We start from the raw sequence: 72,089 nt of genomic DNA, 5'->3' as shown, positions 1-72,089 counted from the left end.
AGTTTTGCAAGAGAAGCAGCATGTAATGATACGTAAATGTGATACAACAGCGATCAAAGTTCAAGTCTGAAGGTAGGCTCTGAGAAGTGTAACCAGTGCATGCAAATCCTTGGCGATATGATTTATCTCAATAAGGTACAGTGTTCGTCGCACATCCGCAGGCTCCTCAATAAATGCCAGTCGTTCTGATTCATCATAACTCATGTCTGCTTTGTCCCTGAATAACGTCCAGTACAATGTTTCAGCTTTGGTACAATCGTAGGTGAACATGAAGTCATCTGATTTTGCAAGCAGCTGTTTGGATGAAGCATTGTACACCATTCTAATCACTTTCTTTCGTGTTCTGGGGTTCGTAGTAATTTCTAAAGCAAGTGCTTTTACTTCCCCTAGACTGTACTCCCTTTCCAAAGCATCCTTTTCAGCTTTAGTCAACTGCTTTTCCACTGGTTCCTCTGTATCACTCTCTGACGTAAAATATCTGTCCTTGTCACTGTCAGTGGCCACGCATGTGGAGTCAACGGATTGCTGCAAGGCAGGTTCCGTCAGCTTGGATGGAATGTGGCTCCGTGATTCACGTGCTTCAATGTTCACAACACAGCTTGCCTCGCTGTCAATGCGTTCGCCGGCGTGTAGTCTCATTTTCTGTTTGTGCCTAACGTCGGGAACTTTGTCGTACGTGTTTGTGTGAATTATGCCTGATGTTGTGCTGGCATGATTTCGCAGATGATCGATCAGCTGTATCAACAGAAGAAACGCATACCTCTTTGCTGTTAAATTGTTGGGATCATTGTCTGTCACGTCTGAGCTGCGAAGGGGTTTTGTTTACGTTGCGTTGACTAGCTCGGCAAATGGCGGCCTGTTGGTTCTCTGTGCTGAGCAGTTGAAGTGTGACTGTGGCTCCTTCTCATTCTCCGGTGACTTTCCAGTACTTGACATAGTGGTCAGCTGGCAGGCCTGTCAAGGTAGCTTCCACAGCAGTTGGTAGTCCAACGACAGGCATTTTCTTCACTTGTTCAAGTAAATTGCTGGAGCGAAAAATGTGTGCTGCCGGAGGGACAGATAGAGAGAGAGAGAGAGAGAGAGAGAGAGAGAGAGAGAGAGAGAGAGAGAGAGAGAGAGAGAAAGAGAGAGAGAGAGAGAGAGACAATGACAATGACAATTCTTTATTTAACGAGGGTAGTAGATTAAGCAGTGGTCTGCTTTTTTACATCCAGCCCTCGCCCTAAAGAGGGACTAACTAAAAAAATGAAATAAAAAATACAAGATAAAAATTAGAAAATAGATAACTAAAATTCTACATTTTAACAGATAACTAAAGTGAAAACACATTATACATATGTACACAAAATGCATTACATTGAGGTAAATTGCGAGTTGATTGATGTGAATTAAGTGGTATAGTGCAGCTTGCACTTTCTCAACATCATGCTCTAATCCATACATTACATTTTTAAAGAAAATCAATCAAACAAGCAAGACATTGCCAAGATCATCACACATCTAAATACATGTAGTGGTTGGTTTGTAAGTCCCTTCATTCGAAAAGGGTTTGTGTACATTATACCAATAAAGAGGAGAGGGGCATGTTTAATACAAAAATTGTATTTGTAATTGTAGAGAGAGAGAGAGAGAGAGTGAGAGTTGGGGTAATTAAATAAGTGAGAAAGACAGAGACAGAGTGAGAGAGACGGACAAACAGACGGACAGACATACGGACAGACAGTAACCTGCGAGAGAGAGGAAGACAGACAGATAAGCACACAGTCAAAAACCGGAGAAAAAAAAAATCATAGAAAGAGATAGAGATAAAAGACACAATTGCAACAGCTCTGCAGATTTCTTTCCTACGTGTTTGTTTAAAACAAATCTGACAGAGAAAGGAGAACAAAACAGAGAGAGAGTAGGAAAGAGAAAGTGTGTAAGAGAGAGAGAGAGAGAGAGAGAGAGAGAGAGAGAGAGGGGGGGGCGAGAGAGAGAACGGGAGAGAGAGATGACAATGATGATTTAACGTTGTTATAGTACAATGAATAGGGTTAGAGGCTATCACGCAGCAAACTCTCCAAGAGAGGGAAATAAAGAGATATATCATCATCATCATCATCATCATCATCATCATCATCATCATCATCATCATCATCATCATCATCATCATCATCATCGACATCGGCATCGGTATTGGGATCAGCATCGTCACCTACATGTGTCTTTTCATGTTGTTTTTTTGTTTGTCGGCTTGTCTAGTCTGTCTGTCTCTGTCTCAGTCTCTGTGTCTGTCTGTCTGTCTGTCTGTCTGTCTGTCTGTCTGTCTGTCTGTCACGGGCTTGGGGTCTCTGTTTAATTTCGTCTGTTTTCCGTTGTTGCATCTTATTTGCATAACCATCTTCGATAATCATTTGGTCGAAATTTGCCAGGAATAAACCATCATTTGTAATACATTATGCTGACTGTAAGAGAGAGAGAGAGAGAGAGAGAGAGAGAGAGAGAGAGAGAGAGAGAGAGAGAGAGAGAGAAGGAGAGAGAGAGAGAGAGAGAGACAGACAGACAAACAAACAAACAGACAGACAGACACACAGACACGCAGACAGACACCAAAGGTTGAGAATAGAGAGAAAACAAGAAAAGTGTGAAGCAGCCGTGCATATTTCTTTTTTGCATAATCCGTGAAAGTAACCTAAGAGAGAGAGAAGAACAGGCAGACAGGCAGGAATGTGTGTGTGTGTGTGTGTGTGTGTGTGTCTGTGTGTCTGTGTGTCTGTGTGTGTGTGTAGAGTGATTCAGACTAAACTACTGTACCGATCTTTGTGAAATTTGACAGGAGAGTTCCTGGGTATGATATACCCGAACGTTTTTTTCATTTTTTTGATAAATGTCTTTGATGACGTCATATCCGGTTTTTCGTGAAAGTTGAGGCGGCACTGTCACGCCCTCATTTTTCAACCAAATTGGTTGAAATTTTGGTCAAGTAATGTTCGACAAAGCCCGGACTTCGGTATTACATTTCAGCTTGGTGGCTTAATTAAATTAAAAATTAATTAATGACTTTGGTCATTAAAAATCAGAAAAATGTAAAAAAAATAAATTATAAAACGATCCACATTTACGTTCATCTTATTCTCCATTATTTGCTGATTCCAAAAACATATCAATATGTTATATTTGGATTAAAAACAAGCTCTGAAAATTAAAAATATAAAAATTAGTATCAAAATTAAATTTTCCAAATCAATTTAAAAACACTTTCATCTTATTCCTTATCGGTTCTTGATTCCAAAAACGTATAGATATGATATGTTTGGATTAAAAACACGCTCACAAAGTTAAAACGAATAGAGGTACAGAAAAGCGTGCTATCCTTCTCAGCGCAACTACTACCCCGCTCTTCTTGTCAATTTCACTGCCTTTGCCGTGAGCGGTGGCTGGCGATGCTACGAGTATACGGTCTTGCTGCGTTGCATTGCGTTCAGTTTCATTCTGTGAGTTCGACAGCTACTTGACTAAATGTTGTATTTTCGCCTTACGCGACTTGTTTTTGTTTTGTTTTAATAAACTGAGAGAGTAAGAAAAAGACAAAAAGAGAGACAGAGCTAGAAATACAGAGAGACAGACAGAGAGACGGACCGACCGACAGAATTAGTGCGAGATAGAGATAGAGAGACACACAAACAGGGACAGACAGACAGAGACCGACATTTTGAGAAGAATGAAGAGAAAACCAGCAGTATTATATGCATAGTCTTAAGCTGTGTTTCTATATCGCGACGCGATGGCAGCACGATAGTTGCGGCGAGGTGGCGGCAGCGTCAAAACCGATCGCAACAGTAATATCAAAGAACGCATGTTTCCATATGTGCGATGCGACGGATGCTTCATCTGGGGATTTAATCAAGTTTGAGTGAATCTTTCTTGAAGGTTTTTCTTTGTATTCATAAATTATGAGTAATCTAAGCTTAATTAGTTTGGACAACATTTTGGATGAAATTATTGCTGCTGCAGGAACATTGAATTGGCAAGTCTGTAACAGTAATCGTCTCTCTGACCCCCCCCCCCCCCCTTGCTTGCTGAAAAATAAAATTAACTCTCTTCCCGTCCTCTGTCACATCCTCTGATTCTTTTGCTGTATCTTTTCCTCTTTTTTTGGTAAAAATTGTATCTTGTCTGTCTTACATTTATAACAAGGGGATAAGCGATTCTCTGACCTTGACATAACGTGAAATAATAATTCCTATCTAGATGTACATATTTATAACCACATTTAATATAAGCTTAGCTTATTGTGTGGTTACAAATGTTTATATCGCATATATATGCAAGTTATCCAAAGAATGAAATTGTTTTGAGACCTATAGCACCGTTAGTTTGTCAGAACAGGAGGTGGTCCATATCAGGCAGTTGTCCATGTTAGGCTATTTTCCCTTACGACCAGGGTGTGCTTATTGCGTGTCTTATGAGAAACAGACCGCGTGCAGAAACACACACACACTATGATGTGTTGTCGTATTATTTTTGCTTTGGTCAATCGTAATATTTTCCCACGGTCTTCCCAACGCATGCGATGTCACTTTCCATTGAGCGTTTTTGCCACCATTTGGCAAGGAGTTATCAGCTGAGATAAAACGGCTGTAAGTAGAACGCGAAAATCACACCTGGACTCGATCCGACCGACTGGTTCTTGTATACGCAAGAGCACTTGATAGTCTCTGCCGCGGATCATAAAATCGTATAATCTGCTGATTTTCGCATCCCGAATCTACTCAGCTTCGTCCCAATAGGCCCACTTAAAACATCACACGCGGAATTTAAATTAGCTAAGATGGACAACTGGACACCACATGTGAGAACCACGCACCAAGACATTGTCAGCATTGAGAGAATGTTTTCACGGAATTGTTTCACGATTCTGTGACACTGTTATATTGCGGGGTTATGATATTTTCTTCGTTTCTGATTTGAATTCATGTAAATGAAATCAAGTTAAAATTAAACACTATTGTTTTTTTAGAAACCAATGCGGACCCTGAAAGAAATAACGTTTCACTCAGATAAATTTTATCCAGCCTGTCACGTTTTTCATTTATACATTTTGACAGAAAAAAGAAAATAACAAAAGAAAAATTAACACATCTGTGTGGGATTAAAATCAAACGTCGATTTGTGTTACTAAAGTTACTGACCACCATGTGCATGCGAACATTTGCTGCTCCCCCCCCCCCCCCTCCACATCGTAATCGTATCGGCTCTGTCTCATTTTGCCCACCACCCCTCCACCTCTCCCCAGGACCCCCCCCCCCCCCCACCTTCCTTTTCAGTAAATAGCCCTTCAGTCGGAGCGGCAGTTGTCGCCACGCATCAGACTTTTTTTGAATAATTATGTGCGGTTTTTAGTATCTCCTTTACAAAGCTGATCTGATAATTAACTATCTTTTTTTTTGCAAGCAAACGACAAATTCGCCTCAAAAAATGTTATTGACAGTGCATATAGAAAAGGTAGCAAAAAAACTTGCGGGGACAAAGTGGGCGAGGGAGAGCCTGGGTGGTCAAACGGGGGCCGTGCCATGCCATATGTCACCTGCTGGTTAAACGAAAGGTTTAAAGGAACAGATATCGCACACAATATTTTGATCTTTTGATCAGTCAACCATCAATTTTGTACATCAACCCCAACAGTGTTGTTGTCCAAAAATAAAAGAATTGCATTCTGTCCTCAAACTGAACGGTAGTTCAAAGTTAAAGGGATATTGACCAAAGTGCTTTTGAGGAACAATAAAACACTCTCCCCAAAATAAAGACGCAAAAAAAACACCCCACACAAATAAATAAAGAAAGAAAGAAGCAAAACAGATTTACAAGGAAATTAATTATGTTCATGGTATGCTAGCGCTGTTTTTATTTTATTGTATAATAAGCATGCTGATACCGGGATGCAGTATACGTTAAATGTAAATGATATAATGCTGACTATCTAAATGTGAATCAAAAAACAAGAAAGGTAGGTTTTTTATTATTTTTTTTAATTTAAATGTGAACCAGAAAAGATGCATTTCTTTTAAATTGATGGCGCCGTCAAAAACAAAAACTAAATTCTTGGTTACAAAATCAAATGAATCTTAGTAGTCGATAGTTTAGTACTATTTGTCACTTTATTAGAGGTGGTTTGACTGAGTTGCCGACTTCTCCGCTTTAATTCCTTTTCAGTTTTATCTGTACACTCTTTGTTTTCATGCGATACGTGTAACACTTTTCCCGACCTCGCACATGATGGACAGCATTCATTGGAGCGATATGTTTTCACCGGGTTTTCGCAAAATTGTATTTCATGCCACGCTATTATCGATTACCTCAAATTAAAAAAGAAACAAAGAAAAACTCCGGACAAGCGCACAAGGTAGAACCAGCGGTCAGTGCATGGGACTGCAAAAGTGCGCGTGTGCGTATGCGTGTGAATACATTTTTTTTTTAAAACTAGTTAGTGTCAATATCGATCGAATGTCATTTCGATCACGTTTCAGTTTAGCGGACAAGCGTAATCGGATTCAACATACGCATACACACTCACATAGTCGGAAGAGTCGTCGAACAGGGAAAAAAATGACAAAGTAAAATATTGTAAATTGAAAAATGTTTGTGTAATTTTGCGATGAGACAGAGACAATCTGGGAAGGAAGTTTATACCCAAGTAATACTATCGAACGGGTTAGTCCGTAAGCTGCGGACAAATATTCTTACTCAAAGAGAAAAATGAAACAGGATTTTTTCAGTAAATGTAAGCTTACAGGGCTGCCGATGGGGAAAGACTGAACCACCTAAACAAATAGCAGTTCACATCGGTTGATGATTCTTCAGTCCCACAGAACTTCGGTCCATTAGGAAGTAGCCCTGTTGATTTGCTAGATTAACATCACATCGCTACCCGAACCGATTTTTATTGAAAATAAACACTTTTTTAAGCTCAGATATAATTTATCTGTAAGTTACATCACGTCTACAGTCGTTGACACAATCTAAAAACTCTATCAAATTACTCCGCCAAAGTTCCGACAAACTTACTACACATATATGCGTCGTCTGCATGTGTTGCGCGCGCAGTTCGGGGCGTGGCTTATTAAAAAAAAAATAAAAAAAACCCGTATTAGTCTTTTTTTTTTTAAGAGTTAAATTCAGATAGCACTTCATTTGGACAGCCTTGAGAAAACGGCCGTACAATACGTGTATATCTTCTTTTATCGAGAAGGAGATTAACAGCGGTGGGGTTTCAGTCATGCTTTCTAACGCCAGCTTCAATTTCAGATAATGTTAGGAGATTTCAAAATGCAAGGGGGTGGGGGTATAGAGTGGGGGGTATTTTCTCTGAATCGTTTATAAGGAAGGAATGTGTTTTTTAGACCCCAATCGTCAATGTTGAAGGTCCGGTATTAAAACTTGCCGCCAGTGTCTGACAAAATTAGACTCAGTTTAAAATTACCCTTGACAATTTGTGCGTGAGACAGACTGATTGCCGAACGGAAAATGGAATCACTCATGTGGCGCAGTGAAGTGTAGCCAAGTACCTGCTATGTCCTTCAGCAGAAGTGGCGGAGTGCCTGTCATCTGTTTCTCATTTAGTGGCCTCACAGTGGCCAAAGATTGGATTTGATGTGACTTTTAGTACACACTTGTGAGCGTGATCTGGTAATTTCCCTTCGCTTGCGTCTGACTTTCCCGTCTTAAGCTAACATACGAGAACAAACATAATATGCAAAATTGCAAGGATCGACCTCCTTGCATGAAAAGTCAACAACACTTTGTTATTTTCTCATTGTATAGAAACCTAAAATGTGACAGCAGCCCACCGAAGTCTGTTCACTCGAAATCGTTCTGACAATTATGTTTTATGTTCAAAGATATGTTTAAATTCAAATTCCAACGACAAAAAAAAGAGAGATAGAGAGAGAGAGAGAGAGAGAGACAGACAGACAGACAGACAGACAGACAGAGAGAGAGACAGACAGACAGATAGACAGACAGAGAGACAGAGAGACAGACAGACAGACAGACAGACAGACAGACAGACAGACAGACACAGACAGACACAGACAGACACAGACAGAGAGAGACAGAATCAAATGTAAAGCGAACTGTTTAAACCTGTTGCGATAATTAATGTACAGTTCTGTAAAAATAAACTGTACTCTTAGTGCCCGACCCGACTCCCCAAACCTACGTCGCGGTTATCTGACGCTCTCTCTACGTCGTGCCTCTGCGTGCCTCCATTACAGAGAAATGGAAGGTGAAAATCTTTGTGTCAGTTTGACTCTTGATTTTAAACAAGTCGCGTAAAGGCGAAAATACAACATTTAGTCAAGCTGTCGAACTCACAGAATGAAACTGAACGCTATGCAATTTTTCAGCAAGACCGTATACTCGTAGCATCGTCAGTCCACCGCTCATGGCAAAGGCACTGAAATTGACAAGAAGAGCGGGGTAGTAGTTGCGCTGAGAAGGATAGCACGCTTTTCTGTACCTCTCTTCGTTTTAACTTTCTGAGCGTGTTTTTAATCCAAACATATCATATCTATATGTTTTTGGAATCAGGAACCGACAAGGAATAAGATGAAAGTGTTTTTAAATTGATTTCGAAAATTTAATTTTGATCATAATTTTTGTAATTTTAATTTTCAGAGCTTGTTTTTAATCCAAATATAACATATTTATATGTTTTTTTAATCAGAAAATGATGAAGAATCAGATGAACGTAAATTTGAATCGTTTTATAAAAAAAATAGGCCTATTTTTTTTTACAATTTTCAGATTTTTAATGACCAAAGTCATTAATTATTTTTTAAGCCACAAAGCTGAAATGCAATACCGAAGTCCGGGCTGTAAAAGTTGTTTCAATTTGTTTCCATTTAAAACGTCCGCTACTGGCACCTCAGTCGGACCATACATAACACTCTGAGAAGTAACCAAAGTGTTTTCTTTTAAAGTAATTTGTAACTCTCCGCTCCGCACGCCAACCAAAACAATTCCTGGGAGACGCCTACATCGTTCGGAAAAAAAACCCACAAAAAAACTGTTCCGAGCCAGGACTGAACTAGAAATGGTTTCCATGACCACGGACGTAGCTTTGTGCCGAGGCTGATCACGTGGTCAGGTTGACCAATGGCAACGCGACCCTTTTACGGCCTCTCTAGTGTCCAATGTGTGTACTCTATGACCCCTTGAAAACTTCAGCGATTGGTGTGAAGTGTACTCTTTAGAGAGGATGAGTTCAGCGGTTAATTGTTTTTAACATACTTACCTGAACAGGTTATAGGCCATTATCTCGAGATGCCTTGCTTTCGGCAACAGTTCTTTGAATCCCTCCCTCCCTCTCTCCATCTTCTCTCTACCAGTCTGTTTCTCTCTTTGTTTCTCTCTCTTTTTCACACTTTTCAACCATTAACTATTCATATTCATTTGCATAATGTAGAGCAGTCCCTAATTGGGCGACAGTCGGCTGTTAAAAGAAAAACACATAAAACAAACCAAAAAAGAACACTTTTGTAAGCTTACTACATTACTTTTGAAAAAAACCATCATTGGGTTCATTTCGCGTCATTTTGCTTTCGTCAACAGGAAAGTTTTTGTAATGCCTCTCTCCACCTCCCCATATGCTCCCCTCCCCCATTTCTGTCTCTGTTTTTTACATTTAGTCAAGTTTTGACTAAATGTTTTAACGTAGAGGGGGAATCGAGACGAGGGTCGTGGTGTATGTGCGTGCCTGCGTGCGTGTGTGCGTGTGTGTGTGTCTGTGTGTGTGTGTAGAGCGATTCAGACTAAACTACTGGACCGATCTTTATGAAATTTGACATGAGAGTTCCTGGGTAGGAAATCCCCAGACCTTTTTTTCCATTTTTTTGATAAATGTCTTTTATGACGTCATATCCGGCTTTTCGTGAAAGTTGAGGCGGCACTGTCACGCTCTCATTTTTCAACCAAATTGGTTGAAATTTTGGTCAAGTAATCTTTGACAAAGCCCGGACTTCGGTATTGCATTTCAGCTTGGTGGCTTAAAAATTAATTAATGACTTTGGTCATTAAAAATCTGAAAATTTTAAAAAAAGATAAAAATTTATAAAACGATCCACATTTACGTTCATCTTATTCTCCATCATTTTCTGATTCCAAAAACATATAAATATGTTATATTTGGATTAAAAAAAAGCTCTGAAAATTAGATATATAAAAATTATTATCAAAATTAAGTTGTCCAAATCAATGTAAAAACACTTTCACCTTATTCCTTGTCGGTTCCTGATTCCAAAAACATATAGATATGATATGTTTGGATTAAAAACACGCTCAGAAAGTTAAAACAAAGAGAGGTACAGAAAAGCGTGCTATCCTTCTTAGCGCAACTACTACCCCGCTCTTCTTGTCAATTTCACTGACTTTGCCATGAGCGGTGGACTGACGATGCTACGAGTATACGGTCTTGCTGAAAAATGGCATTGCGTTCAGTTTCATTCTGTGAGTTCGACAGCTACTTGACTAAATGTTGTATTTTCGCCTTACGCGACTTGTTTACATTTAGTCAAGTTTTGACTAAATGTTTTAACGTAGAGGGGGTAATCGAGACGAGGGTCGTGGTGTGTGTGTGTGTGTGTGTGTGTGTGTGTGTGTGTCTGTGTCTGTGTCTGTATGTGCGTGTGTGTGTGTAGAGCGATTCAGACTAAACTACTGGACCGATCTTTATGAAATTTGACATGAGAGTTCCTGGGTAGGAAATCCCTGGACATTTTGTTCATTTTTTTGATAAATGTCTTTGATGACGTCATATCCGGCTTTTCGTGAAAGTTGAGGCGGCACTGTCACGCCCTCAGTTTTGGTTGAAATTTTGGTCAAGTAATGTTCGACAAAGCCCGGACTTCGGTATTGCATTTCAGCTTGGTGGCTAAAAAATTAATTAATGACTTTGGTCATTAAAAATCTGAAAATTGTAAACAAAATATTTTTTTTATAAAACGATCCAAATTTACGTTCATCTTATTCTCCATCATGTTCTGATTCCAAAAACATATAAATATGTTATATTCGGATTAAATACAAGCTCTGAAAATTAAATATATAAAATTTATTATCAAAATTAAATTTTCGAAATCAATTTAAAACACTTTCATCTTATTCCTTGTCGGTTCCTGATTCCAAAAACATATAGATATGATATGTTTGGATTAAAAACACGCTCAGAAAGTTAAAACGAAGAGAGGTACAGAAAAGCGTGCTATCCTTCTCAGCGCAACTACTATCCCGCTCTTCTTGTCAATTTCACTGCCTTTGCCGTGAGCGGTGGACTGACGATGCTACGAGTATACGGTCTTGCTGCGTTGCATTGCGTTCAGTTTCATTCTGTGAGTTCGACAGCTACTTGACTAAATATTGTATTTTCGCCTTACGCGACTTGTTTTTCTTCTCGTGTCCCTTTGCTTGTTTGTAAGTTAGTTTGTTGATTTTCTGTTTGTTTTAATTACTGTTGATGAATTGTACGCTCTTAATATATGTTTTACGCGCAAAGTAAACATTTATTGCCGGCGTAAAATTGAAAATATTGATTACGCCTTCCTAGGCAAACCTGAGGTGGTGATCCAAATCATTGATACGTATTGGAAGGACTTCATTTACGAATAAAGAAATAAATAAGCCGTTTTAGTGATTTTTCCCCGGCGACATCCACCTTTCGAAGCCCAAGAGACATTCGCAGTGATGTAATTTGGAAACATCTGAAATAACTAACTGTAAAATGCTCCGTTACCGTTGCCGATTATTTCTTTTCATACAAACAGGATTTCACCTTCTGGCGATAATCTCTTTTGTGTTTGATTCTTGATTCTTTAAATTAATTTTTTCAGTGCTATTTAGTTGTAATCCATTACCCAAGCAGATGAAACCCGTGTGAATAACTGAACACTTAGACACTGATGTTCAGATGGTACGTGTGTGGTTACATAATTACAATAACCAAAATTGCAACCCGAACTGTCCAGTGAAGTGCTTTTCCAAGTTGCATGTGAGTGTGTGATTGTGTCTGTTCGGAGCGCTTCTAAGAAATTGTAAAAGTTTATGCGTAAGCATTTGCGATTTTCCGGTCTTGTACTTTTTCGTCAGTTTTCAGCAAACTCAGTTATATCATGTCACATTAGTGTGTGTTTCTCTTTTCTTTTCTTTTTTCGTGTGTGTGTGTGTGTGTGTGTGTGTGTGTGTAGTTAGTTGTGTTTTTGTTCAAAGATTTGTTTTTAGCCAAGTTGATAGAGCGCTTGGGCGACTTACTTAAAAAACAAAAACAAAACTTCCCTTTTTTTTCCAACTAAGATCCTTTATACTCGTTTTAGGAATGGGTATGCTAAGTACATTTTTCTTGGCGAATTGTTGTGTTAGCTAAGCAACATTACGTGAATCGTTAAAACATGTGGGTTTTGTTTTTTAAAGTATTCCCCGCTTAACGAATTAAGATTTCTATGCAAAACAACGTGTGTTAACCCCATGTACAAAAACAGTACATGTAGTACATGCTTGAAAGTGCAGAGTGCTGTTGCGTCCAAAGAATTGAGTATTTCAGTAATTATGTCGACTGGTGATAAACACACATACAAACACGCGCACGCATTAACAAATCATAGAGAAACAAGCAAACAATTCGCAGAACAAACGTATATTAATGTGTGTGCATGCGTGAACGCGTGCATTCGTTTGCTTGACTAACTGACAATGTCAATCACGCTTTTAGAAGAGAACCGCTGATTTCAACGTGGTATGGCTTTTACGCGGTCTTATGAGCCTTCTGTAAGACGGGCAGCGTTCGGCCTGTAACAAAACAGACCATCCAATAAACACCAGCAAAGATTTCATTGACGCGGCGGTCAAGTGTTTTGAGTGGAGTGGGCGGAGCTTTGGGTTTATCACATGACCATTTGGGCCAATGGATGAATGTATTTAGTATGTGCGCTACTTTACTGGCGGACCACGAAGCTCGAAGAAGGTGTCAACTTGATTTCTTCATGCAATAAATCGTTGGCAGAAAAAAAATGTTGCCCTTGGTGGAACGGGAGCCGCTCAGAAGAGGCGTGATAGAACTTGTGCGCGGTTCATGCATACACAACAATCATTTTTCTTTCAAGGTTTTATTTAACACTATGTGTTCGTAAAAACCGTTGCTCAACAACAAAAATAAATTAATTAATATTTTTCATCCTATACATGCCGCTACAGAAGCACACAGGGAGAGGTAGACGCGGCGAGTCGTGTCGTCTGTGAGGTAACGATCGTGTCAAATCATAGTATCTGTTAACGACGCGCCGAACCAAGGTCAGGGGGTGGAGACAGGGGTAAAGAAGAAAAAATATGTGTATTCAGATTCATTCTTCTTTCAGTTGATCAGCTTACTTGACTTCTATTTCCCGAAAGTTTTTTTTGTTTTGTGCGCAAAATTATCGATTGTTGTCGTTGTGGTATAGTTGGTTGTCGATATTTTTTCTTCTCAACATCACTGGCTTGATTTGTTTAATGATATATGTAGCAGGCAGCACACGTCTGTTTCAGAAATCGTTTGAACGTCTGAATTCTGTTATGATACAACAATATAGATGATATACAACTTTTACATGAGAGAAGAAAGTCAAACATTATCTACCTAGAACATGTTGTCTTGTTAAGTTAGCATGCGTATTTTGTGTTCTATGCTATTCCTACTCATGCAGATGTCGAGTGCATTTGAGGTAGAAAAATAACAACAACCGGCAGTTTTGTCGCGACATTTCTCGCAATAATGTTTTGGTAAAGTTTACTTCCTCGTCCGGATTTTCATATGTAATTTTCCATGATGTTCGACCTGCAGCCGACTGCGAATTACTCTTAAATGTTTTGAAAGTTGCAACGCAAGTAAGCGTTTCTATCTTTCCATGAACTTTTGTTGTTGTAGTATATCATTATGACATATCTGGGCCCCGGCCGAGATTCGAACCCGCGACCCTAGGATCACAAGTCCACAACCTGAGCTACCCGGGCTCCCTTGAAGCCAATCGGTGTGTTTGAATCTTTAGTCCGATCGTGCAATCAAACCTGTCCAATGAAAGCTTGTCCACCACTTTGTCTATAACGACCACACGAAATATATATATATATATTTTTTAACATATTGTAAAGTTTTGACTAAATGTTTTAACTTAGATGGGGAATCGTGACTAGGGTTGTGGTGTAGGGCCTACGTAGTACGTGTCTGTGGGTCTGTGGGTCTGTGTGTATGTATGTGTAGAGCCATTCAGAGAAAACTACTGGACTACTGGAGGATACGTTTCTTTGATGACGTAATATCTGGCATTTTGTACAAGTTTTGGTGGCACTGTCACACCCTCATTTTTGGATTCATTTGATTAAAATTCTGTAAAAGTAACTTTCCACAAAATCCGGACAACAGGATTGCATTTCAGGATTAAAGCTTGCAAATTATTTTTTGAGTTTGGCCATTAAAAGTCAGAAAAGTGTATTTAAAAATAAAATGTGATGAATCGATCCAAAAAGATGTAATCGTATTCTTGATCATTTTCTGATTCCATAAACAAATCTATGTGTATCGATTGAACACTGGATTTCCCTTCTTTGAGCTATGTGACGTCAGAGGCCGACAAAACGTCTGTTTAGGCGGCCAGCCGATACTACAAAATAGTGCATGTTTGTGTGCGTTCAATCATAAAAACTACAAGAAATTCTACCCAGATACATACATTTTATTTGTATTTTTTTACCAAAATATGACAATTTACACATATCTCGACAGTCGTTCACCTCGACCGCTAGCGCGGTCTCGGAGGAACACTGACTGTTTCGATCTGTGTAAAATGTCCTATTTTGGTCAAAAATACATACAACGTTTAATGTCCTGTTTGGATTAAAACAAGCTCGAAAAAAAATTATATACAATAGAAAAAGCACAATTTCATAAGAAGCGCTTTACACTACTGCGCTATACTGGCTTTCTGTGGCGTGAACGCGATAGCGGTCGCCGTCAGGTATGAAATCGACACAGGTATTGAGTTTTGTCTTCGTATTGTCTTTCATAATGTGAGTTCGAAGGGTTGACTGAATGTATTAATTTCGTCTACGCGACATGTTTTAAGATATTGCTTACTTGTCAACTGCGATCACATGTCTAAACGGACTGCGGCTGCCAGTTTCGGCCCAAACTAACGTTCACAACCTGTCTTTCACAACCTTTAAAATCATGTTTGTTTTAAATTTATTTTTTTAATTACATTGTACTATCTCTACATCACCAATACATAAAATTCATACACTACCATCTCGCTATACCGACTGCTAAACGTATCAGACGGACGGGACGGCTCTCAGTTAGCCGAATGCAATCACGTTGTCTTCTGCGCTTGAGTGCATGCACCCCATACACACCTCTTGACATACTCTTGACATACTCTTGAAAGCGATAAGACACCACCCGAGTAGCCAACGGCGGCTTTCTTTAATTGCGATAACAACTCGGGTAGACAGTTTCAAACTGTCGTTAAAGACAGGTCCAACTACACTTACTTTTAAGATGTTACATTATGGAGGTCAAAATGGCCAATTTTCAGTAGTTTTTTTTGGAACAATCTATCCTGTTATTGTATTAAAAAAGAAGCTTTAATTTTTCGGCACTATATTTGATTATGGTGGACTCAGTGGAACTCATTCTGATAAGCATCGCTCCACGGCTATTGCCAGTTGTCTCTCTGACCGGACGCTACAGTCCTACGCGAATCTATATAAAAAAAAAAGAATACAGAGTTATCTCCCATATGTTTTTCGCGAGCACTGATCTAAATTTGAGATCAGTGTTCGCGAGACGAAAATGATTGCAGATTGGCCGACTTCGACGTACAGTGATCTCCGTTCTGTTCTTCACAGTTATGATAAAGACATCGTTCTAAGGTCAAAACAAGTCGAAATTTTGGGACTGCTGCCGGAAGGAGACCGTAATATATGGTTTCATCTCTGTCAACTGGTTACAGAAAAAATCGTCTGCTCCAGTGAGCGCCGAAACCAAACGGTTGATTATCACGTGACACTTTTGTCATATTTAGAATTGTTTGCACAGTAAATACAGCCGCGAAAAATAGCTCGCTTGAAACTGTCTTACATTTCAATTCCTTCGTAATTTTAAAATGACAAAACACCATGAAAAATCATTATCGACGATCGCGAATCTGCTTATATCAATAATACATTACAAAAAGCTCTAAATATGCACACACACACACAAAAATCGGTTTCCTTGCCAGACAAGGAATCTCAAGGCATCCTGTCAGGGAGAGAATGACCTGAACTCCTTTTGACCTGAGTTCAAGATGAGTGGAACACTGTCCTAACATTCTCAGAGAATTATTTTCAAAGTTTATGTTTGTTTTAAACATTAATATGTGAAAACAGAATTAAGGTAGGTGATCAGCGATGCTGTCAAAACTACTCACATTACGTCATATATGGCTGGTTTTTAGTGTTGATATTTTTGTTTCGAGCGACAGATTGACTGATTTGTTTCATATCGCTTAACCGGTATTTATTGTGGTTTTTTTTAAACATTGTTTATTAGGTGTGATTTGTGTTTGTTGTTGTTGTAAGCACGCTGCTGGATTACACACACACACACATACACACACGGCTGAGTCTGCAGGTGACCCGTCTGCAGTTTTACTAGATATTGCTCGTCGTCGGCGTGTGCTCTTTCAGTAGATATTTTTGTCTTTCTTTGCATCCACATTGTGACACAGTGAAGCCGTCCACGCTGGGTGGTGGGGGTGGTTTGGACTCGATAGATAAAATATTACGATTTTTAGCATAAAGAAAACAAATCCGAATTTTTGAGCGATGGGACAATAAAATAATGAAAAGAATTAAATAAATCTAATTGATCCCTTGACTTTGGGGTAGCGCAACTCTGTTGCTACTAGCTTTCTTCTGGGAGAATGCGACCCGAATTTCCCAACGACGGGAAAATACATTAATGACAAAAACATCTTATAGATCCCTTGACTTCGGGGTATCGCGACTTTGTTGCTGCTAGCTTTTCTCTGCGAGGAAGCGCCCGAATTTCCCAGCGATGGGACAATAAAGTAATGAGAGAAAAAAAATCTAATATATCCCTTGACTTTGGGGTAGTGCGACTCGGTTGCTGATAGCTTTTCACTGGGAGGAAGCGACCCGAATTTCCCAGCGAATAGACAATAAAGTAATGAAAAACAACAATCTAATATATCCCTTGACTTTGAGGTAGCGTGTCTCTGTTGCTGCTAGCTTTCCACAGGGAGGAAACGCCCCGAATTTCCCAGTGATTGGACAATGAAGTAAAGAAGAAAAAACATTTGATAGATCCCCTGATTTGGAGGAAGCGCGACTTTGTTCCTGCTAGCCTTCCATTGGGGGGAATTGACCCGAATATCCCAGCGATGGGACAAAAAAGTAATGAAATAAGAATCAAAACATTTAATAGATCCCTTGACTTAATTTGGAGATGACAAGAAAATATCGGGCGTATTTACGTGATTTGTAAATCGCGGGGCGATTGTTTTACATTTTTACGAATCACGGGTTAACACGCTCGCATATTACGTCTTCTATGCTATTCCTTCTGATTCTTTCTTTATTTGGTGTTTAACGTCGTTTTCAACCACGAAGGTTATATCGCGACGGGATTCCTTCTGATGCAGGTGTCGATCGCATTTACGATCAAAAACAGGAGTTTTTGCGTCAATTACTAAGGGCATTATGCCAAAAAGCGCTGTATGTCAGCAAGGACTTGTTAGTTTGCTTTGAAACTTTCCGAATATTTTGCCTACATACTACATGTAAGCTACTACGGGTAGTACATAGACAAATTGAACGAAATGACATAGGAATCAATGCCTTAATTTGGGTGCGTAATTTGTCGCAATAATTTGTTGCCGAAGGATTTTAATAGATATGCGCGGAGCGGAATGTATATGGCCTTTCTGATTCCTTATTGAAAACATTTAATAGATCCCTTGACTTTGGAGATGACAAGAAAATATCCGGCGCATTTACGTGATTTGTAAATCGCGGGGCGATTGTTTTACATTTTTACAAATCACGGATTCACACGCTCGCATATTTTGTGTTCTATGCTATTCCTTCTGATGCAGGTGTCGATCGTATGTGCGGTCAAAAACGGGAGTTTTTCGCGTTAATTACGAGGGGCATTATGCGAAAAAGCGCTGTATGTCAGCAAGGACTTGTTAGTTTGCTTTGAAACTTTCCGACTATTTTGACTACATACTACATGTACTACGGGTAGTAGCATAGACAAATTGAACAAAATGACATGGGAATTAATGCCTTAATTCGGGTGCGTAATTTGTCGCAATACTTTGTTGGTGAAGTTTGTTTAATTCAACTGGTAAAAGTAGCACAAATGGTAAACATTATTTAGTGTGTGTTATTCATGTGTTATTTTTGTAAAAGAGTAATTCATTCAGTGTTCACAACAGGTGTTTTAAAAATGTGTTTAAAAGTGGAATGTTTACAGTATATACAACAACTTATTCGGAACGATAACCTCGATAAGATCAAACGAATTATGTATTGTTTGCTTGTCATGTGGGTAATCCTTACACGTAACAAACAACAAACAAACAACAAGGTAGTCCACATCGTATGGCCCAGAGAGGTAATAAAAGCTCGGAAAAAATCAGACACTCAGCGAGCTACTTCTGTTCTCCGACAGGGCCTATTTCTCCCACATGAAAGTTAGCTGCAACAGAGTCGCGCTACCCCAAAGTCAAGGAATATATTAGATTTTTCTCTCTCATTACTTTATTGTCCCATCCCAAGGTAGTCCACATCTTATGGCCCAGAGAGGTAATAAAATCTCGGGGAAAAAATCAGACAGTCAGCGAGCTACTTCTGTTCCCTGACATATGGCCCATCATGGCCTATTGCCTATTTTCGCGGATAGGTGTGATATTGTGAGAGACGGACTGAATGACACTTGACTTAAAGTGTGAAGCGACTAGAACACCAAAAGCGTTTCTGCTTCAAGACAGGCCTTCGCACTTAGGCTGTGTCTGTGACGAGCTGGAAACATAAGTTAAATCAAAGCGTGAAATGTGTTCGATGTATTTTTGATTTCTTCAACAATAATTTTGTTTAAATTGCAGTTTCGGTATAAGCGTGGTCCCTCTTATATACTGATAATGGTAATAGTAATCATAAACAAGTCGCGTAAGGCGAAAATACAATATTAAGTCAAGTAGCTGTCGAACTCACAGAATGAAACTAAACGCAATGCCATTTTTCAGCAAGACCGTATACTCGTAGCATCGTCAGTCCACCGCTCATGGCAAAGGCAGTGAAATTGACAAGAAGAGCGGGGTAGTAGTTGCGCTAAGAAGGATAGCACGCTTTTCTGTACCTCTCTTTGTTTTAACTTTCTGAGCGTGTTTTTAATCCAAACATATCATATCTATATGTTTTTGGAATCAGGAACCGACAAGGAATAAGATGAAAGTATTTTTAAATTGATTTGGACAATTTAATTTTAATAATAATTTTTATATATTTATTTTTCAGAGCTTGTTTTTAATCCGAATATAACATATTTATATGTTTTTGGAATCAGCAAATGATGGAAAATAAGATGAACGTTAATTTGGATCGTTTTATAAATTTTTATTTTTTTTTTACAATTTTCCGATTTTTAATGACCAAAGTCATTCATTCATTTTTAAGCCACCAAGCTGAAATGCAATACCGAAGTCCGGGTTTCGTCGAAGATTACTTGACCAAAATGTCAACCAATTTGGTTGAAAAATGAGGGCGTGACAGTGCCGCCTCAACGTTCACAAAAAGCCGGATATGACGTCATCAAAGACATTTATCAAAAAAAAGAAAAAAACGTTCGGGGATTTCATACCCAGGAACTCTCATGTCAAATTTCATAAAGATCGGTCCAGTAGTTTAGTCTGAATCGCTCTACACACACACACACACGCACACACGCACATACACCACGACCCTCGTTTCGATTCCCCCTCGATGTTAAAATATTTAGTCAAAACTTGACTAAATATAAAAAGATAAAACAATAATAAAGTTTTTTTATGTATTGCAAATCCTGACATGGTTCTGGGCGTTTCACAAAATTAATGTGTTAACAAAATTACAAAGCAATGTACATAATGAACATTTTAAAACAAAACCATTTTCTCCCTATAAAAATCAACTAGTACTGTGGCATCAGCATTAACAGGGAAAACAAATCTGAAAATTATTAAAAGCACAATCACCTACAAGATGCACATTATAATACATTATTTATCCAGAATCTATCATAATATTGATTGTTTGTTATTATGTGTTTGCGGCTGCCAGTTTCGGTCAAACTAACGTTCACAACTTTTAAACTCATGTTTGTTTTGAATTTTTTTTTTAATGACATTGTACTATCTCTACATCACCAATAAATAAAATTCATACACTACCATCTCGTTATACCGACTGCTAAACGTACCAGGCGGGCGGGACGGCTCTGAGTTAGCCGAATGCAATCACGTTGTCTTCTGCGCTTGAGCGCACCCCATACACACCTCTTGACATACTCTTGAAAGCGATAAGACACCACCCGAGTAGCCAACGGCGGCTTTCTTTAATTGCGATAACATCTCGTTTCAAACTGTCGTTAAAGACAGGTCCAACTACACTTACTTGTAAGATGTTACATTATGGAGGTCAAAATGGCCAATTTTCTGTAGTTTTCGGGGGAGAAATCTATCCTGTTACTGTATTAAAAAAGAAGCTTAAATTTGTCAGCACATTATTTTATTTTAGTACCAGTTCAGTGCCTCATATGGCTTTTTGACCAATCAGGACGGATTCTAGGTGACCCTCTAAATGTTATAACGTTCAAGCAGGGACCCTTTTTGTTTATCAAGCAAAACATTGACAAGACAAAGTACAAATTTAAATCAACAATACCAACGTGATTTATTCTAAAGAATGACACTTCAAATGCTGCGAGATAATACTCTCTTTATCTAAAAAAAAAGTACAGAAAAGCTAGTTTTGTCGGTGGGTGCTTCACGGAATAGCAAAGCACCGCCCATCCTCTGAGTGTGCAATGCCGACCCGCTCACTTGGAATCTAAATGATCAAAGTTCGAAAAAATCTAGTGAAATTGCGTCACTCGCTTTACGTCAAATGTATCTTTACAGCATTTCCCATCGTCTGGAATCGGTTCTAAATATCTCTCTCTCTCTCTCTCTCTCTCTCTCTCTCTCTCTCTCTCTCTCTCTCTCTCTCTCTCCTCTCTCTCTCTCTCTCCCCCTTTCTCTCTCTCCCTCTCTCCCTCTCTCTCCCCCTCTCTCTTTTTCTCTCTCTCCCCTCTCTCTCACTATTCTCTTTCTTTCTCTCTTTCTATCATCATCATCATCATCATCATCATCATCATCATCATCATCATCATCATCATCATCATCATCATCATCATCATCATTTTTCTTTTCTTTTCTTGCTCCTCTTACAGTATCACGGTAAATGTTCCCAAATAGATCCTAGTTACCTCAGAGGACGTTAATCCCCAAAGTCAGCCAGTCAGTCAGTCATTAAAGGCAAAAGCGAGGTAACGCACAACTGGGTCCGACCAGTAAAGCCGTCGCTGCCTGTGTGACAACCACCATAAAAATCTACCACAGCGGGAAACTTTCAAGTTAAGTATTTTCAACCATCATGTGCCCGCATTCAACTTTACAATCAAAGGATGTCTGTTGAGATAATCGAATGGATCAAAACTTTGAAACCTGCGCGCATATTCTAAGCCGACTAACACATAATTGTTAAGGCCATCATAAAATGGTTCTCGGTGAAAACTTGACCGAGGGCCATTTTACGACGTCCTTGACTCGAGTGTGTGACGTATACTCTTATGCTCTGCTTCTTGGGCAAGGTAAAGAACACCGAAAATATTTCAATGCCGTTCTCGAGCTACGCTGACTTTTACAAAGGGTACAGCTGACACGGCTTACGTAATCTGGTTTCCTGGTCATTTGTGTGAAAAATCTGTCCGACAAAGAAGAAGAAGAAGAAGTGCGCGCAGAGAGAGAGAGAGAGAGAGAGAGAGAGAGAGAGAGAGAGAGAGAGAGAGAGAGAGAGAGAGAGAGAGACAGACAGACAGACAGACAGACAGACAGACAGACAGACAGACAGACAGACAGACAGACAGACAGACTTTCCGCACTCGTTAAAATGTCAGTCGATACTGGAATGAATGTTGAAACATTGTAAACCTTAAAAAAAAAAAATAATATTAAAATTAAACATTCATACGAGGTACTATCTGTGACAAGAACGCATAAGAAGTATAGCAACTAAATATTAATCCGCTTACCCATTGCTCCTCTTCGCACCTCGGCCTGTGAGTCGTCCTTTTCCTGAGTACTTGCACACAAGTTTTGCGTATGCATACTTCAGTTCGTCTGGAAAGGGCTGTTTTGAATTCTTGTTCGCAAGTTGAACAGCACGACTGTATTTGACAACGTACACCAAATCGTTCTTTCTGGAAAAGTCTGCCAGCCGTTCAGTAAGATCATTCCATCTTCTGAATGTTTTCCCCAACTGTCATTTGTGCCATTTCTCAGCGATTGATCAACGGTGTGGTTATTATGGATGTAGTAAGTGTCGAATTGTGAGAATGCACAGTTCTGTCCGCCAAGTGGTTTTAAACACTGCGCGTATTTGCATCAAGTAATAACGTGTCACATCAAAATAGTTCTTTACCTGTCAGATAGTTTAGCGCCAAAAACATGAACCAATGATAGCCCATGGATTAGTAAGTCATATGATGTTGGGGCGGGGCCAATGAACTAATGTCAACACAGTAAGTATCAACCAATGTTTGGCTCCGCCCCCACATCACGTGGACTGGGTGGCCGAGTGGTAACGCACTTGCGCTCGGAAGCGAGAGGTTGCGAGTTCGACCCTGGGTCAGGGCGTTAGCAATTTTCTCCCCCCTTTCCTAACCTAGGTGGTGGGTTCAAGTGCTAGTCTTTCGGATGAGACGAAAAACCGAGGTCCCTTCGTGTACACTACATTGGGGTGTGCACGTTAAAGATCCCACGATTGACAAAAGGGTCTTTCCTGGCAAAATTGTATAGGCATAGATAAAAACAATGTCCACCAAAATACCCGTGTGACTTGGAATAATAGGCCGTGAAAAGTAGGATATGCGCCGAAATGGCTGCGATCTGCTGGTCGATGTGAATGCATGATGTATTGTGTAAAAAATTCCATCTCACACGGCATAAATAGATTCCTGCGCCTTGAGTCCGAGTCTGGAGATACGCGCGCGATAGAAGACTTCATATATATAATCACGTGACCCATAAACCCATCGCCTGTAATTAGATCATACTATTACCGCTTCAGTTCTGAGACATCCTGCTTGCTGGCGCGCGCGCAGAGAAAAAAAATCCCTCTTTATCTTCGCTTCTGATGCTCATCCTATTGTTGTTGGCACTCGGGTTTGTTTGTTTGTTTGCTTAACGCCCAGCCGACCACGAAGGGCCATATCAGGGCGGTGCTGCTTTTGACATATAACGTGCGCCACACACAAGACAGAAGTCGCAGCACAGGCTTCATGTCTCACCCAGTCACATTATTCTGACACCTGACCAACCAGTCCTAGCACTAACCCCATAATGCCAGACGCCAGGCGGAGCAGCCACTAGATTGCCAATTTTAAAGTCTTAGGCCGGGGTTCGAACCCACGACCTCCCGATCACGGGGCGGACGCCTTACCACGAGGATTGGAACTCGGGTAACAGGGAGCGAAGGGCAGTGCCCCACCTAGTGATCGAGTGCCACAACCCAGACTTTTCCCTTAATATATACATAGGTTTTAAACTCCTGCTTCCGGATTATACAAAACACATTAAAACATGTATTAAACAATGGCGACTGGACGTGAGAGGGAACAATAAAGAGACCAAAAAGCAATGTACTCACGTTAAAATGACGAACACGGAACGAATAACAGCGACGTTTCGACCTAAGGGTCTTCTTCAGGCACAAAAACACAAAAATACACACACAAAAAAGAAGAAGAAAGACGATAGAACAAATGAAGAGAAGAATAACTGACAAAACAACTGCACTGCACAAACCAACAAATGACAAAGACACAACACTTCGAATTAACCTAAAATAAATCTCATAACAAAATAATTGTAATCATTTTTTTTTTACAGGAATGTATATGTTTCTGTGTTTGTTTTTGTTTTAATACAAAAAAAACCGTGATCAAATAATCAGAACTCTTTCAAAATACTCTGAATAAAATATATTAAATGCAATAACTTTTTTTTTTTAATTCAAATAAATGTTTTAGTTTGACTGCATTTGAATAGAAACTGAATTCTGATGAAAGCAGTTACTGTAAAGTCATTTGAAGTCACATGATAAAAATCACATGGTTTAGTTGAGCAGACCACAAAGTGCAGAGCTAAAATATGTGTATGAATCTGTGTGAAAATCCAGTCCGTTTGTCCACAGGGATGCTAGGAAGCAGTCAAATGGGGTCGCTCAATCTGCTCAAATCCAGTCAAATGGGGTCGCACGGGCCGACAAATGGGGACGTCCCCGTTTGTCGGAAGCGTCCCCATTTGACTGCTCTCCAGTGACAATCGTCCCCATTTGTCGGTAAAACCACCTACACACACACACACACACACACACACACACACTCGTCTCGATTCCCAGTCTACCTGAAAACATTGAGTCAAAACTAGATTTAATGTAAAAAGTAACTTCCTCATCATTTCTTCACTAGAGACTTTTACTCTAGAGGCAGTCAAAGAGAGAGCTTGTAGTTTAAGTAAATAGCCTATCAACTCTGCCTTGCTAAGCACAAAGGTTTAGAAATAGCATAAAATAAAGACAGCGCCATCAGACCTCATCTCGGACATCCCTCACACACTCACAAGTGTTCGTCAAAACTCGTTAAAAGTTGAATAAATGTTAAATGTTATTAAATGTTATTGAGAGCAACCAGAGCTGTGTTGTGTCGAGTGGGATATTCACGTCACCTTGGTACAGTCTTCTTCTTCTTCTTGGCGTTCGCAGAGGTTACACGATCAATCCAGCCCTGGTGATAAATGTCGTTTTCTCCAACTCCTGTCTACTGCCGTATAGTTTGGTCTGCAAGGGAATTGGTGACGGCCACACTTCTTTTCGTTCCTCATCTAGTAAGGGACATCGCTGTAAGATGTGTTCCGCTGTTTGGTCTTCTTGACCGCAGGCACAGGTTGGTGATGGCGCCAGCTTGAACTTTCGGTTCATGTGAGCATTGAGCCTGTTGTGGCCAGTACGCAGCCTGATGATGTTGACTTGCTGCTCTCTGGACATTGTGTGGTAGTCATCTCTGTTTGTCCTTGGCCTCATCAATGCCTTGATGATTGTCTTCTGCTCACTAAAGCTGACACTGTTTTCAGGTTGGTCTTCCACGGCTCCTTCTTTTGCCAGCTCATCTGCCCTTTCATTTCCTGGTATCCCACAGTGTGCTGGTATCCACTGGAGGACAACTCTTCTGGTTTGTCTGACCAGCTGTAATGCTTTGGCAAGCTGTGGGAGTTTGTCGTTCTCTAGGGCCTGAAGGACTGAAAGGGCGTCCGAGAGGAAGACAACTTGGTAGCAAGGGTCTGCAGAGTCCTGAACCGAGGAGGCGGCCTGCATGAGAGCTTCTGTTTCAGCTTTATAGTTTGTGCAGTGTTTGCCAGTGGCAACGCTGGATGTAGCTGTATGTCCCCCAGGGAACTGGATCAGAATGCCAGCACCTCCATTGAGCACGGCGTTAGTTGCTGATCCATCGGTGTATACATGGATCCACGCCTCTTTTGGGTACTGTTCGTCGATCAGGGCTAAGGTGAGTGCCTGTCGAGCTGTGTCATTCTGATCTTCTCCTGAGGTAACATGTGGAACACTGGTGCAGATCTGGATGCCTGGTTTCTCTGTTGCCTTGAGGGTTTCCTCTTCTTCTTGAGTCAGAGGTAGAGTGTTCTGTGGGAGGACTTCCCTGTACTGTCGAGAAAGTCTCTTGCTCTCGTGTACAAAACTGCTCCGTTTGAGCCGGTTCTTGGTGAGGTTGCTCAGTCTGTGCTTCATGGGGTGGTCGGGTAGGCACTTGAGCTTCTCGGCCTGTACCATAGTCTTGGCTTCTCTTCTCTGACAGAGGGGTTGGATGGTGGTAAGCTTCTCCATTTCCTTGATGGGCGTGGATTTCATTGCACCAGTGATGAGTCGGAGGGCCTGGTTTTGCACACGGTCGAGGGTCTGCAGGTTTGTCTTGGCTGAGGTTGACCACGCTGTGGAGCCGTACTCGAGGTGGGGTCTGATTGTTCCCTGGTATACTGTCTTCAGTATCTTCTCGTTCGCTCCCCAGGTGGTACCTGCCAGCTTCCTGAGTATGGCTAGCTTGCGCCGGGCCTTCGTCTCTGCCTGTGCAATGTGTGGTTTCCAGGTCTGCCGTCTATCAAAGGTGACACCAAGGTACGTTGCTTCTTCATCCTCTCTCAGAGGAGTTCCACCAAGCCTAATGGTTCCGGCTTTCTGCTTTGGCGACAGAGTGAATAGGGTGGTGGAGGATTTCTCCTTGTTGATGGAGACGCACCAATCTTCTGCCCATGCGTTCAGCCTATCTGCCGCTTGCTGCATTCTGTAGGTGGCAGTACTTGCGTGCTCCTCCTTGCACCAGATCACAAGGTCGTCTGCGTAGAGAGCAGCTTTGATCCTCTTGGGCATCTCAGACACCAGATCGTCGATGAAGAGAAGGAAGAGTGTGGGGGAGAGGACTCCGCCCTGAGGGACGCCATGACGAAGGAGGAACTTCTTGCTTTTGGTCTGGTCGACGTTAACTCTTGCCCTGCGGTTATAGAGGTAGGAGCGAATCCACTGGTACATGTTGCTGGACACGCCTTTCCTCAGCAGTTTTACAAGGAGTCCATCTTTCCAGACCTTGTCAAAGGCCTTCTGAAGATCTATCCAGGTGACGAAGACCAGCTTCTGTTCCTGAAAGGCATCTTCAACTTCTTGCGCCAGGTAAGTGACCTGATCTTCAGTGCTGCGGAACTGTCGGAATCCAGCTTGTTCAGGGGCGAGGAGGTTCCTGGATTCCAGGTACCACCGGAGGCGCTCGTTCACAATTCTCTCCAGGGTCTTCACAACACAGCTGGTGAGGCTGATTGGGCGATAGCTGGTGGCCTTCTTTGGATCCTTCCCTTTTTTTAAGATGGGGATCATGATCGCTTCTCGCCAGAGTTGTGGTAGCGATCCTTCTTGCCAGCTGCTGTTGAAGACCTCGAGTAGCTTGTTCTCTGCTGCACTACCAAGGTGGGTTAGCATCTCGTTGGTGATGCCGTCTGGGCCAGGGGACTTCTTCGCCTTTAACTTTTTCAGAGCTGAGTGCAGCTCGTGGAGTGTGAGTGGTTGACTCATGGCGTCCACTGTCGACTGTCTGGCAGGTCTCTCTCTTTTCTCTCTTCTTGCTTCTCTCTGTTTCTCGGGGCTAACATGGAGGTTGCTCTCAGCTGCATAGCTTTCAGCAAATTGGTTGGCAGCATGCTTTCCAGTTAGCACCTTCCCGTTCTCTTCTAATGTAATCTTTCCTCTGCTGGTGTTCTCATCATTCAACTGCTTGGTAAGCCTCCAGAGCTTTCTGGCATCCTTCTCAAGGTTCAGAGAGCTTGTTTTCTCTTGCCAGCTTCTCCGTCTTGCCTGTAGCTTCTTCTTGAGAAATTTGGCTTTGGCTTCCTGGAGGCGGATGTTGTTGTTTTGTGACGGGTTGACTTCTGCTTCCCTTCTGGCGTCTGCCAGATCATCTGCAATTCATTGCTCCAGTAGGGCTTATAGTCTCTCCTGGCACCCCTGGGAATGGACTCACGCGCTGCTCTGAGAATGCTCATGTTGAAGTCCTTCGCCACCATGTTGATGTCTCGACTCTCGACTCTGATGTCTTTGGTGAGTTCGCTGGTGCGGTGTCTAAAGAGGAACCAGTTCGCTCTTTTGTAGTTCCACCGTGGGAAGGAAGCTTCAGTGCAGGACTCCATGCCCAGGGTCAAAAAGACTGGCCGATGGTCACTTCCACCTAGCTGTTCTCCGACCTCTCTGATGGTTAGCTGGTGCATGTCTTCCATGCAGAAGGCTAGGTCAGGAGTTGATGTAGTGTGCCATCTTCTGGAGTAGAATGTAGGGCAGTCAAAGGGACTGTTCAAAAGGATGAGACCTTTGTCGTCCTGCCAGTTCTCCACCTCTGCTCCTCTCCGATCCAAGTGGTCATATCCCCAACTCTGTGAATGACTGTTGAAGTCACCCACCACGATGAAGTTGGAGGCCTTTGCAGGGATCGTGTCAAGGGCGAGGTGTCTATCGTTGGGGCAGTAGAAGTTGACAAGATGGAATTCTGCTGTCTTCGTCTGGATTCGAATCACCTGATATTCGGAGTCCTCCATGTGCGTTTCTATCAAACAGGCATTGATGTTGTTCCTGATGAGGGTCAGGATTCCTCCTTTGGTTCGGTCTGTTCTGTCGGACCTAAGGCACTGGTAGCCTCTTACTTTGAAGGACTTTTGGGGTGTCAGGTGCGTCTCCTGAATACAGCAGATGTTGATGTTCTTCTCATGCAGGATATGCTCCAACTCTGTCTTCTTGTTCAGGATACTTTCTGCGTTCCAGTGCATGACCTGAAAAGGTCGCTGCTGACTGGGTTTCTTCCTGGTTGTGGTGGTGCCAGTCACTCTCCTCCCGCGTCCCCTGGCGTGACAAGACGGACGGGAGGGACCTCCAGTAGTTGGGGCTGGGTCCCTTTGAGGCATGGGACCCGACGCTGCTCCACCCTGGGGGGTCCTCAATGGTCGAGCGCCATTTCCATCTGTGCTGGTTGATTGTGTCATCATTTGCGTAAGCGCGTGTACCCGTGGTTTGTTAGAATGCGCCGTGCGGCCCGGGTCCTCCGTCTTCAGCATTCGGGGTTTTCTGTCGGGGTTACCTCACCCTTAGCTCATGGCCCGTACGTCCTACCATGAGAGCACAGGGGGGAGGATTTGCCGGGATCCCACCCGGAGCTAGGGTTTTAATGCGCCACAAATCGCATTAGATGAGTCCCGTCAATGGACGATGGAGCATTTCAAAGGGGGTAGCAGTACCGCCTGCTACCCCACTCCGCCCTGGTAGGAAACACCGCCAGTTTGGTCCGCGGCCGCAAGCGGCTAATCTCCATATCTGAAGACCGTTCCCCTATCCGCCACCCGGGGACGCGCTGGGTTGGGGGTGGTCGCCTCACTGAAAATCCCACACTGGGTTAAGAAAGATCAGCCAGTCCCAGACCTTGGTACAGTGAGAAAAGTCCATCTTCCTGTGATCTGCTTGACTGTCTATTTGCTAAGCGGGCACTGTCGAATTGGCTCAACCATCCAATTGCTTTTATGTGAAACGGTTTTTGACACCTGTCATATATTTCCATCAGACTGCTTTGAAGCCTCTACCGAATAGCTTTGTTCAATGTAAACACTGCCAAGTACATTGGTACCTATCACGACGTGACCCTTTTGGGACCATCTGGAAGCGTTCCTTCATATTGGGTGTGTTATCACCACAGTGACAATTCTACGAGACTGGCCCAACAAAGGACAACAGAAGTTATAACCCTTTACTGCAAGTATCCCCTTATTAAATGGGGGCCTCACATAACAGTTACGACCTTGGAAAGTCCATGTCACAAAGATGTGAGTAGCATATTTGTGATGTGAAACCACGTCGTGTTTTTAACCTCCCTAAATATTGAAGTGCGATGCGTAGGGGACAGGAGAAGCGTTATCACGAGTTTCGTGCGTTGCACGAGAAAACCCTGGTTTGACATGAGTTGTGTTTATGAGAAATGTAGCTGGTCTGGGTTTAATAACGTCACAACGTTGTAGATGCTCGACAGAGAAGGGTGTCTGGCAGTTGTCAAGTTTGTCGGGGACAAACACTCTTTCAAGAGACGGGTCTCTTAAGGTAAATGATTTTTGTTGTATATTCTTGAAGCTTGAATACATAGCTGGAATGTAAATGTTAGTTTTCAAAGGGCACTAAATTCTAGTGTGAAGTTCTAAGAGAATTCTTGTTGTGATTGTATTATGGTTTTTGTTGGGAAAGTTCTTGAACATAAATGTTGTTACGCATTTATGTTATGTTTAAGACGGTGATGCTATGTATGGCAGTGTTATTCATAGATTAAGTATAGCTGGGATATTGAATGTGGACGGAATGTGAATGTAGAAGGAACGAGAATGTATGAGAAGATACATGAATGTTTTGGAAGAATGTTGTATTAAGACTTGGGTTAATTCTTTAGGAGTTTCCATGACGAGGGTTCATGAGGACGTGAGCGAGGGAGGGACCTCACACGTAAGAGCGCGGAGCGATGGTGGAGAGCAAAGGACCACATCGGCGCAGATGGCTAGACGGCGGGGTCTTCATCGTACCGGTCGTAGCGACGACGGTTATTTTCGCTAATGGCGGAAATGTTTCTCGGGGAGAAACGTGAAAGGTATGTGTTGGCACCTATAAGGAAAGTTTCTAGGAATTCATCATCTACGGGATTCAGCGACACAAGGATGTGTAAATGACGACATGCAGTGAGCCGTGATACGAACTCGTGAGTGTCTGTCAGCACCTTATCTTGTGCGTTAATCTATCTTTGAGAAAGTATCTTTATAATATGTATTTACATGCATTGAGTGAATGCTATATGTTGTGTGAACTGTGTGTTCAAGAAGTTGATTCGTATTGATGTATTTGAAGTGAAGAATTGTGTTATATTTTGGTGAGGAAATAATAAGTCTGCATCCTCCCAAAATTCTGTGTTTGGAGTGTGTTGGTGTGAAGTTTGAAGTCAGTGTAAAAAGATAGGGCAGAACACGTTTTCAGAAAAGATCCTTTATTCACACTACAATCCACTTCATGACAGTCCATGCCTTTTATTCTTGTCAGCAACTTGTCGCCGACATTCAGATACTATTCCTTTTGCTGCAAGTGTCCCCTTATCAAATTCGGCCAACTTTGTTGCCGGTATTCTGATGCTATTCTTTTTATTAATGCAAGTGTCCTCTTATCAAATGGGGGCCTCATATAACAGTTATGGCCTTGGAAAGTGAATGCCTTGTATTCTTGTCAGCAACGTGTCGCCGATATTCAGATGCTATTCCCTTTCCTGCAAGTATCCCCTTATCAAATTCGGCCTCACATAACAGTCACGACCTTGGAATTAAAGTGCATGCCTTATATTGTTGTCCGTAACATGTAACAGGTATTCAGATGCTAGAGTGCTTGCTCATAGTAAAAAATAGCCAGCGGTACACCGTTTTAAAAGTACATGTACTTGCATTTTTCTTTTATCGTGTGACAGATCATTTTCACCACCAACCATTGAATAACGCCAACCATTGTAAAACATCAACCATTGCATAACACCAACCATTGAACAACACCAACAATTGAATAACACCAACCATTGAATAACACCAACCATTGTATAACACCAACAATTGTATACCACCAACCATTGAATAACACCAACCATTGTATAACACCAACTATTGTATTACACCAACCATTGTATAACACCAACCATTGAATAACACCAACCATTGTATAACACCAACCATCGTATAACACCAACCATTGTATAACACCAACCATTGTAAAACATCAACCATTGTAAAACACCAACCATTGTAAAACACCAACCATTGAATAACTCCAACCATTGAATAACACCAACCATTGAATAACACCAACCATTGTATAACACCAACCATTTTATAACACCAACCCTTGAATAACACCAACCATTGAATAACACCAACCATTGAATAACACCAACCATTGTATAACACCAACCATTGTATAACACCAACCATTGTATAACACCAACCATTGAATAACATCAACCATTGTATAACATCAACCATTGTATAACACCAACCATTGTATAACACCAACCATTTTATAACACCAACCCTTGAATAACTCCAACCATTGAATAACACCAAGCATTGAATAACACCAACCATTGTATAACACCAACCATTGTATAACACCAACCATTGTATACCACCAACCATTGTATAAAGCCAACTAATAAATAACACCAACCATTATAAAACATGAACCATTGTATAACATCAACCACCATTGTATAACACCAACCATTGTATAAAGCCAACTATTAAATAACACCAACCTTTGTATAAGACCAACCATTGTAAAACACCAACCATTGTAAAATACCAACCATTGAATAACTCCAACCATTGAATAACACCAATCATTGAATAACACCAACCATTGTATAACACCAACCATTGTAAAACACCAACCATTGAATAACGCCAACCATTGAATAACGCCAACCATTGAATAACGCCAATCATTGAATAACACCAACCATTGAATAACACCAACCATTGAATAACGCCAACCATTAAATAACGCCAACCATTGTATAACATTAACCACCATTGTATAACGCCAACCATTGTATAACGCCAACCATTGTATAACATCAACCACCATGGAATAACGCCAACCATTGAATAACGCCAACCATTGAATAACACCAACCACTGAATAACGCCAACCATTGTATAACATCAACCGCCATTGTATAACGCCAACCATTGTATAACGCCAACCATTGTATAACATCAACCACCATTGTATAACGCCAACCATTGTATAACGCCAACCATTGTATAACATCAACCACCATTTTATAACGCCAAGCATTGTATAACGCCAACCATTGTATAACACCAACCATTGTATAACATCAACCGTTGTACGAGGCCAACCATTGAATAACATCAACCATTGTATAACGCCAACCATTGAATAACATCAACCATTGTATAACGCCAACCATTGTATAAAGTTAACCATTGACGGTATGTCGCCAACCATTGAATAACGACTCTGTACCTGAAAATCTGCATCCTCCTTCAAAGTCTCCACGGCCTGAGTGTTGGTCAGTCCCAGGTAGTTGCGGATGTTGTGGTCAATGTACCAGCTCTCGTTCTCGTCCATCACGTCCAACAGGATGGCTATCTGGGCGGCGTAATCCTGCTTGATTTTGACCTCTGCCCCTGGACAGCGTGAGAGGGGGGGGGGGGGGGGGGGGGGCGGAGGAGTAATGAATCGTAAACGCAATGAAATATATAAGGATTGTCTCGAAAAGCAGGTCGAAGGTCGAAGTGCAAACACCTGGGTGTTCTTTATTTTTTATTTCTTATTATATGAAATACGGATTCCAGGATGTGTACGTTACTTGTGCAGGTGTTACAAACTGACAACTTTGCCTGAACAATTCTTCTCATTGCGGTCAATGCGCATGCGCTAACATGGGGAGATTAATCAGGTGATCAACCTAACCCGAACCCTAACCCTTACCCTAATCCTAACCCTAACCCATGGTTCGTTCGGTCAAAGGGTCGCATTTTTTAAGTCCAAGATTGGCGCATGCGCATTGACCGCAATGAGAAGGATTGTTCAGCAGAGGTTTCAGTTCGTGACACAGGCAGTGGTCAAATAGTTTCTTTTTCGTCATCATTCGCGGTGTCTTATGCAGCGTGCGTGGATTGATGAATCACTGGATGATTCTCAGTAGTACAGCAATCACACTAGTAGCATTAGCATATCTAGCTGATAGTCTTGTTGAGGGAATGATACACACATCAATTGCACCCCCTCCCAACAAAAACAGAGATCATACCTTGTCTACAAGTCAGCAGTATGCCAATCAGTCCAGCATTGACGTCCCTAACCGTGTTGATGTGGGAGTGGTATGTCCAGGTGAGACACTCGGGGTCGTCAGGTGTGGGAGAAGCGGTGTCCGTCACGTTCCAGATCATGGTGTACACCTGTCCAGGCCCCACATTTTCGTCCAGTTTGTCGGCTCCAGATGTACCATCCACATACAGCGCACCTGGGGAGAAAGACTTACATCTTAGCGTCAGCTGTTTGAAGTGGTCAATGGTACATGAGCAAAATTGCTAATAACTTCCACATCTGTTGACCGAATAACTTCATATTTAGTGTATATTAACTTCAGCTTATGCATGATCGTTGCACAAAGTGGCAATTGTGTAGATAAAATGGTTTGACTTTTGTGCTATTTCACAAAAAAGTTTCAAATTTCAGAGATCGACTCCACAGTTCGAGGTTTGAAATTGAGCGGTGGCCAAACTAACCCAATTTAAGCCCTCCAGATTGTTACCTCTGGGGTTATTCGAATAACCTAGTATATCGTAACGAACATTAGGCCAAAAAAAAAATTTGTCTGTTTCTGATAACATGGCTAAAAAAAATAGGGTAGGTAGGTAGGGATTTTTTTTCTTTTTTTCACCCCAAATGTAGACCAATAAAACTAACTTTAAAAATCGCGCAAAGAGACTGGATTCACTATACATAGAGACAAGACACTCAACACATTTACAAATCTGTGACAAAGACTGAAAGAGTATGACATGTTTTTCTTTGTTTACCTGGTCTGATATTTCCATGATAAAACAGAAAAGAAGACTTGAGACATCTTACATCTTGAGTTTGGAAAAAAAAAGTTTAGGGTCGGCGCCGAAATTTAGGGTCGGTCGGGTGACCAGAAACAGACAATTTTTTTTTTGGGCCTTAGACAATCAGTGACTCTATTACAGCAATTACAGACAGGGTCAGGGTATTTGTCATGGGGGACTGCATTCATGTCACTGATGAATTTTGCGCGCCATTGCGCAGGTGTAACTTTACAACGAAGGGGGATTTTTTTTATAGTCATTTGTGCGTGCGTGCGTAAGTCCGTACGTACGTGCGTGCGTGCTTGTGTGCGTGTCCGTAAGTCTATCTGTCTGCTGCCTTTCTTAAAGGCCATCGTTTAAAGGCACACACAGCCTCCCGCAAACCATCCGTTTCTGATCACTGAGCTCCCCGAGCCTCTACATACAGTACAAACATACTTCCATTTGAACGCACACCGAACGGGAACATCCTGGCTGCTTTCCGTCGAGAGACATTTTCAAATAATGTATTTCGTGCAGTCAGAACGGACTGTTTGATACCACAATCGGACGCCTCGTTTTGGCGCTAGAACTAACTTTTACAATCTAAATAATAAGTTGACAGCTTGTAACACAAACATTCTTATATCATAAAAGAGTTCTTTTTGTATCAAGACAAGATCAGTACAACTCGAAGTTTTAACAGTTTAAAACAAGTCGCGTAAGGCGAAAATACAACATTTAGTCAAGCTGTCGAACTCACAGAATGAAACTGAACGCAATGCAATTTTTCAGCAAGACCGTATACTCATAGCATCGTAAGTCCACCGCTCGTGGCAAAGGCAGTAACATTGACAAGAAAAGCGGGGTAGTAGTTGCGCTGAGAAGGATAGCACACTTTTCTGTACCTCTCTTCGTTTTAACTTTCTGAGCGTGTTTTTAATCCAAACCTATCATATCTATATGTTTTTGGAATCAGGACCCGACAAGGAATAAGATGAAAGTGTTTTTGAATTGATTTCGAAAATTTAATTTTGATAATAATTTTTATATTTTTAATTTTCAGAGCTTGTTTTTAATCCAAATATAACATATTTATATGTTTTTGGAATCAGAACATGATGAAGAATAAGATGAACGTAAATTTGGATCGTTTTATAAAAAAAATTTTTTTTTACAATTTTCAGATTTTTATTGACCAAAGTCATCAATTAATTTTTAAACCTCCAAGCTGAAATGCAATACCGAAGTCCGGCCTTCGTCGAAGATTGCTTGGCCAAAATTTCAATCAATTTGATTGACAAATGAGGGTGTGACAGTGCCGCCTCAACTTTTACAAAAAGCCGGATATGACGTCATCAAAGGTATTTATCGAAAAAAAGAAAAACACGTCCGGGGATATCATTCCCAGGAACTCTCATGTCACATTTCATAAAGATCGGTCCAGTAGTTTAGTCTGAATCGCTCTACACACACACACACACACAGACAGACACACACACACACACACACACACACACACACACACACACACATACACCACGACCCTCGTCTCGATTCCCCCTCTATGTTAAAACATTTAGTCAAGTTTTGACTAAATGTAAACAAGTCGCGTGAGGCGAAATTACTACATTTAGTCAAGCTGTGGAACTCACAGAATGAAACTGAACGTAGTCCGCCGCTAGTGCAAAAGGCAGTGAAAGTGACGAGCCTGTTTGGCGCGGTAGCGATTGCGCTGTGCTTCATAGCACGCTTTACTGTACCTCTCTTCGTTTTAACTTTCTGAGCGTGTTTTTAATCCAAACCTATCATATCTATATGTTTTTGGAATCAGGAACCGACAAGGAATAAGATGAAATAGTTTTTAAAACGATTTCGGAAATTTAATTTTGATCATAATTTTTATATTTTTAATTTTCAGAGCTTGTTTTTAATCCAAATATAAAATATGTATATGTTTTTGGAATCAGAAAATGACGAAAAATAAGATGAAATTGTTTTTGGATCGTTTAATAAAAAAATAATTTTAATTACAAGTTTCCGATTTTTAATGACCAAACTCACTCATTAATTTTTAAGCCACCAAGCTGAAATGCAATACCAAACCCCGGGCTTCGTCGAAGATTGCTTTGCCAAAATTTTAATCAATTTGATTGAAAAATGAGGGTGTGACAGTGCCGCCTCAACTTTTACAAAAAGCCGGATATGACCTCATCAAAGGTATTTATCGAAAAAATGAAAAACAAGTCCGGGGATATCATACCCAGGAACTCTCATGTCAAATTTCATAAAGATCGGCCCAGTAGTTTAGTCTGAATCGCTCTACACACACACACAGACAGACAGACAGACAGACAGACACACAGACACACATACATCACGACCCTCGTCTCGATTCCCCCCTCTATGTTAAAACATTTAGTTACACACACACACAGACAGACAGACAGACAGACAGACACACACACACACACACATACACCACGACGCTCGTCTCGATTCCCCCCTCTATGTTAAAACATTTAGTCAAAACTTGACTAAATGTAAACAAGTCGCGTAAGGCGAAAATACAACGTTTAGTCAAGTAGCTGTCGAACTCACAGAATGAAACTGAACGCAATGCAACGCAGCAAGACCGTATACTCGTAGCATCGTCAGTCCACCGCTCATGGCAAAGGCAGTGAAATTGACAAGAAGAGCGGGGTAGTAGTTGCGCTGAGAAGGATAGCACGCTTTTCTGTACCTCTCTTCGTTTTAACTTTCTGAGCGTGTTTTCAATCCAAACATATCATATCTATATGTTTTTGGAATCAGGAACCGACAAGGAATAAGATGAAAGTGTTTTTAAATTGATTTCGAAAATTTAATTTTGATAATAATTTTTATATTTTTAATTTTCAGAGCTTGTTTTTAATCCAAATATAACATATTTATATGTTTTTAGAATCAGAAAATGATGGAGAATAAGATGAACGTAAATTTGGATCGTTTTATAAAAAAAAATTTTTTTTTACAATTTTCAGATTTTTAATGACCAAAGTCATTAACTAATTTGTAAGCCACCAAGCTGAAATGCAATACCGAATTCCGGGCTTCGTCGGAGATTACTTGACCAAAATTTCAACCAATTTGGTTGAAAAATGAGAGCATGACAGTGCCGCCTCAACTTTCACGAAAAGCCGGATATGACGTCATCAAAGACATTTATCCAAAAAATGAAAAAAACGTCTGAGGATATCATACCCAGGAACTCTCATGTCAAATTTCATAAAGATCGGTCCAGTAGTTTAGTCTGAATCGCTCTACACACTCACACAGACAGACAGACAGACACACATACACCACGACCCTCGTCTCGATTCCCCCCTCTATGTTAAAACATTTAGTCAAAACTTGACTAAATGTAAACAAGTCGCGTAACGCGAAATTACTACATTTAGTCAAGCTGTGGAACTCACAGAATGAAACTGAACGTAGTCCGCCGCTAGTGCAAAAGTCAAAAGGCAGTGAAAGTGACGAGCCTGTTTGGCGCGGTAGCGATTGCGCTGTGCTTCATAGCACGCTTTACTGTACCTCTCTTCGTTTTAACTTTCTGAGCGTGTTTTTAATCCAAACATATCATATCTGTATGTTTTTGGAATCAGGAACCTGCAAAGAATAAGATGAAATAGTTTTTAAAACGATTTCGGAAATTTAATTTTGATCATAATTTTTATATTTTTAATTTTCAGAGCTTGTTTTTAATCCAAATATAACATATGAATATGTTTTTGGAATCAGAAATTGACGAAGAATAAGATGAAATTGTTTTTGGATCCAGGGCCTCACATCCACGTCGGACATCGGACATATGAGGATATTTTTTCCAAATGTCCTATACATTTTTCATGCAGGAGGACAAATGTCCTATTGTTTTTGTCACAATGTGGTCAATGTCCGATTATTCTATCATTTGATCCGGACATCGTCAATACTTCTCAATTTACAGTAGTTTGAATGTTATGTTATCGATGTATTGCAAAGCGATGTGTAGCAGACGAAATTAGACACTTTGTGCCTCTAGTACCAAAGAGTTTCCAAGGCTCGCAACTCGGAATGCTCGAAGCCAGTTGAGAGTTGCCTCCCTTCACGCTTTCCCCGAAAATAACAAACATGCCGCCTAAACGAAAACCGTGATCCCAGAAAAGGGACAGAAGAAATTACACTTCAAGTCCCTTCCCTCATCATCTGTCAGTAGCACGGAAACTGAGCTTCCTCCAGCCCCAGAGCAGTTAGAGCCCGATCGCCCAGGTGAGAATGTCGATCGCGATGGTCAAACATCGGAGCCGAAGAAAGACACTACCCCCTCCCTCACCCCCACGCGTAACTTCGTCTCAGTCAAGCTGGGCGACATCATTCCCGTGGATGTCGCATGACCCAGAGAGGAAACTTATGTTTTGCACCTCATGTCAGCACACAGGGAAGTCCAACACTTTTACCGTTGGCTGTTCCAACTTTCGCAAATCGGCCCTTACCGATCATCAAGAAACCAGTGTGCATGTGCCATCTCCCCAGAGAGACAAGGAGATAGTTGAAACCCGATAGCTGACAAAACAAGAAAAGGGGGCAGCTGTGGCAGTCAAAGCTGCTCACTTTTTGCCTAGAAAAGTATTTTTGTTCTTTTACCCTCGTGCCAAGAAACTAGTCAAGTTTAATCATATTTACGTTTTGTTACGGGAAAAAAATGTCCTATTGATTTGTTTTTGTTCAGGACAAATGTCCTATCACTTTTACATTGGCCAGGACATTTGTCCTATGCTACCTCTCATGGATGTGAGGCCCTGTGGATCGTTTAATAAAAAAATAATTTTAATTACAAGTTTCCGATTTTTAATGACCAAACTCACTCATTAGTTTTTAAGCCACCAAGCTGAAATGCAATACCAAACCCCAGGCTTTGTCGAAGATTGTTTTGCCAAAATTTCAATCAATTTGATTGAAAAATGAGGGTGTGACAGTGCCGCCTCAACTTTTACAAAAAGCCGGATATGACGTCATCAAAGGTATTTATCGAAAAAATGGAAAAAACGTCCGGGGATATCCTACCCAGGAACTCTCATGTCAAATTTCATAAAGATCGGCCCAGTAGTTTAGTCTGAATCGCTCTACACACACACACACAGACAGACACACAGACACACAGACACACATACACCACGACCCTCGTCTCGATTCCCCCCTCTATGTTAAAACATTTAGTTACACACACACACACACAGACAGACACACACACACACATACACCACGACGCTCGTCTCGATTCCCCCCTCTATGTTAAAACATTTAGTCAAAACTTGACTAAATGTAAACAAGTCGCGTAAGGCGAAAATACATTTAGTCAAGTAGCTGTACATGTCGAACTCACAGAATGAAACTGAACGCAATGCAACGCAGCAAGACCGTATACTCGTAGCATCGTCAGTCCACCACTCATGGCAAAGGCAGTGAAATTGACAAGAAGAGCGGGGTAGTAGTTGCGCTGAGAAGGATAGCACGCTTTTCTGTACCTCTCTTCGTTTTAACTTTCTGAGCGTGTTTTCAATCCAAACATATCATATCTATATGTTTTTGGAATCAGGAACCGACAAGGAATAAGATGAAAGTGTTTTTAAATTGATTTCGAAAATTTAATTTTGATAATAATTTTTATATATTTAATTTTCAGAGCTTGTTTTTAATCCAAATATAACATATTTATATGTTTTTGGAATCAGAAAATGATGGAGAATAAGATGAACGTAAATTTGGATCGTTTTATAAAAAAATTAATTTTTTTACAATTTTCAGATTTTTAATGACCAAAGTCATTAACTAATTTGTAAGCCACCAAGCTGAAATGCCGAATTCCGGGCTTCGTCGGAGATTACTTGACCAAAATTTCAATCAATTTGGTTGAAAAATGAGAGCATGACAGTGCCGCCTCAACTTTCACGAAAAGCCGGATATGACGTCATCAAAGACATTTATCCAAAAAATGAAAAAAACGTCTGAGGATATCATACTCAGGAACTTTCATGTCAAATTTCATAAAGATCGGTCCAGTAGTTTAGTCTGAATCGCTCTACACACACACACACAGACAGACAGACAGACCGACAGACAGACAGACACACGTACACCACGACCCTCGTCTCGATTCCCCCCTCTATGTTAAAACATTTAGTCAAAACTTGACTAAATGTAAAAAGGGAGCCCGGTGCAGGTCACGCATTGTCGTGTTTCTCAAGCAGACGAACTTTCTGCATGTCGCTGCTTTCTTTGAAGTCTACCGCGGCCGATAAGTTCCTGTGACTCGCAGTCGCTTGTTACATTTTAGGTTCAGAGGTACACAATATTGTGCTATTGCAGATACAGCGAGTCGCATTCAAATCACAAACTGACGACAAAATTGGGGAAAAAAGAAAAGTGTGTGACACGGGTTCACGATGGCTCATGGGTAAAATAAACCACGAAATCTGGTGTGTGGTTGACGCAAGCTAAATAGCCATTCAAAGGAACTGTCATTTAATGCCGTTAAGTGCTATTGCAAGTGTGTTGCATAAGGTTAGAACTGCTTTTTTCGTTCTGTAAACCATTTGAGGCATACTGGGCCTTTTAACCTGGAAATCGAAATGCTCTTTGAACTGTCAATAGACTGACTACACAAATTCCCTGCTGAACACAAGACATCGTCATTGCACAAGATCGATCCACCAAACACATTCTTACCTTCGTTTTCTTTACTGTACTGAGCACCATGAGGATGCATAGAGAAGCTCCTTCCGGCCAGAACAGCCATGTTTTTGAAGACAATTTTTATCACATCTCCTTGTTCCCCCATAAGAATTGGTCCTAGCAGCCCCATCCATTTCTCGCGCGGTTTCCGCGTGGCAAACGTAGCATCGGTGAACTCTCTGTACATAGCTTTCATATACTTTCTCCCGATACGCTGGGGCCCGGGCTCCAGAAATGTTTTCCAATCACTCTGCTGGTTTAGGTCCCTGTGAAAACAAAAGTATAAATGAATGCATGAATGAGGGAACAAATGAATGAATCACTAACCACTCATTCACTCAATCATTGAATTAGTCAACCAGTCAATCAATTGTTCGATCGATCACCCAAACCAACACCCAATCAATCAATCAATCAATCAATTCGTCCATCCATCCATTTTAATATATTCTTCAGCAAAACTTGAGGAGTTGGAAAAGAGATATGAGAGAACTCGGGCGTGGCCGGGATAGCTAAGGGCTGATAGCCTACTGGGGGGGGGGGGGGGGGGGGGGCGGGGGGCACTCATTTATTCCCTCTCCCAAACACACACACTAACACACACTTCAAACAATATGTGTGCGCGATGTCCTCATAGGTTGCACTCATGGTAACAAGTGTTATTCATTCTTCTGCAATTTATCTAACTGTGTCGTGTTATCAGACTGAGCAAACAGTCCCCTTAGGCTCCCCTGTCATGTCTTTTTGTGAAGGAGGCACCCCATGACCCAAGATAACTCCAATACATTGGAACCGAGTACGTGAGAAAGGGCATGTTGACCTTAAAGGCGACCTTCTTCTCATAAAGACCAGCTTTGAAATAACGGGCCCAGTGGCGAGGTGGTAAGACATCGGCCTCATAATCGGGAGGTCGTGCGTTCGAATCCCGGTCGCTGCCGCCAGGTGGGTTAAGAGTGGAGATTTTTCCGATCTCCCAGGTCAACTTATGTGCAAACCTGCTAGTGACTTAACCCCCTTCGTGTGTACACGCAAGCACAAGACCAAGTGCGCACGGAAAAGATCCTGTAATCCATGTCAGAGTTCGGTGGGTTATAGAAACACGAAAATACCCAGCATGCCTCCCCCAAAATCGGCGTATGCTGCCTGCATGGCGGGGTAAAAAAAAGTCATACACGTAAAAATCCACTCGTGCTAAAAACATGAGTGAACGTGGGAGTCTAAGCCCATGAACGAAGAAGAAAAAGAAGAAGAAATGACGATAAATCTGTCCACATTGTTTGTCAGGTGGGATAAGACCATCATTGACGCATAGCAAACGCCTGCAGCCTGCCTGCTTTTAGTGCATGGTGGGATCTAAGCAGACAAGAACATTATTTAGCTGTTCCGGCGTTTCGTTGATTTATTGATTTGTTTATTTTTGCTGAGTTCATTCTATAACTTTTAACTTGGCCAGTCTGCGAAATTCATTCAAAAGAAAGCTTGTAAAGGTGTGTGTTGGGATACACGATCGTTGTTTTTACTGAAGCGGGAAGGACAATATCTTTAAAACTAAAAAAGTACATATAAATGTTCCAAAGGACGCAGTACCATGCATGGTCTGCAAAACTTGAAATCGGTCATGTTTCTGTGAGAAGATAACGGGGTGTCAAGTTATCACTATACAAAGACAGACGCGTAGTGGGAGAGTCAAGATAAGTCGTTCACCTTTATATGAAAGGGGGGACAGAACGTGACATGCTTTTTTGGGGGAAAAGTCACACAACACACTCTTGAGCCACGTGCTAAGCATGGTCGGCATGTAAGAATGTACTGTCGTTTTACGCCGCCTTTATGTAATACAGCGGCGTGTAGGTTTCACTATGTCTGTTTGTTTGTTTGTTTGTTTGTTTGTTTGTATCTTTGTTTGTTTGTTTGTTTGTTTCTCCGTTTTTCTACGAATTAGACTTGTATCTCTGGTTGTTTTACGTTTGAACCTTTTGGAATCTACGTGATTATTTCTGCTTCCATACCAAATGATTTTGCAAAATTATAAAAACAGAACAGGTTATATTTTGCCTATTACCACGATGTATCCCTATGCACAGTCCCAGTAAACCCCGTACCTTCTGTGTTGACAATAAACCCCGTACCTTCTGTGTTGACAGTAAACCCCGTACCTTCTGTGTTGACAGTAAACCCCGTACCTTCTGTGTTGACAGTAAACCCCGTACCTTCTGTGTTGACAGTAAACCCCGTACCTTCTGTGTTGACAGTAAACCCCGTACCTTCTGTGTTGACAGTAAACCCCGTACCTTCTGTGTTGACAGTAAACCCCGTACCTTCTGTGTTGACAATAAACCCCGTACCTTCTGTGTTGACAGTAAACCCCGTACCTTCTGTGTTGACAGTAAACCCCGTACCTTCTGTGTTGACAGTGAACCCCGTACCTTCTGTGTTGACAGTAAACCCCGTACCTTTTGTGTTGACAGTACACCCCGTACCTTCTGTGTTGACAGTAAACCCCATACCTTCTGTGTTGACAGTAAACGCCGTACCTTCTGTGTTGACAGTAAACCCCGTACCTTCTGTGTTGAGAGTAAACCCCGTACCTTTTGTGTTGACAGTAAACCCCGTACCTTCTGTGTTGACAGTAAACCCCGTACCTTTTGTGTTGACAGTAAACCCCGTGACAGTAAACCCCGTACCTTCTGCGTTGACAATAAACCCCGTGACAGTAAACCCCGTACCTTCTGTGTTGACAATAAACCCCGTGACAGTAATTCCCGTACCTTCTGTGTTGACAGTAAACCCCGTGACAGTAAACCCCGTACCTTCTGTGTTGACAGTAAACCCCATACCTTCTGTGTTGACAGTAAATCCCGTACCTTTTGTGTTGACAGTAAACCCCGTGACAGTAAACCCCGTACCTTCTGTGTTGACAGTAAACCCCGTACCTTCTGTGTTGACAGTGAACCCCGTACCTTCTGTGTTGACAATAAACCCCGTACCTTCTGTGTTGACAGTAAACCCCGTACCTTCAAGTCTGTGTTGACAGTAAACCCCGTACCTTCTGTGTTGAGAGTAAACCCCGTACCTTTTGTGTTGACAGTAAACGCCGTACCTTCTGTGTTGACAGTAAACCCCGTACCTTCTGTGTTGACAGTAAACCCCGTACCTTCAAGTCTGTGTTGACAGTAAACCCCGTACGTACCTTCTGTGTTGACAGTAAACCCCGTGACAGTAAACCCCGTACCTTCAAGTCTGTGTTGAATTACCAGAAACCTTGATGCTTGGCTCTGTCCTGTGCTTTGGGAAGCTTGATATTTCTATAGTAATGAAAATAGAATGTATGTGGTTTGTAAAAAAACCAAAAACAAACTTATTTGTGTGTGTGTGTGTGTGTGTGTGTGTGTGTGTGTGTGTGTGTGTGTGTGTGTGTGTGTGTGTGCATGCTACTTAGCAACCTCTGCTCTGGTTAATGACATTAAAAGCTCATGTTTTCAAACACATTCCAATAGACCTTTTCTCATGCACTGTCATACAGGGTTTGAGGTCATGTGATAACGAGACAAATTTCATCTCTTGGTGGTCCCTATACCATCGTGGTCTCCCAGATTTTAAACTGCAAGGATTTTAGGGATTCAGAAAGGTTTGAAATCATGTGATTTTCAGATCACTTCAGTCCCTATATTCCCGTCCTCCCTAGCAAATTCCCAACGCATTACTGCGTTGCTGCATGGACTGTATGCCCCCATATCCACGTCAAAGTTCGTTTAATCCGAGAAAGGTGTACGTGAATTAAAAACGATTTGAAATCATGTGATGTTAAGATAACAAACGTCGTTTGATTGTCACCGTACCCCTCTTTTTTTCACAAATCGCGAATTACTCCGTTGCTGCACAATTCTCACCCCCCCCCCCCCCCAGATCTCTTCACCACTACCATGATCACCACCACATCTGCCACCATCACCACGTTGTCACTTAGTTCAAAGAGATCACGTGAAAATGGTTTGAAATCATGTGATAGTTATATAGCGTTTGCCTCACAATATCAAAACGCATTACTGCGCAGCTGATCACAGACAGACAGACAGACACTGAGACTGACAAACACACAGACAGACAGACAGACAGACAGACAGACAGAGAAAGAGAGCGCCAAAGCGCATCAGGCTTCCAATTACAGTGCCGTGCAGACTACGTAAACGAATGCATGTCCAACACCATGTTTGGAATATAAGCAACAACAACAGCCGTGATGAGAACAATGCAGACCCTGCAACATGTGAACAGCGATCTTCACTTGTCCCATGTTTCCAATTGCCCTCCGTGCATCTGATGTCATGCATTTCGCATTCTTGTTTGCTACATTTTGTTCACGTGTACATATACCTTGAGTGTTCGTGTCACTTGCATCAGTTTTATGAAAAGCTCGGAACTACAAGCAAACTACCAACATGAGATTTTTTATCCTTGAGAAATAAAGTTATGTCAATTCTCTCTCTCTCTCTCTCTCTCTCTCTCTCTCTCTCTCTCTCTCTCTCTCTCTCTCTCTCTCTCTCTCTCTCTCTTTCTCTCTCTCTCGCTCTCTCTTCTGTAAATCAAAACAAATTTCCTCTCAGCTAAATATTCCTCTGCTTACGGTGCCTGAAGTAATTCAAGCACTCACTCATTTATAGCAAACCGGGGGATAGACGGGCTTGATGGAAGGGTGCTTAAGTTATCAGCCCCTATAATTTCCGAAACCCTCACTTAGATTTATAATCTCTGTAATACTCTCTGTTTAGACAAAACATATTTTCCAATAGCCCTCAAGCAGGCTAAAATATTTCCTCTGTTTAAACCTGGCAAAAAGAAAGACCCCTCAAATTATAGGCCGATTTCTATACTGTCTGTATGATCAAAACCACTTGAAAAACATATAAACAAACACGTATCAGCGCACTTTGACCACAATCAATTACAATTTCACCCTAACCAGTCTGGATTTAGAGTTCATCACTCGTGTCACACTGCCTTAGTCTCTCTTGTTGATCAGTGGTTGGAAAAGATCAACGATAATGAATTTTGTGGAGCTGTTTTTGTAGATTTTGCCAAAGCTTTTGATGTAATCGACCACAAGTTGTTGCTGAGGAAACTCACATTATATGGACTCGGGATTGATTCAGTTAAACGTATTACTTCTTTTCTCAGTGACAGGCAACAGGCAGTATACGTAAACGCCTCAGCATCAAGTATGCAGGGTGTACGATATGGCGTACCACAAGGGTCAGTTTTAGTCCCTTTCCTCTTCTCTATATACATAAATGACCTTCCCCTTCACATTGGGAATTTGGGTGAGCTTTTTGCAGTTGACACTACCATACATTCTAGTAACACCAATTTAAGTCGTTTATTAGAATCACGGCAAGAAAGTGTAAACCAATTGAGTGAATGGACCGAGCTAAATAACATGCTCCTTAACCCGCAAAAAACAAAATGCATGATAATAACAACTAGGCAAAAACGCCAGAACATAACCTCAACATTTCACGATCTAACGATTAATCATAAACTTGTTGAAAAAGTCGACCATCATAAAGTTTTGGGAGTGACCATTGATAACAACCTGTCATGGTCACTTCACATCGAACAACTTTTAAAACTCGTGTCCAAGAAAGTTTATCTATTATCTAGAATCAAGCGCTTTCTGAATTTGGAAGCCAGGAAATTATTCTTTAAAGCTCATATTCAGTCTGCTATTGATTATGCATCTACCTTGTGGGACTCGGCAAGTGATAATTCATTCAAACCACTTATTAGATTACACAAACGAGCGCTTAAAGACGTCTTATCAAAGAAAACAACCCTATCTGAGTTAGACTACATACACTTAGGCATTCTTCCTCTGAAGGCAAGGCAAGGTTATAATAAAGCATACAATTATTCATGGATGTGTACCTGAAACCATATTTTCCAAATTCACGTTGAGAAATTCACGCCAATTGATGAGATTGAACACTCCTCTACGTAGGATTGACCTATTCAAGTCTAGTTTAGTTTATTCAGGTAGCAGTCTCTGGAACACTCCCGAGAAGAAGAAGAAGAAGAAGGAACACCCCCGACAATCCTGTGGCAAACTACCAGCACAAACGTTTTTAAGACCATATATACATCTTATCTCATGAAGTCAAAACAAATATTATGTGTCGCTAGAAAGGTTGTTAAAACCAACAACCGGTGCTTTTCAACAATGTATTATTTTATTCTTTTGTTGTTTTCTGATTTTTTCGATTGCAGTGTATGTCAATGGGCATGGTGTTTACAGCTTTGTTGCGTCAGTGCAATATACTCAATACTACTTTACTCATGTCAAATGAACTCACATGTTTCACTTATGCAATGTATTGTATGTAAATGTATAATATGTTCTTACTTCAGTTTATTCATAAACATGTAAAAGTTGTTTTCTTTACTAAATAAGTTATTCTTTAGCCATTTTAGACTAGTCTATCTTTAGGGCGAGAGCCAATCGTAAAAACACCACCCAGATCACTGCTTACTCTATTACCCTGGTTAAATAAAGAATTGTTCTTGTTCTTGTTTGTGCCCCCCCCACCCCCCCCCCCCCCCACCATCTCTATTATTCGCTTACAATCACGTAATCAGTTGTGAAACTCAAATCGAGCTGTCAGTTTGTGTTTGTTCTGGCCATTCTTGTTGTGAGCCGTGACTATGTGAGGCATGCGTTGCCTTTTCTGGGCTTCAGCTATCTCAAACAAGGGAGTATTCGTCTTAGGATTTCAATCAATTTCGACAGAAGCTTCACTCAAACCCATTGAGCTATTTTTTTTAGTCCTGCAAGATCATTGTTACACAGGCCCAAAGTTCTACTTTTATATTTATTGTGATTTTTTTTTTAAAGTACATCGCACATCGGGCCTATATTCAAGTGCTAAAATGTTTTCGAGTGCGCAAATAACAGACAAACTGAAGAAAATAAGCAGAAGAAAAAATCATAGAAAAAAAGTATTTCGAATCCTTGAATTTGACTACCAAAGTACCATCTCCTGGTTGTCGATATGACGGAGTTTTTGTGAAGTTGCTCGAAGATTACATCGTGGTCGACCGTTGGTGGTTCAGAACCAAATTTACACCATACAGATAAACACACAAACAAACACAGTCACGGACACAAACAAATAAGATCACCGCCAATGTTAAAAAAAAATTTAAAAAATAAAAAGTGAACTATAAACTGAGTTTATAATAGCTGTTCTCTGTCTTTCTTTTTAAAAGATGTAAACAATCCTCCTCACGACATCTTAAAACAGGAAAGAACATTTTAACTCATTTTGTAAATTACTACATGTATCACATAGTTCTCAAATACGTAATACTGCGAGGTTTTATAGAAAATGCTCACGAAGTTCTAAGTAGGTGACTAAATGCAATGGTGGTGCAATGGAATGCAACAGGATATCATCAGTTCACAACGCGATAAAAATATAATGATGCTGCATTTCACGACTTTTCAAAGGTTCTCTTTTCGATCAGTACATGATCCAACCCTACCTCCAACACATACAACCCCAGACCCCCCAGAAAAATAAGGGACGAACTTGTCTTTTTTCTCAACAACCACAAAAATCGGTCGCTCATTCCGTCATCTATAACTCACGCCTTGGCAGGGTCGGAAGAGCGAAAGGAGGCGAGGTCCCCACCCCCAGGCGCGTAGTCCCACTCCTCTTCCACCACACCCACAAAATACTCTCGCGTCCTCCCCTCCACCGCCAGCGTCGAGAACACGACGACAGCGCAAACACATCGGAGACACCGCAACAGCATCTTGGTTACGGCGAATTTTCTTCGAGTGAAAAGGGCCCTTAGGGAGAGAGAATACAGCTGATTCGCTGTATGAGAAGGAGTTGCAAAAAGCGAGCGTTTATATCCTGATTGCTGCCACTGCGAGTGTCTTGATGAGAGTTCCTTTAAAGGCACAGTCCTTCCTGTGCAAACTGAAGTTTGGCTCACTATCTGGAAAGGGAGAATGCTTTGCTAAATATTTCGCCTCTTAAGGACATGATATGGGTTATATGATAATTTGAGTTTTTTTTATATAAGAAACACAACTGTATGTGTTACACGACACTTGAGATTGACGAAGTTCTCAAATGTCGTATAGTTGTGTTCTTTTATTCTACGTGGCCCGTCTTCACAGCAGCAGACAAAAACTCGTCAAATTGAGTTCGAGGATTTATTTAGCATTCCATACATACAACTGCACATCGTAGCAGAACTCAAAGTAGAAGCCTTTTAACATACAAATCGCGCTTTCTTTCTTTCTTTCTTTATTTGGTGTTTAACGTCGTTTTCAACCGTTCAAGGTTATATACAACTGCACATCGTAGCAGAACTCAAAGTAGAAGCCTTTTAACATACAAATCGCGCTTTCTTTCTTTCTTTATTTATTTGGTGTTTAACGTCGTTTTCAACCGTTCAAAGGTTATATCGCGACGGGGAAGGGGGGGGGGGGGGGATGGGATAGAGGCACTTGTTAATTGTTTCTTGTTCACAAAAGCACTAATAAAACAATTGCTCCAGGGGACAAATCGCGCTGGCCTATATAGTAAATACTCAATCTCGAGAATGGGACTGGGTGGCCGAGTGGTAACGCACTTGCGCTCGGAAGCGAGAGGTTGCGTGTTCAGGCCTGGGTCAGGCCGCAATTTTCTCCCCCCTTTCCTAACCTAGGTGGTGGGTTCAAGTGCTAGTCTTTCGGATGAGACGAAAAACCGAGGTCCCTTCGTGTACACTACATTGGGGTGTGCACGTTAAAGATCCCACGATTGACAAAAGGGTCTTTCCTGGCAAAATTGTATAGGCATAGATAAAAATGTCCATCAAATTGGAATAAAGTAAAAAAAATTCCATCTCACACGGCATTAAGTCTCAGGAAACATGAATACACGCATGCAGGAAAAAAAAAATATGGGTAGCGCCGTATGTATGGCAGCTCGCTTTCCCCGGGGAGAAAGCAGCCCGAATTTCCATGAGGGTAACCTCACTGGACTGTAAATCTTATCCAATCCAATCCAATCCAATCCATATTCCAGACCGAACATGATACAAGTAAAATTAGATGAACTGTCCATGGACATTCTCTGCGACGTACATCAAAAGTGCCGACGCACTTAATCCGAGCGAACGCCACGAACCCACGACTCAAAACAACGTAGTAAACAGCTTGTTTTGACAGGACTAGAAAGTTCACCTGCATCTCGTCCAAACATAAATATTGTGTTTACAAAATATAATATCGGTACTTTCCCACAAAGTACAAATAAGTCAACTACATGCAACACACAAAACTGAACCAAAGTTCAGCAACGGCAGCGTTTCCTAACATTATGCGTGTTTAGGTGGTACAGTAGAATCCGCTTTTTAGTCCACGTTTAATAAAGCCACCCGCTTTTTAAGGCCAATTTCTGGCTGCACGGATTTTCACCTATGTTTTATGCTTAAAAAAACCCCGCTTTATAAGGCCACCAACCCGCTTAATAAAGCCACTTTTGGGCTCGCGTTAGATGTGAAAAGCAGTAACAGTGAGTCTGTAATCGCTGTCTGATCCATGAATGGTTTTCAAAACAACCTGAGACGTTTTGGCCAGCCTCTTGTGAGTTTGAAATCACGTTAATCACGTTAAGTGCAAGTCAGTGGTCGTAAACAACTTCAAACAGAAGGTTTTGTTCGTGTGAGTGAATGTTCATGATCGCATTTCTGTCACTGCCAACAATTCTTGGATAGAAAGGGGTTTAGTTTGAAATCCGGACACAAGCAACCATGGCCACAAAACGCAAGAGGACAGACATGACAACTGTGGAAAAGATGGCAATCCTAGAGAAGTTCAGAGCGCTGCCGTCTGTCTCTGACCATACCGTATCAGATACATGTATTTTCCTCTCGGATTTCAGCGCTTTGCTTTATTTGCTTATTTGTATTAAATCGCCTGCCAAACGGTTGTGTGACGTGTCTAGTGTGTTGGCGAAGTGTCTTGTGCTTGTCACTTCTCGCTTTCAGCCCTCACCGCTGGCTAGCACCGTCTGTCCTTTTTAGGACAATGCGAAAAGAGAGCAGAATGCGTCAGTCTCTCCTGCCAGTACAATAACCTCTCCACAACAAGCCCTATGTAGTGCCTCCATCGCGGCGACAGGCGTAAACTGGGTACCGCAAGGCCCCAGGCTAGACTACAAGGACTCGGAGGAGGTTGGCCCCTAGACGTGCGGCATGCGGGCCCACCGGTGTGTGGAAACGCCCAGGTGCCCACGAACCAACCTCCAGCTATGGGTCAAATAGCCGGGCAGGATAGGCTCGTCAACCCTGGCAGGCAGCTATCCTAAGAGAAGACCACTCTGAATTCAAAACGAGGGTAGAGGAGGCTCATCATCCATGGAAGGAAACTCGTCTAGGAGAAGGAAAACTCCGAAATGAAACCCACGCAGTCCCTAGAAGACGGAACGGCACTGGCCTTTTTTAGGCGGGGAGCAGACCGGGTGCCTACGCTATCCTCGACAAATGGTTGTGTCATCAACGAATCATGTATTAAATCCTCTTGGATTTGAGTGCTTTTTCGCTTTATTTGCTTTATTTGCTCTGTTTGCCTAAGATCCTTTTAATAAGTCCACCCGCTTTATAAAGCCACTTTTGTCCTGCACGGAGGTGGCCTTATTAAGCGGATTCTACTGTATCAGCCATCTGCACTTATGGCAGAATGACCGAGATCTTTTTCGTGCCATTGTGGTGACACGGGGTGGGACATGGCTTCCGTCTCTGGGTCTTCACAAGAGTGACGTTGCGGGGAAGACGCCCGACAACTCAGCACGACGACAAGTGACAGTGATCTTCTTTTTACATTTAGTCAAGTTTTGATTTCCCTCTCACACAGTCGGGATCGGGCCTTTGCGAGCCGTTCCCACTGGAAAATGGAGCAATTTGTCGTCGTCGCCAAAACGGAAGATAGAAATTGCTCTTTGCTGTTAAGTCGAGTTCACTTTAATCCAAGTATGTGTTATGGACATATAGATTGTTCATTTTTCAAATAGCTTTTGAAGAAGAAGAAAAAAACTTTGATAGGCGTGGATTTACAGGTTTTTTTCCGGGTACCATCTCAGATGCTCATAAGTCTTTGCAAAGTAGCCGCTATAAACTTTGTGTAGAAGTTAACAAGTAGTCGCGTAAGGCGAAAATACAACATTTAGTCAAGCTCAGTCGAACTCACAGAATGAAACTGAACGCATTGCATTTTTTCCGCAAGACCGTACACTCGTAGCATCGTCTGTCCACCGCTCGTGGCAAAGGCAGTGAAATTAACAATCCAGAAAAGCGCAGTAGCGGTTGCGCTGAGGAGGATTGCTCGTCTCCCCGTTCGCGGACCCCAAAGCATGGAAGATCAATACTCTCGATTTTACTTTGAGCGGCCTGCCGGGCGCACTGTATGGGCCCATTCAATCTTGGTTTCCAGGCCTTCTAAGGCTGGCAAGAGGGCACCGTTTTTTACACTCAAGCCACACGGGTGGCTACTGTATGGGAATCATTGAGACGCTCAGGGGCTTCTGCCTCAACTCTGGATTTGGTCCAGAGATCCCATAGGGGTTCAACGTCTTCGTTTTACGTGTCACATTGACTGGCTTGGACCAAATGGCGTAATGTTAACGGAAAGAACTTCACTTCTCTCCGTTCAATGCAGGCGGCGAACCACCTATTCTGGCTTTCCGATTTTTTTCTCCCACGTCTTTGAAGTAAGACGATACGCGATATCAGTTACACTGAAACAGCTAGGTCGCAATATTTTATTTGGGGGCATTATCACCAGCGTGATTAAGGGAGCCTCTCTTCGGTTGGCTGAAAACAAATCTCCAGTCCCGACTGGCTTGGGATTTGCTCCTAGTTTTGGAGCATTTGAGATCGGATTCTTTGATCCGTTATAAAAATTAGTCTTTCTAATCTAACACGGAAAGCGGTCATGCTTACTCTACTAGCTTCTGAGAGAAGTGGGAGTAAGTGCATTTTCTGTCTGTTTTTGCTATAGACATCTCTTTGGAGAAAGACTGGTCTATGGCGTGTAGGTTTCGTTCAAAATTTCCGGCAAGTAAGCAGAATCCGGAGAAACCAGCTCCGATAATGCAATTCAAACCACTTAGCAATATTTTGGCTCCGCTAGAGCCAAATTTAATCAATTGAACATTTCGAGTTTTGAAAACTTTTCTGACTCGCACTGATCCGTTTAGATCACCAAAACAAAGGCTCTTGTTCATATCCATCAACACTGGTAGAGGCAATGACTTAGTGAAGTCAACCTTAGCTAGATGGACTGCCACATTGATTAGGCATGCCTACAAGTGGTAGCAAGAAAGGGGGGTGGGGCAGTCAGTCCTCCCTCTTCAGGCAGCACAGACTCAAGAACTCAGAGTGTGGGCCTCTTTTTTAGCTGTACTCAAGTCTGGAAGACTTGCAGAAGTATGAATGCAGCTTATTGGACGTCCAAGGACGTAGTCATGCGTTTCTATCTGCGGGATATTTAAGTACCCGCTATTATAGTACACATGGTCTGCCAGCTGTAGTCGCTGCAGGACAAGTACTTACAAGATATTGACTGAATATTTTCCCACCACCTAATTTAGCAATCTGCTATCTATGTGAGTTGGGTAAGAATATGTAATTTAATATAAAGTTTCAAAAATAAACTTTGATTTAATATACTTACCAACTCACATATTGAATTCCCTCCCAGCCTGCCCCGCAAATTGTATAAAGGGGTATATGTTTCAGGACGGAATGAGTGTCACTGGTATACATCCTGCGCATGCGCGGTACACCGGTAGGGGAGATAACCACTACGGACCATGCCTTATATGGCATGTGGTTTTTGATTTAGAGTTATCTCCCCATGTTACCATGTAAGAGTGCTTCAATGTCTTAGCAACCAAACGAAGTTATTGCTATCTATATGAGTTGGTAAGTATATTAATTAAATCAAAGTTTATTTTTGAAACTTTATAAGTGAGGTGATGTATTCGAAAGAAATATGTATTTTTTACAAGTAAAATGACTATTTCTAAGAATACTCACCTCAATTTAACCAGAGACCCTCCCACCAACCCTGCTATTGACTTAATAGCTTCGAATTGAAACTGGGGATTATGGGCATTGGCACATGCGCAGAGAGGTACTACCGACAAGGGGAGACTACTCCCCTAAATGGTATACTGACGGAAATCTAGAGTTAGCGACCTTGTTTACAGTCTAGTACTTGTAACATAGGACGCTTCTCAGTCTAGCACTCGTAAGTAAGGTAACTCCTATTAGTTAAATTGAGGTGAGTATTCTTAGAAATAGTCATTTTACTTGTAAAAAATACATTTCAAGCTTGTTGTCAAAGTTTACTTTTCACCCCGTCCTTATTCCTTCTTCATGCTTAATACTAGTCCTAACCATGTTGATAGCACTGCCATTTAAGTCTGTTATTCACACCACCGCATTCTGTTAGAATCCTGTTTTAACAATGAAGCATTCTAGTTCTGTATCGTAGCCTTTTGATCAATCTGTATAATGTTTCTTCATCCTTCTTTTCATCATTTAGTCTCATGGGAATGTTATTCTGATCTCTGTGTGTTAATGTTATACAGGTTACGTGGCCACACCGTCCAGTTTCACCACACCAAACACCACCGAACATCACCACCATGACACCAGCTCCTCGACCTCCGCTCACGTGCATACTCTCAACCGATACCACACACCGCCTGTTGCTAACGGCAACGCCCTGGTAGTCCAGCGTAACCTGTCGTCGTCTCACCCAGCAGGTGACATGGGGCGGCGCTTCTACACTCCCCCCACCAAGGACATCGGCCAGTCACACCGAGCGGCCAGCTCTCCCTCCTCCTCCACTGCCAGAAGGTGGGTTACTTTAGTTCTGCAGTAGCTGCTTGAAAAGTGTGTGTTGCTTTTCTAGTACAATGGATCTCCCAAAATCTGAGAAATGTAGGTCTTATAAAGGAGTGAGTTTTAAAACGGAGGTATGGGCGGGGATGTAGCTCAGTCGGTAGCGCGCTGGATTTGTATCCAGTTGGCCGCTGTCAGCGTGAGTTCGTCCCCACGTTCGGCGAGAGATTTATTTCTCAGAGTCAACTTTGTGTGCAGACTCTCCTCGGTGTCCGAACACCCCCGTGTGTACACGCAAGCACAAGACCAAGTGCGCACGGAAAAGATCCTGTAATCCATGTCAGAGTTCGGTGGGTTATAGAAACACGAAAATACCCAGCATGCTTCCTCCGAAAACGGCGTATGGCTGCCTAAATGGCGGGGTAAAAAACGGTCATACACGTAAAATTCCACTCGTGCAAAAAACACGAGTGTACGTGGGAGTTTCAGCCCACAAACGCAGAAGCAGAAGAAGAAAAACGGAGGTTAATGTAGCGAGATAATGAACACAAAGTCTGGGAAAGCGGGAGTTCCACTGTAGTTGGTTTCTTTGTTGTATTTCCCGTAGTAGCCTGCACTTAGCTCTTTTGGGTAAGCTGAGTTGGTTCATTTTTCATAGACAGGGTAGGTAGGTTCATTAAAAAGTTGAGATCAAAGTTGTTTTGCCATTAAAATGTTTGTCTTTGTAGTGCAAGGCGTAGAGCTATTTATGATAGTATTTGAAATTGAAGCTGCAATGGCTAGGAGTGCTTGCCTTTTATTATAGTGACTGTATTTTGTGCTGCATTCTATAGGAGAGAAAATGCTGCATTCGTGCTGCCTTTAACTGCTTTACGCAAGATTGCTTTGAACTAGCGTAGAGAAGTGGCCGACAGCATCACCAAAATGATTGCATACAACAAACATGTGATGGAAAGGAGTGGACCATTACTAGAATGCAGTCTGCCTGAGAAAAAAACTGAACAAAAAGTCTGCCTGCCGGGATATGGCTCATCCATGTTGCTCAAGATGACAAGAACAAGCATATCATTGACATGGCGAACACACATACTGACGCTCTGTACATGTGTGTGTACAGACAGCTGATGACAGAGCTGGAAGGAAGCCAGCCGGCCAGCAGTGGGACGGACAACAGTGGGGGTGGGGGTGCGGGTGCGGTGGGCCGTACAAATGACCACGACGACTTCATTCAGCGGCTGGAGAGCCTGCAGTCCAGACTGTCCGGCTCATCCCCACAGAATGGTCAGTCTTGACCATTCTTTATGCTGCTTAGATTGCCTTTCTTGCTTCCGCTTGACCTGCTTGGCTCTTTATTTTGTGTTGGTTGTAGGGACAGACTTTTCTTAAAGAGCTCGAGGGTGGTGGACGATTAGTTGTTTTGTTTGAACTAGATGGTTATGAAGGTAGTACATTTAGTAATTACTGTGCTAAAGCAAATTGGCAGAATATGGTCCAGAGCCCTTGTTTAAAGTGAGTTGTTAGATGCCCTTAAAAGTAATGCAGAAGAAAAAATAGTTTTGTGTGTGTGTGTGTGTGTGTGTGTGTGTGTGTGTGTATTAAAAAAAGTGAGTGTGTGTATGTGTGCTTGTATGTGTTTGTGTGCGTGCAAAGGGAGCCGTCCCGACACCCCTGCATAAAGTGAGACTGTTGCAAAGAGCGTCACTATCACTACTGCCATTCAACAAATACTGATCGTAATTTTCATTCTCAATTTCAACAGGTGATCGTCCCCAACAGAGGTCTTCGTGGAGATAGCGGTCACTGCTGGTCAGTGGAAGCCAAACTGGAGAGCAACCAGTGTACACACGTACAGCCATTCCCTCAGTGCCACGGCAATCAACTGAACAACCTGGTGACTCAAACCCTTGTACAGACACGCACATCTAAATCCACCTACGCCAGTCCCCGCCTGTGAGGACCCAAGGTTTGGATATGACCGGTGTTCCAGCCTGTGGTTTACTTCGCCTCAACCGCTGAGTTTCCGGAAGCATCTTCTCTGTTCTTCATGTCTGTGGGATAGATGCAGAGCCGTTCTGTTGATGAATTGGTCATTACTCAAGGAGCAGGTTGACAAGAAACTGTGCACAGCGGTGGCTTGGTAATAAAGTGTGGGACAGGGAGGTCGTTTCACCGCAAGTAAGCAGTGTTTCCAAACCCTGACACCCCCAGCGATCCTCAAGAATAAGTGTCACCGGACTGAGCAATCACAGACAATATCTCCCTAAAGCAATTATTGAAGCAAGCTTTGCTGTTGAATTTGACAGATGGGACAGGAACATTTGCTGACTGCAGTTTCTTGAGGCAAAGTTGTGCAAGCCAAGGTGATGCTGGCAATGAAAAGCAGCATTTATCTATGTGTTTTTCCTTTTGATTCTAGTTAAATTCTTATTCTTTTCTTAGTTTGCTGCAAGGATGGTTTGTGCATATGCACCATTGTTGGCAGCTGTGGTGTTTGGATTTGGATGTGTTGTTGTCAGCGGTCTATGACCTAATCCTCACACCAATACTTGAAAGCCTGACTTGATCCCAATATCCTATGGGGAATCAAAACAGCTTTTAGTTAAAGGGTTTTAGTCTACCGGTAGCCCATAAACAAGGGTGTTGGAAGGGAGTTCAGTACATTTCTAAGAGCATGGTCTGCCGCACAATCACATGGATTCTTGATTTGTAGGTGTGTGACGTGCAGCAGCCAACCACAGTCAAAACCAGCAAAACTTTACTCTAATCTCTTCCATAAAATGGACCAAGAAACGCCAATTTTGTTTCAAAGAAACTTTTTCCTGTAATTTCTTCTTGCAACCATGCAAGTGGATTCAATTTTCTTTTTAGAATATATTTTTGAATCTCTCAGGAACTGTCGAAGTTGGAATGATATTTTTTCATGTGTGTTTGAAAAGTTCAGGATCCACAGAGCATGGCATCTCCGTTTTCACCCTGTCCCCTCCACCTTTTCAGAATGTTGTAAATAAAGTTTGTATTCTCTTGCTCTAAATAAAATGTCCCACACAATCCACTGATTATCAATTATGCAATATTTTAATGCAAACAAAAGAAAGTTGAACAAAAGCTCTAACACCGTTTTTGGAAAAAAATCTCGGTACTTCTTGAAGAAATGTGTTTTCCTGTGTAAAGGATGGTGCACATCACCACAGATCTGTCCAGGCTTTTACATGAGAGCCTCCTTGACATGTTCTGCATACTGAAAATCAACATCTTTAATCCGCAAAATTCATACAATGAAAAATTCTAACTGTGCACAGGAAGCTGGCAGGCTGTTGACTTAATTGTCCACGCGGAAGATGCTCTTATCACATGTAAAAGCCTCTTCAGATTTGTTGTGTTGCACATGATGGTTTCTACAGAAAGGAAGATTTCTTCGGGTTTAACTTGCTAAATTTACAAATTTGAGCCCAGTGATTTTACAGAGATCAATCTGAATGCCATTTAAATCATCTTTTTTGAATGATTTGTTTAATTGCATTTCAAATGTACATTGACTTTTCTGGAACATTTCTCATATCCCTTTATCATATCCCTCCATTCATTCAAGTGTTTTCAGTTTGATTTTGCATATAAAGGATATTTTGGTGGTAAAAATCAAACTCGCGGAGTGATTTCACTTGTACATGTGTAATTTATCGGGCACACTATGTAGTCAAACAGGTCACTGTGATAGTTGGGATAAAACCATCATTAGCCTACTTAATTACTATCAATATCTTCATGTTTTCAGTTTCATGTCACGTGCATTTGCCATACTGCAAGCATTTAATAACTATGATTTTGTGTATCACTCTCATGAAGAGTGTTTTGTTCGGAAAGCCATGACTGTTTATTGTGAAAGCATTATATGAACATGGCACAGAATGGTAACACCAAGCTTGTTTGTACAATGTAAATATGTAATCCTGGTATGTTGTACATGTACAGTACACACATGGCCATATGAGTTGAGGTGTCAGATTGTATGAACTTCACTTGAGGCATACACACATGGTATGTATTTTTTGTGCATGTTATTTTACTCCTTATGCCATTGGGGTTGAATAAACAATATTTTACAAAACATCTTGTTTTACCTTCAAATGGTGGTAACACTGTCGCACAGCCAAACATACAAGTGAATGATGTTACAAGAATACCTCACTTGTGTTGGTTTAGTTTTATAAATCTGAAGCAGAAATAAGCAGCCGAGAAACAACAGACATAAAAGATACTTTCCTTCTTGAGAAAACCATTTTGAATATCCAGGCTTTTTTTTATATCGGGTAAAAGCATCCTTCCACTTGAAGTCAACAGCCTACCTGCTTCCTGTGCAGCATGGCAATTTTATTAATGCTGAGTGAATTTAATTCCATAACTCATACCTGTACAATATAAACAGCAACAACAAATACCGCTCTGTATGGGAATCGGCTAGGAGGCCGATTGTTGGTGTGTATCAATATAAACGGCAACAACAAATACCGCTCTGTATGGGAATCAGCTAGGAGGCCGATTGTTGGTGTGTATCAATATAAACGGCAACAACAAATACCGCTCTGTATGGGAATCAGCTAGGAGGCTGATTGTTGGTATGTATCAATATAAACGGCAATAAAAATACCGCTCTGTATGGGAATCAGCTAGGAGGCCGATTGTTGGTGTGTATCAATATAAACGCAGACCTGTTTACACTACACATTGAGCGTAGTAAACTACGATTTTGGTCCCCAAACTACGCAACTACGCATGTTTGTCTTATACTACGCAAACGTTTCGTTTCGACTACACATTTTGACATTTTGAATACGCAAAAACGCGAGCGAGTTCCGATCCATAATTTGTACTAACCGGTTGTGTACTGCGTGCAAAACATGCCCGGCGCCCGCGAGAGTAGCGTAGTCAGTTGGTCTTGCTGCTGTTATTACAACTATCGCGGGCGTTTCAGCACATACTTTTCTGAACGCGGTCACTTCCTAGCTCATTCTTTCTGGAGGGAAAAAAATGGCTACAGCGACGAACACGGATTCAGAAGACTTTGGCGATCAACCGCCACGGAGCAAAAAAAAGAAGCTTGGTCAAACTCCCAGCAAGGCTTTTCTGCCAAAGTACTATGAGGAGCATCCATGCCTAGTTTCGTGGAGAAAAGGGAAGCATTTTGCCCACTGCACTGTGTGCAACACGGCTTTTTCAGAGAGGCACAGTAGGCTTTACGACCGTGTAACCGCCACAAGAAAAGCACTTCTCATTCGAGAAATCCCGACCAAAGCAGAGGAAAAATTGGACTGTTTTGTGAAGAAACCCGTGCCAGGGAAAGAAGACCAAGACAAGCTCACTTTTGAGAGATCGGTAACCAGAGCAGAGGCAATGACCTGCCATATTATTATTATTGCCGACGCAAACCTGTTCTGTTTATATAAATTTGCCTTCATGTTGATACACACACTCCCAGTCCCTACTTTTTGTGACTCAAGTTGATGTTCTCAGATTGTCACAGGTCTTGAATAGGGGGTCCCACTGTATATGAACTGCATACCCCTCAACATAGCTTTTTTTTTTTAACAAATGCATGGGTGAAACTGGTCAAATAAAGAATTCCTTATTTTGAAAATCTGTAAAAAAAAAAACAAATTTTTTTTTTTTTTCCGCCGGCGATCCGATCTGTATTTTCTCTAACACAGTGACCGGACATCGCTGAATCTTTGTTTCCCTGAGCGCGCGAATTATTGGACTACAGCTTGGCATTTGTTATCATTGTTTACTGTGCAAATTTGTGTGTTTGAGATACCAGGAAAGGCCTACTTTTACCCTTAAAAAGCCTGATTTTTCGTTTTCTTCCGGGGGGCTTCGCCCCCCTGGGCCCCCTAAGAGGGCGTTGCCCCTGCACCCCACCAGGGCGTGGGTGGCCCCTGGACCCCGGCCTCATTTTCCTTATTTTTAATTCTGATCAGTTTCACCCATGCAAATGTTCCAAACTAGTTAATAATTTTTTTCTTAACAAATAAACTTAATGCTTGGCTTGTATTTTTGTGGGGAGTATTGTTCACATTGTAATAGTTTTGTTTGGAGTGTTGAGTGTTTGTTTTAGTACGGTATAAGTAACTGTTCTGTTTTGCGGTTTGGGTTGATCAAATTGAAATACTACACATTCACCTGCCAAACTACACATTTGCCTTATTTTCACACCCAAAACTACACATGGTACATTTCAGGGGTAGGCAGGTCTGTAAACGGCAACAACAAATACCGCTCTGAATGGGAATCAGCTAGGAGGCCGATTGTTGGTGTGTATCAATATAAACGGCAACAAAAAATACCGCTCTGTATGGGAATCAGCTAGGAGGCCGATTGTTGGTGTGTATCAATATAAACGGCAACAACAAATACCGCTCTGTATGGGAATCAGCAAGGAGGCCGATTGTTGGTGTGTATCAATATAAACGGCAACAACAAATACCGCTCTGTATGGGAATCAGCTAGGAGGCTGATTGTTGGTGTGTATCAATATAAACGGCAACAACAAATACCGCTCTGTATTGGAATCGGCTAGGAGGCCGATTGTTGGTGTGTATCAATATAAACGGCAACAACAAATACCGCTCTGTATGGGAATCAGCTAGGAGGCCGATTGTTGGTGTGTATCAATATAAACGGCAACAACAAATACCGCTCTGTATGGGAATCAGCTAGGATACCGATTGTTGGTGTGTATCAATATAAACGGCAAGAACAATTACCGCTCTGTATGGGAATCGGCTAGGAGGCCGATTGTTGGTGTGTATCCATATAAACGACAACAACAAATACCGCTCTGTATGGGAATCGGCTAGGAGGCCGATTGTTGGTGTGTATCAATATAAACGGCAACAACAAATACCGCTCTGTATGGGAATCGGCTAGGAGGCCGATTGTTGGTGTGTATCAAAATAAACGGCAACAACAAATACCGCTCTGTATGGGAATCAGCTAGGATACCGATTGTTGGTGTGTATCAATATAAACGGCAAGAACAATTACCGCTCTGTATGGGAATCGGCTAGGAGGCCGATTGTTGGTGTGCATCCATATAAACGACAACAACAAATACCGCTCTGTATGGGAATCGGCTAGGAGGCCGATTGTTGGTGTGTATCAATATAAACGGCAACAACAAATACCGCTCTGTATGGGAATCGGCTAGGAGGCCGGTTGTTGGTGTGTATCAATATAAACGGCAACAACAAATACTGCTCTGTATGGGAATCAGCTAGGAGGCCGATTGTTGGTGTGTATCAATATAAATGGCAACAACAAATACCGCTCTGTATTGGAATGAGCTAGGATGCCGATTGTTGGTGTGTATCAATATAAACGGCAACAACAAATACCGCTCTTTATGGGAATCAGCTAGGAGGCTGATTGTTTGTGTATCAATATAAACGGCAACAACAAATATCGCTCTGTATGGGAATCAGCTAGGAGGCCGATTGTTGGTGTGTATCAATATAAACGGCAACAACAAATACCGCTCTGTATGGGAATCAGCTAGGAGGCCGATTGTTGGTGTGTATCAATATAAACGGCAACAACAAATACCGCTCTGTATGGGAATCGGCTAGGAGGCCGATTGTTGGTGTGTATCAATATAAACGGCAACAACAAATACCGCTCTGTATGGGAATCAGCTAGGAAGCCGATTGTTGGTGTGTATCAATATAAACGGCAACAACAAATACTGCTCTGTATGGGAATCAGCTAGGAGGCCGATTGTTAGTGTGTATCAATATAAACGGCAACAACAAATACCGCTCTGTATGGGAATCAGCTAGGAGGCTGATTGTTTGTGTATCAATATAAACGGCAACAACAAATACCGCTCTGTATGGGAATCAGCTAGGAGGCCGATTGTTGGTGTGTATCCATATAAACGGCAACAACAAATACCGCTCTGTATGGGAATCAGCTAGGAGGCTGATTGTTGGTGTGTATCCATATAAACGGCAACAACAAATACCGCTCTGTATCGGAATCAGCTAGGAGGCTGATTGTTGGTGTATCAATATAAACGGCAACAACAAATACCGCTTTGTATGGGAATCAGCTAGGAGGCTGATTGTTGGTGTATCAATATAAACAGCAACAACAAATACCGCTCTGTATGGGAATCAGCTAGGAGGCTGATTGTTGGTGTATCAATATAAACAGCAACAACAAATACCGCTCTGTATGGGAATCAGCTAGGAGGCTGATTGTTTGTGTATCAATATAAACGGCAACAACAAATACCGCTCTGTATTGCAATGAGCTGGGATGCCGATTGTTGGTGTGTATCAATATAAAGGGCAACAACAAATACCGCTCTGTATGGGAATCAGCTAGGAGGCCGATTGTTGGTGTGTATCAATATAAACGGCAACAACAAATACCGCTCTGTATTGGAATCAGCTAGGAGGCCGATTGTTGGTGTGTATCCATATAAACGGCAACAACAAATACCGCTCTGTATGGAAATCGGCTAGGAGGCCGATTGTTGGTGTGTATCAATATAAACGGCAACAACAAATACCGCTCTGTATGGGAATCGGCTAGGAGGCTGATTGTTGGTGTGTATCCATATTAACAGCAACAACAAATACCGCTCTGTATTGGAATCAGCTAGGAGGCTGATTGTTGGTGTATCAATATAAACGGCAACAACAAATACCGCTCTGTATTGGAATCGGCTAGGAGGCTGATTGTTGGTGTATCAATATAAACGGCAACAACAAATACCGCTCTGTATGGGAATCAGCTAGGAGGCCGATTGTTGGTGTGTATCCATATAAACGGCAACAACAAATACCGCTCTGTATGGGAATCAGCTAGGAGGCCGATTGTTGGTGTGTATCCATATAAACGGCAACAACAAATACCGCTCTGTATTGGAATCAGCTAGGAGGCCGATTGTTGGGGTGTATCAATATAAACGGCAACAACAAATACCGCTCTGTATGGGAATCAGCTAGGAGGCCGATTGTTGGTGTGTATCAATATAAACAGCAACAACAAATACCGCTCTGTATGGGAATCAGCTAGGAGGCCGATTGTTGGTGTGTATCGATATAAACGGCAACAACAAATACCGCTCTGTATGGGAATCAGCTAGGAGGCCGATTGTTGGTGTGTATCATTATAAACGGCAACAACAAATACCGCTCTGTATGGGAATCAGCTAGGAGGCTGATTGTTGGTATGTATCCATATAAACGGCAACAACAAATACCGCTCTGTATGGGAATCAGCTAGGAGGCTGATTGTTGGTGTGTATCAATATAAACGGCAACAACAAATACCGCTCTGTATGGGAATCGGCTAGGAGGCCGATTGTTGGTGTGTATCCATATAAACGGCAACAACAAATACCGCTCTGTATGGGAATCGGCTATGAGGCCGATTGTTTGTGTGTATCCATATAAACGGCAACAACAAATACCGCTCTGTATGGGAATCAGCTAGGAGGCCGATTGTTGGTGTGCATCAATATAAACGGCAACAACAAATACCGCTCTGTATGGGAATCAGCTAGGGGGCCGATTGTTGGTGTGTATCAATATAAACGGCAACAACAAATACCGCTCCGTATTGGAATCAGCTAGGAGGCCGATTGTTGGTGTGTATCCATATAAACGGCAACAACAAATACCGCTCTGTATCGGCTAGGAGGCTGATTGTTGGTGTGTATCCATATAAACGGCAACAACAAATACCACTCTGTATTGGAATCGGCTAGGAGGCTGATTGTTGGTGTATCAATATAAACGGCAACAACAAATACCGCTCTGTATTGGAATCGGCTAGGAGGCTGATTGTTGGTGTATCAATATAAACGGCAACAACAAATACCGCTCTGTATGGGAATCAGCTAGGAGGCCGATTGTTGGTGTGTATCAATATAAACGGCAACAACAAATACCGCTCTGTATGGGAATCAGCTAGGAGGCCGATTGTTGGTGTGTATCCATATAAACGGCAACAACAAATACCGCTCTGTATTGGAATCAGCTAGGAGGCCGATTGTTGGTGTGTATCAATATAAACGGCAACAACAAATACCGCTCTGTATGGGAATCAGCTAGGAGGCCGATTGTTGGTGTGTATCAATATAAACAGCAACAACAAATACCGCTCTGTATGGGAATCAGCTAGGAGGCCGATTGTTGGTGTATATCAATATAAACGGCAACAACAAATACCACTCTGTATGGGAATCAGCTAGGAGGCCGATTGTTGGTGTGTATCAATATAAACGGCAACAACAAATACCGCTCTGTATGGGAATCGGCTAGGAGGCTGATTGTTGGTGTGTATCCATATAAACGGCAACAACAAATACCGCTCTGTATGGGAATCAGCTAGGAGGCCGATTGTTGGTGTGTATCAATATAAACGGCAACAACAAATACCGCTCTGTATGGGAATCGGCTAGGAGGCTGATTGTTGGTGTGTATCCATATAAACGGCAACAACAAATACCGCTCTGTATGGGAATCAGCTAGGAGGCCGATTGTTGGTGTGTATCAATATAAACGGCAACAACAAATACCGCTCTGTATGGGAATCGGCTAGGAGGCCGATTGTTGGTGTGTATCAATATAAACGGCAACAACAAATACCGCTCTGTATTGGAATCAGCTAGGAGGCCGATTGTTCGTGTGTATCCATATAAACGGCAACAACAAATACTGCTCTGTATGGGAATCAGCTAGGAGGGCGATTGTTGGTGTGTATCAATATAAACGGCAACAACAAATACCGCTCTGTATGGGAATCGGCTAGGAGGCTGATTGTTGGTGTGTATCCATATAAACGGCAACAACAAATACCGCTCTGTATGGGAATCAGCTAGGAGGCCGATTGTTGGTGTGTATCAATATAAACGGCAACAACAAATACCGCTCTGTATGGGAATCAGCTGGGAGGCTGATTGTTGGTGTGTATCCAAGGGGAGGGAGGCTCTTATCCCACGTAAAGGACTGCATCTTAAGAAAATATAAGAATTGAAAATTGAAAACAGTTGAGCTGCAGTTAACCTGCTGAAATGTGAGGTGTTGTAAATTCTGACATTTGAAAACACTTGTGTAAATATCATACTCAAATAGTGTTGAAGACAACAATGAACAGGTCTGTATCCCAATGATGAAGCCAGATCTCAGTCTTTCAAAACATGCACACCACACAATTTGTTGTTTCAAACAAGTCCTGAATTAGTAATGGTGCTGTCAATCAAAAACTTGAAACTGCAGTTGTCGAAGTGTGCACAACACAAACAAAAACCATGTACATGTACAGTGAAACCCCTCGTTTGGGACCCCCCAATTTAAGACTTCTCCATGTTAAGACCCGGTTTTCTCAGACTTTTTGTTCATAACCTCTGTAAAACTACCCCCATTTTAAGACTCCCCCCTTTTTAAGACCCGGTTTTCTCCGATTTTTCGAGGTCTTAAAATAATGGGGGGTTCCACTGGACCACTACCAGGACTTTGACACTTTTAAGTATGGAAAGCATGGGTATCTGAGCAGCTCTCGCGAGACACGCTCTTTGTTATGCTTTGAACATCGCGAGAACTTCGAACCTTCGCTTGTGCAGCTCGCACGAGATCGCTGTACCGCATGCTTTGCTATGCTCTGAAGCTTGCGAGAGATTACGAGAGCTTGGAATACCGATAGGGTCTATTGTTCATATACCTAGCACACATACTTTCGTGAAACAGGACAAGAACAGCAACATACAAACAAATACATAAATATGATTCTCTTGAGATCACATCACAGGCAAGTAAAATTTTATTTCAAGAAACCCCATGGGGGTACATGAAAAAAAATACAAGAACAATAAAGAGAGGAATGCAGGTTGTTCCATCAATAGATACACATAAACTCGTTCCGTTGAAAAAATAAAATATAAAATAACTTGTTTTACAATATGGAAATCAAATCTCCAAAATAGTCGTTCTCGATTTATGGCTTAGTTCATTCCCACGTAACATTACTGCGGAAGGTATCGTTCACTGGACCAACTACTAATCTTATTATGATAGTGTTGGTCCAGTGAACGATACCTTCCGCCTGTGATCACATACCCTCAACTTCAATAGAGAGAAAACAAACCTGCATAAGCAACATACAACTTTAAGAGTCAGGTAACACATCTGCTTAAAAGATAAGTAAGTACACTGTCGCATCTAGTTAGAGCCAATGAAACCAAACGGGTCCACAGTAGGAGCGGCAGCAGGTGGCGTGACAAGATACGTGGTCTCCATGCCGGCTGTCAGGTGATCGTGCACGTGACAGTGCAACAACCACTGTCCCGCCAGGGTGGCATTCATTCGCACCGTCTCGAAAATCCCAGGGAACAACTGCGTCACGTCCTTCGTGTGTTTGCCGGTTTCAAACATGACGATTTCGTTGCCGTGGAAATGGACCGAGTGGATGTCAATGTCGTTGCCGAGAGACATGAGGTGCCAGTCGACCAGGCCGTACTGTGGGACTTCTATCACCGGGTTGTTGCTGTAGATGTACCCGTTGATTGCTGAAACAAAGTTAAAAGAGGCTAGTTCTTTGGCATTATTTAATGGACGAATTCCCAAACTAATCTTGTCGTGTGTGTGTGTGTGTGTGTGTGTGTGTGTGTGTTTATTGTTGTGTGTGTGTGTGTTTATTGTTGTGTTTTTTGTGGGGGAAGATTTGTGCCCCTTCAAAACAGTGAGGTAAACACACCTGATCAAAATGGTACTCATTGCAGCAACGAATTGTGAACTCCGATGAGCGATTTAAAAAAAAAAAAGAGAAAAAAGTGTCTGATCAAGTGGACTCTGCCTAAAAGGCAAAGAGAAATTCTTTGTTCATGGTGACGCCATGATCACTTGTCTCCACTTCTCACTGTTATTTGTTTGCCTTAATGTTTCAAAGGGGCGCAAATTATCCACAGCCAACACACACACACACACACACACACACACACACACACACACACACACACACACACACGCACGCAAGCACACACACACACGCACGCACGCAAGCACACACACACACACACCCCCATCTCCCAACATGATCACATCCCCACAAACACACACACACACACACACATTCACCACCCCCACCCCACCACCCCCCCCCCCCCACACACACACACACAAACACACACTCACCACACCATCCCCCAACCCCCCACAAACACACACACACACATACACACAAACACCCACCCCTACACACACTCACCACCCTCAACCCCCCCACTCACACAACACACACACACAAACACTCACCCCCACACACAACATAACCACTTAACTCACAGTGCATGAGACAGCTCTCCCCAAAGTCAGGGTCATCCTTGGAGGCGTTGTTGCCGAACAGCTTGATGTTGTCGTCCACGTACCAGCTCTGAGCCTCGTCAATTACCTCGAACAGCAGCACCATGGGCTTGGTTTGGTCCGTCCTTGACCCGGATTTGTCTAGTATCCCTGGCTTGCAGATTACAAGAGGACCTGTAGAAAAAGAGAGGCTTTTGCTGCATGTCTTTCGTAAAATGATTTATTTAATTTTATTTCCCAAAATTCCGAGAAGAATTGGATCCCGTAAGAGCGATCGCGGGAAATCGTCATTGCCCGTGCGTTTTTTGTCAGGTGCAGACTCACGTAGTCCCTTTCCTGTCTACATTGTGGTCGATACAACTACAATTTAACTTCACTTACTAAGGTACGCTCGTCATCATTTTGTAATTATGTCCTTACATTGTAGGTGGCCAGACATGATAGGTACATTTGGTAAAGTTTTATAACAAACTACGGCAAAGTGTCTTATCTTGGGGGGCGTCCTCTCATGGGAGGGGCCTGACGTTACAGGTACCATTGTATTGTTCGCGTACCTATGAGTCCAGAGTTGGTGTCCCTGACTGGATCGACGGCAGAGTAGTAGGCCTGGTTAATACAATCAGAGTCGCCTTCTGCCGGCGCAAAATCAACAGGGACAGACCACTCGTATATTTTGGTCTCTCCTGGTTGAACTGCCCCATCTCTGTATGCTCCGTAGATTGTCCCTTCGGAGTTCTTCTTATAGAATAGACCCTGAAATTAAGGATGTTAAAAAATACATATAAGATAATCATGTGCATTTCAAAACAGAAATCTGAAAGTATAATAATTAATACAGTAAAACTCTATGTTGCAACCTTGAAAATGTAGAGAAGAAAATCAGTCATAAAATAAAAGGGTCTTTATTTGGAATGACAATGTTGGACACCCAAACCCCAAACAGCCCCCCACCCTCCTCAATTTGTGACCCTCCACCACGAAATGAGTCGCATGTCACCTCGCGCGGTTCTGCGCTAGGCTTAATAAAAGTCCGGGGAGTGTCTGGTAACAGTGTGTGGGTCACCTTATAGTCACAGGCTTATAACTCAAACAGTTTTCTCTCTTTTCTAAAACGGGTTTCACCACTGGATAGAGCATAAAAAAAACTCTTTAGAAAAATGTAAAAATATGAAAATCATGCAAAGGTGACATGCGACTCATTCCGTGGTGGAGGGTCACATTTATTCATACAACAAATTCTCAACGTGCAACTGGGGCTGTTCATGTTTTGTATGTGACCAAGTGGAGGGATGGTCTTGTATTGTATTGTATGGGGAGATTTATATAGCGCTTGACGTTTCTCTAAGCGCTTTACATATTAATTTCTGCCGTGTGAGATGGAATTTTTTTTACACAATATATCACGCATTCACATCGGCCAGCAAACCTCAAGCCTAATAGGGCGAGCATTCACCTTTCACGGCCTTTATTCCAAGTCACACGGGTATTTGGTGGACTTTTTTTTTAGCTATGCCTAAACAATTTTGCCAGGAAAGACCCTTTTGTCAATCGTGGGATCTTTAACGGGCACACCCCAATGTAGTGTACACCATGTAAAAATCCAGGCCACATCTGAGAGGGTGAGCCGAACTGTTTTCATAGTTATAAAAATAATACAAAATAACTTTTCAATAGCGCGAGTTCTATCAATTGTGACCCTCCACCACGGAATGAGTCGCATGTCACCTTTGCATGATTTTCATATTTTTACATTTTTCTAAAGAGTTTTTTTATGCTCTATCCAGTGGTGAAACCCGTTTTAGAAAAGAGAGAAAACTGTTTGAGTTATAAGCCTGTGACTAAGGTGACCCTCACACTGTTACCAGACACTCCCCGGACTTTTATTAAGCCTAGCGCAGAACCGCGCGAGGTGACATGCGACTCATTTCGTGGTGGAGGGTCACAATTGGCTCCAGGCGCTTCATGAGATAGCGTGTGCCTTTAAGGTACAGGGCTCCCCATAGAGCCCTGCGTCCTATACGCACTAGAAGCCCAAAACACGTACTAGAAATGTATGGAGGGGGTCCCGGGACGCACTAGACTTTAAAAGAGCGGGTCATCCTGGATGGTCATGTCCACCTATAGCATATTCCAAGGAAGAAGACACTTCACAGTACACAATACGTGACCACAATGTTTTATAAGTACACTGGGACTTTTCGGCTTTTGGACCATTAGGACCCTTAGGACCCTCTAAAATTCTGCTGTGGGGGTCCATGGACCCTGTAAAAATTGAAAGTGGGGGTCCCGGGACGCACTACGAGGGGCGTCCGTGGGGAGCCCTGACTTAGGTAGGCCATATTCCCTTTTCAGGGGTAGCAGAGATGAACTGGTCAAGCATCACTCCTCACCTGAGCGTGGACAGAGTAAGGTCTGGATGCTTGGTTTCTGAACACAAGTGTGATGATGTCATAAGCCTCGGCCGTAATGATAGGCCCCAGGATGCCAAGGTACTCCCCGCTCGCATCTCGTTTGATTTCTGTGGTGAATGTCTGGTCTGTGTACTGGTGGTACCGAACTTTCTTGTACACCTTCCCCAAGTACGGTCCTTCTGCTGTTGTGAAAATATGCCCATCGCTGCAGAAGAAAAAATAAGACTTGGAATGATATGTCACGATTGACCCCAAAAAACGACTTCCCTTTTTTGGGGGGGCCTGTGATATGGGTGTAAAGTCTGTCCGGTATATTCTTCTAATTTATTCACACTTGTTTGAACACATTCTGAAAAGACCACAGGCAAAGTATTAACGAACTAGCAGTCAGGCCCGGCTTCGCCCGGGTGTTTCTAATCTTCCCTCTCTCTCAGAAACTTCTAGAATCTTATTCCAATGAGAATAAGCAATAGATGAAAGTGTGAGCTCATACATTTGGATTAAAAGGCTGGGACTGACAGTGTGAAAGCATCAACACACTCTTTTTGCTGAAAAATAACTTTTTGACTTGAGTTATCTCCTTTTCTTAGGAAAATTCTAGATACTTGAAAACCAGGTCTAACATCGACTCTATATATTCTGTAAAGACTGATCAGGCGTGCCTGCATTAGAAGAGATACCTCCCTTCAATGTATACAAAGTAAGAGTTACCTCCCTTTGCTTCTAGAAATTTCCTGAACTGTCCGGTTAACTTTTTCTTCTTCATTTCTTCTCCTCATAGGAGCGATAGAGAGTCTGTAATATCACTGGCATTATGTGCTTGCTACATGTGAACACCAGGCACTGAACTGGCCTTGCACAGCAGGGGGCAGGGTTAGTGTGTGTGTGTGTGGGGGGGGGGGGGGGGGGGGCGGGATGATAGCGGGCGGGGGGTAACCCTTGAGAATTACACGGTATACTGGTTTGATGAGAGTTACCTCCCTTCCGTGGGTGACAAAGCATGACTTACCTCCCTTGCACTATGTAGACTGTATTGATAGATGGGGAGGGTCATTATCCGAGGAAGGAAACAA

The 72,089-nt window shown here is 42.0% G+C and overlaps 3 protein-coding genes across 3 annotated transcripts in view; all 3 read right to left on the bottom strand.

Moving 5' to 3' along the window:
* Positions 1-32,940: 32,940 nt before the first annotated feature.
* On the bottom strand, positions 32,941-49,213 carry LOC138983213 (hephaestin-like protein). Its single transcript, XM_070356625.1, has 4 exons — positions 48,985-49,213; positions 41,337-41,608; positions 33,812-34,024; positions 32,941-33,185 (listed from the first exon to the last, which is right to left on the bottom strand). The coding sequence occupies exons 1-4, from the start codon at positions 49,149-49,151 to the stop codon at positions 32,941-32,943; spliced, it is 897 nt and encodes a 298-aa protein (XP_070212726.1). The 5' UTR covers positions 49,152-49,213.
* On the bottom strand, positions 42,959-48,627 carry LOC138981575 (mucin-13-like). Its single transcript, XM_070354538.1, has 3 exons — positions 48,623-48,627; positions 43,445-44,364; positions 42,959-42,966 (listed from the first exon to the last, which is right to left on the bottom strand). Exons 1-3 carry the CDS (start codon positions 48,625-48,627, stop codon positions 42,959-42,961), a joined length of 933 nt encoding a protein of 310 aa, XP_070210639.1.
* A 17,836-nt stretch (positions 49,214-67,049) lies between the features above and the next one.
* The window catches only part of LOC138982867 (hephaestin-like protein), a 7,905-nt gene continuing 2,865 nt past the window's right edge, over positions 67,050-72,089 (bottom strand). Inside the window, exons 5-8 of the mRNA XM_070356255.1 lie at positions 70,996-71,221; positions 69,160-69,358; positions 68,588-68,779; positions 67,050-67,812 (exon numbers count right to left, since the gene is read on the bottom strand). Coding sequence (XP_070212356.1) covers positions 67,466-67,812; positions 68,588-68,779; positions 69,160-69,358; positions 70,996-71,221 — 964 coding nt within the window. The 3' untranslated portion in view covers positions 67,050-67,465. The remainder of the gene's footprint in view (positions 67,813-68,587; positions 68,780-69,159; positions 69,359-70,995; positions 71,222-72,089) is intronic.

The sequence above is a fragment of the Littorina saxatilis genome, linkage group LG12 (assembly GCF_037325665.1).
Source record: "Littorina saxatilis isolate snail1 linkage group LG12, US_GU_Lsax_2.0, whole genome shotgun sequence".
In the NCBI taxonomy this organism is placed as follows: domain Eukaryota; kingdom Metazoa; phylum Mollusca; class Gastropoda; order Littorinimorpha; family Littorinidae; genus Littorina; species Littorina saxatilis.
This window is presented reverse-complemented; position numbering and strand designations above follow the sequence as displayed.

Excerpts from the sequence above, each read along its gene's own strand:
- LOC138983213 (XM_070356625.1), bottom strand. The coding sequence starts at position 49,151 with ATGCTGTTGCGGTGTCTCCGATGTGTTTGCGCTGTCGTCGTGTTCTCG. Across the intron at positions 34,025-41,336 it reads GTACAGTAAAGAAAACGAAG|GTGCGCTGTATGTGGATGGT; the intron begins GTAAGAATGTGT and ends CTTTCTCCCCAG. Across the intron at positions 33,186-33,811 it reads ACTGCTGACTTGTAGACAAG|GGGCAGAGGTCAAAATCAAG; the intron begins GTATGATCTCTG and ends CACGCTGTCCAG.